The 50496-nt window shown below is 40.6% G+C and overlaps 2 protein-coding genes and 1 long non-coding RNA gene across 4 annotated transcripts; 1 reads left to right on the top strand and 2 right to left on the bottom strand.

Annotated features, from left to right (window-relative positions):
- Window positions 1–1094: 1094 nt before the first annotated feature.
- LOC144082418 (uncharacterized) lies at window positions 1095–7857 on the bottom strand. The gene is made up of 3 exons (XR_013303245.1): window positions 6152–7857; window positions 4160–4329; window positions 1095–1220 (listed from the first exon to the last, which is right to left on the bottom strand). It is a non-coding gene; the product is annotated as an uncharacterized LOC144082418 (long non-coding RNA).
- pcgf1 (polycomb group ring finger 1) lies at window positions 6178–8918 on the top strand. Of its 2 annotated transcripts, none has more exons than XM_077609578.1 (9): window positions 6178–6322; window positions 7164–7269; window positions 7581–7733; window positions 7802–7873; window positions 7983–8088; window positions 8171–8213; window positions 8291–8374; window positions 8457–8537; window positions 8714–8918. In XM_077609578.1, the coding sequence occupies exons 1-9, from the start codon at window positions 6236–6238 to the stop codon at window positions 8762–8764; spliced, it is 783 nt and encodes a 260-aa protein (XP_077465704.1). In that variant the 5' UTR covers window positions 6178–6235; the 3' UTR covers window positions 8765–8918. The 2 variants fall into 2 exon arrangements, with proteins under 2 accessions (XP_077465704.1, XP_077465702.1); XM_077609576.1 differs by having other exon boundaries at window positions 8288–8374.
- A 2088-nt stretch (window positions 8919–11006) lies between these two features.
- Window positions 11007–47653, bottom strand: lbx2 (ladybird homeobox 2). Its single transcript, XM_077610405.1, has 4 exons — window positions 47565–47653; window positions 22480–22632; window positions 13054–15278; window positions 11007–11876 (listed from the first exon to the last, which is right to left on the bottom strand). The coding sequence occupies exons 3-4, from the start codon at window positions 13403–13405 to the stop codon at window positions 11374–11376; spliced, it is 855 nt and encodes a 284-aa protein (XP_077466531.1). The 5' UTR covers window positions 13406–15278; window positions 22480–22632; window positions 47565–47653; the 3' UTR covers window positions 11007–11373.
- Between the last annotated feature and the right edge of the window lie 2843 nt (window positions 47654–50496).

The raw sequence follows: 50496 nt of genomic DNA, 5'->3' as shown, positions 1-50496 counted from the left end.
TTCAAGTGGACTTCGAGTTTCCCACAGTTGACAAGCTGCACGGAGATGCCGATTTGATTTTGATAGTGCTAGATGCACAAAAACTGTTTAAATTGACTGGCCAGAAAATTCCCCAATCTTGAACCCCATAGAAAATCTGATGGAAATGAGGAGGATGACCCAACACTGCACTCAATCGAAAGGCTATTATTGGCACAACTCGGTCTCTTAGTTGGGCTATATTCGTCAGGGCAAAAATGTCGAGCATGAGCAATCCACATCTGCTGCTCGGGGAAAAAAAAAACAATGCCTTCGCCACACTACCAACAACAGCAGCTTCATTCAATCGCAGGCGACGGTGCAGGGACAAATTGCGGACCCCCAGGAGTGTCCAGCAGGAAGCCTTGAGCAGCATCATTGTTCTTCAGCGGAGCAGAACTCTCGTTGATGGCATCCCAGTAACCGTCCACATCAAATGCACATCAAAGCCTTACAACAAGTGTGTGTGCGTGAGATAATGGCGAGCCTTTGATGCACACCAGCGATTCCCTCGCCATTATTTCCTTTCTAGGCCTCCTATGTAGACTAAGAAGAAGAGACGACCCTTATTGCCTGCACCCACTGTGTCAATAATGGAATTGTTTTGGAGACTTCCTGCGCATCTCGAGGCCTTCATGCGGGCCTTCTTTCATGTGTCAGCCTATCTGGGCCTTCATCTGTTGCTGTCTATAGCATGCGAACGCTCACACGGATGGGACGAGCCACAGCGGTTTCGAGTCACCGCACATCACTCCAGAACAAATCAACGCCCACCAAAAGGCATTGATATATCTCTTCTATTAATACACACACAATCATCTTAAGGAAATTTCATTCATTGTCCAAGTGTCCCACTAAAAGTGTTTCATGTCCCCCCCCCCCAAAAAAAAGACCAAATTCATTAACCTTGTCAGGTCTTAAAACTCAGATTACGGCTCATATCCGATCAATGTAAAAAAAAAGTAATTGAGCGTGTTGTTTTTAGTTTGTCTGAAAAGGAAAAGGTAATGGAAAAGCACACCCTGGACCACTTCAACTAAAGTACTTGGCGTATTTGAAATATGAACGTTTCACACCTCGTTTTTTTTTCTTCTCTCCACCAGCTTGTCTTCTTCTTGTATGCTTCTGCCAAAAAGCTGTCATCTGCTGAAAGAGCGTGAAAGAATGTGGAACCAACTGCACAAAGTCTTGGCAAGGTGCCCCTGAAATGAGAATAGAGAAAAAAGAATCAGACAAGGCTATTTTTTTTCATCCTCATCCCCATCATCACGTCATCGTGCTCATCAGGCACTGGCCCAGCTCGCTTCCTTGCCAAGGGAGTGGCACCACGCTTCCTTTTTTTACTGCCTCTTGTTGTGCCCTCACCCGCGTGCGCTTAAATGTCCGTGACGATCGAGATGGTCGCTTGATAAGATGGCGTGCAGGAACTGAGATGGAGGCGGCGACAAGACAGGCGAGCGTGCCTCGGCCCTTTGCGGGTACTTCCATTTCAAAGAGGCCATCAAAGTTTAGGAAGTGATACGTTGCAGTCATGCTTCTGGAACTTTCTGTGACAAGTAGCACTTCAAAAAGTACTTTCTCTCCAAATACCGCCATCCTGTCAACCATTAAAAAGCAATCCGCAGAAGGCCAACTGTTCATTAATAACCTAAAAGGTGTATTGATACTAAGCCAGTTTGAACATCAACACTATGCTTGAATACAGGAAAATTTAAGTCTTACTTTAAAGACGGTTTGATTTTTTTTTCCCAATTAGGTTCATGGCAAGTAAATGTTTGGATAGCACTTTTAAGAGTGACTAACGATCTTTTATTAGCAATGGGTTCTGACAGTTTTTTTGGTTGATCACAAGCTATTGTTAGATCGTCTCAGAGCCTTTATTGTTACACAGGCTCGTCGGCACTCTTGGAGTTTATATTGTATCTCTCGGTGTGGATGGGATTTTTAAAATGTGACCTACAAAAAAAATGGCTAGTTCGGTAGAAATGTTTAAAAAATCTCACTATTAAAAGATATTTTAACACACTGGCATTTAGCTAAAGATACAGTACATCTGGGGATCTATTTTAATCATTCATCATTAAAAATACATGTGATTAAGTTTGAGAAAAGGTTTATTTCTTTTAAAACAACTTTTATTAAAAGCAACAAAAAAATGAAGAAATTATGGGGAATAATAAATAAAGAGATGTGAAGTAAACTGCCCTATTTCCTTGGACTGAGTTTTTTTTTTTCTTACTCTTTTTTTTGAATAAATGACATGTATCATTGAAGACATAATGTGCTCACCATTTACCCCTCCAATGATATGCCGTGATGTATGAACCATTCTAGTCCTCCTTAATACAATACTTAGTCAAAGTGCACATTTGTCAGGTTAAACGCTCAAGGTGTTTTACACTGAACGAACACACATGAAAGCAACCACAATGTTTGAGCATCGAGTTCAACAAAGCACTATTGTGCCACATTTATAACATTGAACACATTTCTTTTTGCCCCCCTCAATTGGATCTTTTTGACAGCACTGCTTATCACAACATCTTTCAACTCGCTATTTAACCTCCAGCTCATCACAAATGGAGCCAAATGGCAAGTATGTCATTTGATTGCAATTCTACCACGAGCTGCTGTTTTTTTTAAATACAATAAAGCGAATATTTTAATGCTATTTCTATTTTAAATTATACTCTTTTACGTGGCTGTACGATCTGACACCTAAGATGTCATTATAATCTAATGAAAGCTATGATACTTTTTTGCTTATCATGAAGATATCAAACATAACCATAAGCCTTTTCCCGAGTACAATTATTGCAAAAATTTAATTTGACAAATCACTATATGAGTGGGGCTTGTCTAGATGGAAGAGTTTCTTAAATCAGCAGTTTACATGGTCTTGCTGCTCTCGTTATTTGCTTTTGGCGAAGCGTCGTGTCATTACATGTCATTAAGATCTTTTATAAATTGACGTTGGGGAACATCATTTTTTATGAGCGTGAATCACACAGACGGAGGAGCTGCCATGTTTTTTTTTCTTGAGCTGCCGGCCAGGCTCTGTTTTAACAGGTCGGTCTATTGGAATTACACTCGGAGTTTGGCTTGATCCCTCCCCAGAGGGCATCCAAGATGCAGACCACCCAAAAGCCACAGACCCTGACAACGACATGCATTTGTTGCATTTAAAAAAATAATAAATACAAATCTGGATTTTTTTTCACATAGTCTTGATATTTTGTATTAATCTGAGTAACAATTGATGAGTTAAAAAATAATGAGTAGTATATCTTGCAATTGCCAATTTGTGTTGATGAGCATATTAGCCATGGATATACAGTGTAACTTATCCAAATTTCCTCCCACGTACCGGTGTGAAATGTTTGTTTGCACCAACAATTGCCTTCCAAACTACTAGAACCCAGCACCATATTATAAGGGGTGGGTGTAAAGGACAGGTAGAGTTTGAAAAGGCTTGTCGTGATCAGTGCCGCTCGACTGAGCCGCCACAGATGAGCCTTGTATTTCCTCTCACCACGTCACATTTGACCTCATCCGCGAGGTCGGCGCATATCTGATTGACAACGTTCTGAATAAACTCTTGGAAGCCTTGAGGCGCAGCAACCATCGCATCCAAAATAGAGAGACTTCTATCCAATGTAGAAATTGTTTCTTTTATTGCGATCTGTCTTTGCTAGTGACCTCTTCCATAAGGTTAAAATAATGTTCTGTTAAGGAGGCGCTTTGAGATAATTTTGAAGAACTACACTTGAATGAGGGGTAAAAATTTGTGTGAATTCACAAAATATAAATAAAGATGCGTTTTCTGACATTCAATTGCACTAACTTAAATACGATGGTTGCGCTGGCCTACATATTGGAGGAAAACTATTATAAGCCCAAAAATATTCCCCTATAACTTCTAGTATATGAATGCCAGATATCATAATCTGACAAGATTGGTGTGTCTTTTTTCCAAGATGAAGTTGTAATATTATCCTATTAAATTCAGTTTTACAAGGGTAGAATGTCTCATTTAGAAAATAACTGTCATTAGTGTGGTTGGTTAACAGATAAAACAGGTTTTGCAGTGAGTATGTATGTATGTAGCAAACAAGCCAGAGAACCCCCCCCCCCACCTCACCGTGCTTTCGTCCCCCGTTGACCGCCCATCTTCTCACAGGACAATCAGAGCACGGAGGGCCGAGCTGTGGCTTTTGTCTTGGGCTGCTCCAGCAATCGACCCGCCAAGTGGCAAGCTAATGACTGCGGCACAGAACGCTTGGAAGGAGTCCAGAATCCCGCTCACTCGTTCTAAAAATGACAGACATTTGTTACATGTTAAGTTTGACTCACAAAGCAACATGAAAAGCAACTGACAACTACACAGAGCCAACTTCATTCTTTTATTTAAAAGCTAAGGACAGGAATGAACCAATTTTTTTTGAGAAATTTGATGGATATTTGGATTTAGACCACGATTCCAACGTATCGCCCAAATTCCAGTCAACCTATGTTCGCAAATCTGAAGGAAAGCACAACTTCTATATTTAAAAAAAAGATTTAGCCCAGAGTTGGTGTTCTTAGTAGATCAAATTTGAAATAAGACTCAAAAAGCCTAACAAAAAAAGAGGCAGAAAGTCAACTATTTTGATTGGAATCAGACGTTTTAAGGTTATTTTACACATTCCCAATGATGCTCAGATTCAAGTATTTTTCAACAAATGTAGATGTTTTTCAACTCCCATTTTAGGCAGAAGTGGACCTTGGTGCCAGTTTGGGTGTCAACAGAACATCTGGAAATGTTGCCCTATCACATTCATGACTGGAATAGCAGCAGCACCTATTATTCATCATGGCACCAATATTGTAAATCTGACATGCGCCGGACCAAATTTATTGACAAACCCGCAGAATAGAGCAATATGGTGATAGATGGTAATAAACCTATGTTACCACCGATAATTTTAATTCATGTTTAATCAATATAAACCTTGTAAAACTGTAGCTTGTTCGCGTATGATGTTTAAAATGCTGTTAATACAGCCGCACAAATAAAATTGTGTGCTTATGGCGCCCTCTGTTGTCTCAATAGCGAAAAGCAGGCGCTTGAGAGTAGCTTTGAAACGCGGCTTGTTTGTTTACTTCCCCTAAATGCAATCTATAATGGCAAAATTTGCTTTTGATCTTATTTGTCTAGATTTGTAAACATCTTTTTTCTAAACCGCCAAAGCTTTCGCTTACTTTGCTCTTCAGGTCGAGGATACTAATTAAAATAACTACTTTTCTCTTCCTATTCGTGGACAGATCAGAATGACATTTGATGGGTATATTCTAGCGTTGTATACTTATTACAAATCCATTTTTGATGCATTCTTACTATTTTGTACAGTTTAGGGCTGATTAATTACATTAATTGATTGCAGGCGTATGGTTGCCTGTAGGTTCCGAATTAACCGGTAGAGGCCAGACAGTCCCATAGTTCCTTTTGAATTAAGTTTTTTAAAAATCCGTATGCATACATTGTCAACAATTTACACATTTTAGAGATCAACTTTATATTGTCATTAAGGCATAGAGAGCAACAGTAAATGATATTGTTGTATCTTACTAAGCCTAATTCATAAAGAGCCATTTTGTTAGACCAGGAGAAGCAAGCTGTATGCAATTACCCAAGTTTGAAAAACTGATTACAAGTCTCCAACAAAATAGATATTTTTAATTTACCGATGTCGAAAGGAAAGTTGAAAAACTTGCAGTTGCAGTCCATATTTCACCGTAATCTATCATGCACTTTTGTGATTTATCAATATATTTATAATTATTGCAAAACAAAGTTCCAAACACACATTAACTCTGTATTGAACAATCTGATCTTCCAACGAGTAAACATTTTCTACTTAAAATAATGAGGATATGCGGTATAGAAAAAGAATGGATATATCGTAATCATTAGTCTAAATGTTTTAAGGAAATCAATCAATATTGGTACTATATGGGTGCATCAAAAATCATCTTTGCCAAACACCTACTAATATGGATGGATCAAATCACTGGATATGCATGGGTATAATATTTGCACTGGATACTGATATACACCAATACTTATTTCATAAATAAATAAAAAGTTGATTACCTGAGTTGCTTGCGTTCATTCTTCGAAAAGGCCCCCGGAAAAGGAGACTTCCGCTTTACCCGGAAGTCAGCGCGATTCCCAAAGATGGCGGAACAAGGTCCGATGGCCATAGCGATGCGGCTACGAAACCAGCTGCAGACGGTCTACAAGCTGGATCCGCTAAGGAACGAGGTGAGCGGCACATGCACGAAGGGGGCTACCGCTCGGGACTCGCCGCGCCCGGCCGTTTAAAGAGTTTAGGAAGCGGACCCTCGCTCGCCCGTTGTCGCGGAGCTGATGGCCAGAGCGGAGGGGGACTGACGGGGGGAAGAAGGAAGGGGATGCTGGGGGAGAGTGAGCGCGAGTCAACCCTCCGCGATCTACGGCTGCGAGACGTGCATTGGGGGGGAGGGCTTGGCGATCGGGTTCGGGAACCGGCGAAGCGTCGCTTTTGGTGGCTTTGGACAATATGTCAACACTTGGGACTTCCACGGAGCTCCGGCTGCTAGCTGGGCACGCGCGTCCGTGTTTTGTTGTTCGACACGGGCTAGCCGAACGCGCTCTTTGGCGGTGCCGTAAAAGTACAAAAAATCCCTTCACGTATTGAGTTCAGTCCTATTTTTCTCGTTTACATGTCTGTCACGTGCGGTAGTAAAAGTGATTGGCCGCCCTTCGTCCGTCCGTCATTCAGCCTGTCCTCTGTCTGTCCGTCATTCCTTCCACGAGGAGGACAAAAGTTGCTACTCAGTGTCAGCAAGCCTCGGAGACGGATCTCAAGGGCATAACTTTTCAAAACTCGTATTTCCAATCTATTATCCTCATAGAAATGGATGGGAATGCAGTTCTGTTTACAGGTTGAACTTGCGCTTATTTCGTCTTGGAAACACAATTCTCTTTAGAGCAAGGAATGGAAACAAAAAAAGAAAAGTGCAGGTTCACGTCGGGTAAAACTTTTCATAACTTCTCTGGAGACTCTTTCTCACTTTAACATTGTCAGAGAATTTCTCTATTAACATGCTGTCCATTCTGCCAGGAGGAGGTGAAGTTGAAGATCAAGGACCTGAACGAACACATCGTGTGCTATCTTTGCGCCGGCTACTTCATCGATGCCACCACCATCACCGAGTGTCTGCACACATGTGAGTCCTCTGAACCTTTCTTTTTGGAACTCATACTTCATCCCTAACAACTGCCCATCATAGTCAAAATCTATTACACGTTTGACGACATCAATGGCAAAAAAATGCACAATTTAAGCATGAATTGTTCCACTCACATTTGACATCAATTCACCCTTAACGGTGAAACCAAACATCCGCCGCTAGATGGAGCCAGATTAACACACTATTGACTGTGAATACCAATTCAGTAAGAAATGTAAATGAAAGACTTTCATTCCTGCAACTACAAGTTAAAATCTTTCTCTTCCATCTGTCTGTGTACTTTCCAGTCTGTAAGAGTTGTATCGTAAAGTATCTCCAGACTAGCAAGTACTGTCCCATGTGCAACATCAAAATCCACGAGACACAGCCGCTGCTCAACCTCAAGCTGGACCGGGTCATGCAGGACATCGTCTACAAGCTGGTGCCCGGCCTGCAAGAAAGTACGCACCCTTTTTTTATATCTTTAAAAAGCAGCACAATTAAACTCACCCTGCTTCCATTTGAACAGGTGAAGACAAGAGAATAAAGGAATTCTACCAGTCGCGGGGCTTGGAGAGAGTTATTCAACCTGTAGGAGACGGTGAGACATAAAAAGAAAAGGCATCATTTATTAATGACTTAAATGTAACTGACATGAAATCCATTTCTAGTCTGACTATTCTTAAGCCGCTGTGCGCGTGTTGTTTCAGATTGTGTTTCGGACGTGTCAGGTTTGCCGTACACCAGCTTCGACCACTCCAAGGCTCACTTTTACAGATACGACGAGCAAGTGTCGTTGTGTTTAGAAAGACTCAGGTGAGACGCGCTCTGGAAATCCCGCGGCGGCCCTTTTAGTCATTGCAATCAATGAGCGATTCCAAATGTTTTGACCACGCAGTTCGTCGCTCGCCGGAAAGGAGAAGACGAAGCTCACGTTACAGGTCAGTCGAACTTTTGATTTCAAAATGCGTTACGCGAGCGGGAAAGACGACACGTGTCTTTTTTTAATGCACAGCAGAAGTTTGTGCGTTGTTCGGTGCGGGCGGAGGTGAGGCATCTACGCAAAGTGCTTTGTCATCGACTCAACGTGGAAAAACATCAGGTGGGTGGCCCGGGCGCGTTCGTGCACAATGGCAACAAATGAGTTGGTGAAATAAAAAGACATTCTCTGATTGTCAACGCAGGTCCAGATGTTGTTCAACAATGAATTTTTGCCTGATCACATGACCATGAAGCGGTTATGGTTATCGCACTGGTTTGGAAAGGTAAACTGACACTTTTTTTTCATTATTGAATTGAAAATGTACCATTCCAACTTCTCCTAGCTAATTGCTTTGTTTTGAAATTTGGAGTTTGAAAAACTGGAATTTAAAATGTGCAACCACAACATCAACTACTACAATAAATTGAAAAGTAAATCATACCTAAAAATGTGTTGCAGGCGCAACCACTGGTGCTTCACTACACCATCAAGGACAAGCGCAGCAGATAGGAGGAAGAGGACACGACTTTGGCCTTCAACAACACAGCTGTACATATTTTGTACCATACATATTTCTATTTTAATAACAGTGTTTGTGTACATGAACTTATTTTCCCTCCTTTTTGTATTTTTTAAGATAAATTAAAAATGTCAAACTATTCAAGGTTAGCGTCGCTCATCTTTTACCACATTCTCATCGCAGCTCATATTTCGCTGTCTAAATTTAGCAAGGCTTTTTTTAAACACAAATGGTTGCCCTACAAATGTAGAACTAAAAAACGGTGACGTCATCTGAAAACTTGATTCTAATTTTCATAATTATGTATCAATTAAAAAATATCTACTTTTGGCTTAGGCAGCTTGTATAAATTACTTTTCCCCCGCAAAATAGGGCATTTTTTTAAAATGTTGGTTGTAGTGGAGGTTTATTTCCCTTTTAATTATTAAAAAAGCAAATATTAGCAATTAATATGATACATTTTCATGCAATTTCTCCCAAAATTGCAAAAATCTACATTTCTTTTTATAGAATACTGCAGATCGTCTTTCTTACCACCAGGAGGCGACCTTGTTATTACTTTTTTTAATATCCAGCTACAACATCCCTCCCATCCCCTTCATTGTCACGTGATCATACCAAGCTCATCTTACACCATTTTAATAGTTGAAATGTTCTCGGTGGATCACCGTGGCACAAAATGCTGCTTGCATTCAAATTGATAGACACATAAAAATGTCACATGCTCGTAAATAAGCACTCTGTTAAAGGGGCTTCGATTACGAAATCGCTTGACTTCACAACCACTGAAGGCTGACAGCCAAGCGAACCCTCCTGGTAAATACTCTACACACACAAAAATAAACAAATAATAAATAATCCTGATGTGGCCGGCATCCACTTGACTCACGCCCCACACCATCCCTCGCTGTCGTCTTTTTGGATGAGGGTGTCGGGGCCTAATAAAATGGGGGTGGCCACTTGACCTTTGAACCCGTATGCTCACAGCCCATTACCTCCTTTGGGAAGCAGGCCTGGAAGTTGCCACTCTTACGTCACTTATATCCATATTTAAAGTAGAATTCCAGCAAAAAGGTTTCATCATACTAATTGAGTTTCAAAATATTTGCATAGATTTTCTACTATATTTTCATAAGTGAAATATATGAGCCCATGCAACTCATTCTGGTCTACAAGCACATTATTTTTTTTCTTTTAAATATAATTATCTATTATGTGTGTGTTGTTTCTGAATAATATTTTAGTTTATATTTTTCTATGGATTAATACAAACCACAATACTATTTGGCGATGCATCCTTTTCCTTATTGTATACACACCCCAGTTCTAATGTTAAATAATTAATTCGTGGATGCTTCTGGCGATTGTTATTTTACCCAAAAAAATGTAAAATCTCCAAACTGCATCAGTTTTTTTTTCTTGTTGTACTTTCCCCAAATTTGAAAGGAAAAGTGTTGAAGCGATATTGCGGAGTAACTACTTACCTCAATGAAAAGAAGAATGAGTGAATGCCCAGCAAATGGTGTCGCGTGTTATTCATGAGTGTCCTCCCATTTGCTATTCATGGGAGCCCCCCAACTCGAGTTGTGAAGGAAGCATATGGCCCAGCACGGTCGGTCGAAAGCTGCCGGGCTGCAGAAAGAATGAAAAGGAAACTAATTACCAGCCTAAAAGCACCACGGTTAGTGTTATTATTGCTGTTGTTGTTACAAGGCAACTGTTTGACAAGGTAGCTGTAAAGAAATTTGAGGGCATCGGACAGCTTTCAACGTGCTATTTCACTTCAAGTAGTACAATTGCACAGTTGTTGTGATCTGAAACAAAAAGACTGCAAAACCACATGAGATGAATTTTCATGAACAGTGCGTCAATGATACAAGGCATCAAATGCAGTGTGTAAATAAAAGATGTTTTCATATTGCTGAAATGTAATTTTCCAAAATGTAACTCGATCTTTTTGTATCAAAGATGAGTTTTTAACCCTTTTCTGAAACTGCTTTTGGAAAATGACATTTTGACATGCATTCAATCAACTGAACATTAGGCTTTATTCTTATTCTAAAATGGATTATTGTAAGCAAATGAATTCAGATTGTGTAATCATTTGAGGGGAAATAATTGACCTTTAATTCAATATCATGATTTTTCATTATATTCCTATTTGTATTCAGGATTCAATTTTTTTTTTTTACAAGGACAACATGAAAATGACCATAAAAAATCTCAAATATCTCCTTGAAATATCATAGTCTTTATTTACATGGATGCTGATTAAATACATTAAAATTTTCATGTTGACCTTATATTTATATATTTACTATGTATATATACACTGTAAAAGAGAGGGGATCACCTCATTTTGCTGACCTCTAATACTTGTTCCATCATCCAAACTGCTGTCAAAAAAGAACAAAAAAATAAGATAAAAGGGATTGGGCTATTCAAATGTTTATTAAAAGAGGAAATCCTCTTTGCAAGGCCCTTAATAAATTAAATGAAAGTAGAAGAAAAAACACTTCTATGTCAATATCCGTGCAAAAGTTTAGGAATTGAGGGGGGTAGTGTTGTTCGTTAAAAAAAAAAAAAAATTGAAAGGAGGTCAATCATCCACTTCGATTTCCTCGTCGTCCTCTGAGAACTCGTCGGTGGTCTGCCCGCGCGACGAGGAGGGCGACTGGGGGAAGATCCGATGCGAGACCGGAGTGCTCCTGGGGGGGGATCCGCTCGGAGAGCTCCCTTCTCCGGCCTCGCCTCCCGCGCCGCAGCGTCCTCCCGCCGCAGCCTCGCGATCAACGTCGTCCTGCATGGCCACGAGTTTGTGGAGCGTCTGGGGCGTGATCTTCTTCAGAGACTCCACGTCGGCCTTCATCTCCTCCAGGTCACGCTTGAGCTTGGCGCGCCTATTCTGGAACCACGTGATGACTTGTGCGTTGGACAGGCCCAGCTGGCCGGCGATCTGGTCCCGGTCGGCCGGGGACAGATACTTCTGGTAGAGGAAGCGCTTCTCCAGCTCGTAGATTTGATGGTTGGTGAAGGCCGTGCGGGACTTTCGCCGCTTCTTCGACGCCTGTCGCTGGCCGAACGCGTTCACGTGCTCGCGTCCTGCAAAGGGTAGGAGAAAGGGGGGTGAAATGAATTTCACGACGTCAATTTCACCATGTGATCACGTCAATTCATCTTAATTCCAAAATGTAAGGTACATTGAACTCAAGGGCTGCCATTGACGGCCCTAGACGTCCGATCCATTTGGACTGGAATTGATCATTTATTTGACCATTACATGGGTTCAAACTTTATTGAGCACTCATTTAACTCGTGCCATTGACGGCGCTAGACGTCCAATCAGTATAAATATTAATAGCAAGTAATTTGAGTTTAAATGAATTGAATGGACATCATTGACAATGGAAAGCAATAAGGTAACTACTATGAAAAATTAAATCAAATAGTGTATTATTAGGGCCCAGATAGAATACATTTCAATTTTAATGATTACTTTTTGTACTTTTTTTATCATTCAGTGATATCTTGCCATTACATGTTATCAATGTATATTGTTATTGGAACATGTATTACATAAAAATGCACTCAAATAATAATTGATTGTTGATTTTTTCCCCTACAAAAATAGTCACCTGCCCTATTCACTTAAGGAAATATGCACGATGAATTCAATCCATGATTTTCCACTTTACGGTATCATCTGCAGATAAATATTTATCATATAGATACGACATCTTAACTATTTTGGCATATTTATTTAGAACATATTTCTGGTGAATATTGTTATGCCCCCTCATGCACAACTAAGTATCCCTCTTTCTGTCAATCATTTGCTTTTGTAAGCATGCCTTTCAATTTTTACTACAAAGACATCTTTGACTAACCTCGCCGTTTTAGTTCAGGAGTGATTACGCACAAAATTGATACAATTCTAATAGAGATCCTTCGTAAATGCAGAAATAATGGTTGAATTAATGGCATAAATAAAATTGATACAATTCTAATAGAGATCCTTCGTATGTGCAGAAATAATGGTTGAATTAATGGCAAAAATTCACTGTCTAATCGAAATTACACAGCGAAACGATTTTAACCGACTCGATTTATAAACACCTGCACGAATAAAAGATTTACACAGGTCTTATTCCTGTGTCTTATTCATGAAAAATGACAAAAACGAAATGGTCATTTCTAGCTAATGTTCTATTTCTAACATTGCATATTTATTCAGTTTTAAGGTGACAATGTGGTTAAATGTAGTATAGTAGTTAGTTACCTTCGGCTGCCTGTATGACGTTGACCTCCAAGCCCTTGAAAGTCTTGCTGGCCAACTCCTCCAGAGCGCACAGCGGCGACGACGGCGTTCCGATGCCGTTCCGAGGCCCACTGGCAGCGGCCACCTTCTCCAGAACCCTCGGCCTACTCGGGCAGAGGCTGGACGCTACCACGACGGCGGCTGCGGCCGATTTCTTGAGGGAGGGCTTGCTGAGGATGTCCTCGATGCTGAAAGGCGTCAACGGCTTATTGGAGTTGGCCGGGGGAGGAAGCCGGTCCAGGGGAGGGCGACGCCTGTTCTCGCCGCTCGACTGCAACGCGGAGCCCGCCTTCATGTCTTGACTGGAGGTCATCGTCCGGGAGAAAAAGAAAAGAAAAAGAACGGCTACGCCGGGTTCGGGGGGGTTTGTTGTCTATTTCATTCGAAGCGTCCACAAGTGGTTCCGGCGAACTTTGGCTGGAAGAGCGTCCGGGTTTGAGCTCGCATGCTCCGGCGACGCTCGCTCGGATCGGATCGGGTCCCCCCGCCCCCGTCAAAAGTGCACCTATAGTCCGTGGAGCTCCATGCAAATGCTCGCCAAGTAGCAACCGACTTTGAGTCGGGGAAAGGAGGCGGAGGGGAAGGAGTTAGAAGGGGGTGAAAGTGTCCCGAAGCAGGAGGAGGAAGCAGAAGGTGACTGCTAACGAGTTGTTGTTGATTGGCCGAGGCTCAATTAGAGCGGGGTGGCACCAAAGCGATGAACCCCCCACGCCCCCCCGACAAACCACCGCCTCTCCCTCCATAGCCCCTGCGCGTCTTCCAGGGCCGCGCCCCGAAAAAAGGCACTCAAGTCCGGCTAGAAATGGGAGGAGTTTGCCCCAATCATGGCCATGATGATGATGATGATGATGATGATGTGCTTCCAAATATTTGGCATTCTTCCACAGAAAGAAAAAGTCTACACACTATAAACAAATGCAAACGACATGGGTTAATTGCTAAGGAGACAACTGTTAGGTAATTATGCACACAAAAAACAGCGGAAATCATTTTGTTTGTTTGTTTTTTAAACAAAATAATTCAAATGCAAAACAAAAGAAGTGTTGTAAATCAAAGTAAAAAAAGTAAAAAACAATGCCAATTATGAATTAATCATTTTTTATACGTGGAGTTTGCATGAAATTTAATGGAAGTATACTAAGAAACAACACTTTTATGATAGTTCAAAATAAGGGGCACACAAGTGTAAAATAATTTAAAACAATTATGCAGTGCATACATAATGTGAAATTATTCAGAAAAAACGGTATATGATTTACTATTATGAGTAATATATGAATGTTTGGGACATTTACATTGGGGTTGTATTAATACAGCAGATAATGAGTGACATTTATAAAAGTATAATTTTACTGGATTACGATAAATAAAGAGGAGGGATATGCTACAAATCAATGTTTTTTATAGCCACATGAAGATGTTAATGTCCCTTGGAAAGCATTTTAACAAAGCATTTCCATATTACTTTTTAAGATTATAGCATTTAAAGATGTTTTTTTAACAGACCCATATTTAACAGATACATCGATTCAAGTCAATCTGTTTAAAGTGTTTAACATGTTTTTTGATGCTCTTCAAAGAAGCTCCTCCCATCTTAATTACGCCTTAACTGGTCCTCCACCAAAATATACAATCAATATGGATCATAACAATTAAACGACGCTGTTAATTATTGTGCAGGTATTATTTTTTTCCCAGTCCTATTTTCATCCCAAAATGGCAATTCTGGTCCTAAAAATATGTTTGCTATTTATTGTTAACACCTGAACGACGTTTTGGACGTATTAGTGAGCATTTTGCGTGCTGGATTAGAAAAAAAACATCACTTGATGGGGGTCCTTTTTCGTGCCTGCCATAAAACAGCAAGACCTTCTATTAAGGCTGCCTTGGGGGTCTTTTTGTTGTTATTATCATTATTCCAAGGGAAGGGGGGAGTACTTTGTTAAGACGTCACACTCGCATTGAATGCAAGATTGAAATGACATTATTAACACCGGCAGATTTTGGATTTAACACGTTTTGTTTACATACAATGCCGTAAATTGTGTGTGTTTTTTTACGACTCATTCGTTGAGGAATCCGATTGTTAATAATCCTCAAATTGGGTTTGATTGAAAGGTGTGTTGTTTGACCTCATCCATCATAAAGCCCTTTTAATTGGCGTTTTGCTTACACTTGGCACCTGCCTGCAAAAAACAAAATATACAAATAACAAAAAGCAAAATGGGAAAAATGTATAGATATATTGTGCTGTGGATTTTTGTATTTCATTCAGATATTAGGATAAGATTGCACAACATTAATTTAATGTGCAGTAACTAGTAATCGAATGAGCATGTTTAGTGTTAACATAGAATTTCAACATTTCCAAACAATGCAGGTATTTTCCTTAAAAGACAAAAAAACTCGACATCAAAACAGAACATAATTGGCGAGTGTTTAGTAAAAATGAATAATACCCGGAGGAATATTTCACCCCAAATTGATCAACTAGTGAATGGAACGATTTGAGTTGCATTTAGGTGTTTTAATGTCATATAGGGCTAAACAATGGAAATTAAGAATCGAAATATCAATAAGATGTTAATTTAATATTGCAATATTTATTTCCCTGCCAATAGAAAAAAGATTGTTTCTTATTATGGCATCACATTTTTTTGATATTTTATTGGTTATAAAGCTAGAATAAAACGACTGTCTAAAATCGAAAAAAATCAATTATGAAAAATAATCATTGTTGAACGAAATTAAATTCCAAGTAAAGATGCAATTTGACCCTTCATAGGCACTCATTAGACGTCATGGCTTTCATTGACAGTGCAAGACGTCCAATCCATTTTGACCAGGAAAGGCAGGCATGAGCAAAACATTGCTGCCAAGCTTTCCAGTCAAAATTGATTGGTCATTTAGCGTCGTCATTGTCAATGAAAGATCAGCATTCATAGCCAGTCTTCTCAATTTAAATGAATAATAATTGTGAGGGGCAGAAAAAAAGCTAAATATACTATGAAATTAAAACAACATCTAAATAACGCTGTTGGAGCCACGAGTGTATTTTTACATTTAATTAAATTTAAATAAGTTACTTTTATTCACACTTTATTAGCATATAAAAGTAAAATATGAAAAAAACCTTATTAACGTGTTAGGGTGTATGACCAAAGTGTGTTCTTGCTTCTTATCATTTTGATTTTATAAATGGCTGTAGAAAATACATGCAGGGAGGAATTCTTTCAAAATGTTTCATAAATTAAAAAAAACACAAGTAAACGTTTTTTTGTGCTCAGAAAAAAATGACATAAAACAACATTATTTCCTTAAAATTTGAAACTAAATCACTGTGTTAAACATAAAACCATTTGGAAGCTTTAAACAATTATTACTATTACATGTGAGATCTATTTTTTGTTTCATTTGGGAGAAAATGGACATTATATCCATGTCCAAGTTCAGTTGCACCACACTGCAAACATATCCTAGACTGTATTTAACCCTTTGTATGGCAGAAGTCACAACTTTAAATATATATACTTATTGTTATTAAACATTTTCACTATGTAATTTTCTATGGATTGTTAAATGCATTACTTATTATTAAAAACAGTATTAATAAAATTAAAATAAATAAAAACTGAAATGCGCTTTAGTTATAGGGTCTAATAAAACAAAGTTGATTATTATTATTATTAATCCATGCCTGCCAATGAACAGGTTATGTGTCAAATGCATGCCTCCCAGTCAACACAGATTGGAAGTCCACCACCGTCAATGGCAACCAATGTTTTCAATGAGTACCCACCCATATAGTAAAGTAAAAAAAATATAACTAACAAAGCAGCAAAGTACCCAACATATATTTGATATACTTTGTTTTGTTATCATTGACCAACATATAATTTAGTATATTAGAGTTGTGTAGCGTTGTAGCGAGATAAAAATCTATAAATCTTTCTGTTTTTGTTTCAAAGAAAAAAAGAAGAAGCTGGCTTCCATTCAGGACTATTAAGGCCTATCTTCTCATGTCACTGGCCATATCTTGGCAAATGAAGACAAATGGTTGCAAGAAGGCCGCGTTCCTGGGGATCCTCGGTCAAATTAATCACTGCAATTCTATCCTCTGCCGCTGGGGCAGTACCCCCCGCCCCTCCCCACCTCACCCCTCCAGCGGCTCCCCAAAGCGACGTCGGCCGAGGTAATGAGGCCGGCGCGATGAGCAAAGTGCGTCTTCGGAGAGATGCCGTGACGCCCCACGGATTGGCCTGTTTCTCCTCACCCCTCTTGACATCAGGATTTCATTAGGACACCCCCAGCCCAATTCAGTTCACTCCATCACCACCACGGCCGCATATCCCCCTCTCTCTTTGCTCCACTTTGCTCCCAAACCAAATGAGGAAATAGCTTGTCTGCTGGTTGACAGTCTCCCAATTCGGGCCGTAAAGATAAATGATCCCGAGTATTAAAGTTTAACACGTTGACAAAGCCCACCTGATCTGTGGGACTTCGTGAAACCAACAAATCCATCTGTGTGGAAAAAAAATCCAAAGGGGAGGATGAAGAAATAGAGCGGCCCGGCGGATGAGTGGTTAGCGCGTCGGCCTCACAGTGGGAACCCTGGGTTCAAATCCAGGTCGGTCCACCTGTGGGGAGTTTGCATGTTCTCCCTAGACCTGCATGGGTTTTCTCCGGGTACTCCAAATTCCTCCCACATTCCAAAGACATGCATGGTAGACTGATTGGACACTCTAAATTGCCCCCAAGTATGAATGTGATGAGCGTGAATGGTTGTTTTTTCTCCTTGTGGGAGTTTCATTCACCTGAGGACATTTAACTGAGCAGCAATTATCAAACGTAAAGTTGACTTGTTCACTAGTCGAATAATACACTGAATTAATTATTGGTCCGTAATTATCATCAACGCATTTGATTAGACCTAATTTTAGTCAACATTAACATGTAAACTAATTTTTTCCTTAAGAAAAACTCAGATAACTTTTGTCTAGCTTTGGTTGCTCTAATGGCTTGGTAAAACCCGAAAAACTAAATAAATTATTAATCATCTTTTTTTATCTCCCCTGTTTAGACATGCAAAAATCACTTACTAGTTCTATTTATTTTTTGCTATAAATAATGTGAAGGCCACCATGACCTCATCACATAGAAGTTATAAAACCATATTTTTGATGGCACACCCATAAATGAATGCAATACAAAATAAAGGTATTATCAGAAGATAAAACAGTACAATGTATTCCATCAGTGTACTTGTAGTTCCTAACTTCTTACTATTTGTAATACTCTTAATGGAACCTGGAAATAGCATTAAGAGCACATGTGAGAAACATAAAATATCAAGAGTGTGAAAACGGCAAGAAAAGGTCTTTTGGCCAGCTCCCCGCCATAACTTATACTGTCACTGCAGTTCGTAAATATTAAGAACGGGCTCTCAAACTGGGAAGAAAAACCCCAATGGAGTTTTGTTTTTCTTTTCTGGGTTAGACATCAGCACGAGGACAGTGTGTGATGGAAAGTTGTTTTGCTATTTGGAGCTAAAAGGGATTTTGCAGCGTATTCCACGTTACGCTAATTAATGTTGCGGCAATCAGTCAGCTACGAGGCCAATTATCATTTACAAATGGGTACACTGATTACCTGTCCTGCAGTAATAAACAAAAAAAGAGAAATACCTGTTTTAACCTAATGGTAGTGTTAGCTATCCATGACAGCTTATGAGTTAATAACTAGTGGTTGAATACGTGGACATAAAAGCTGTCCATCTAACAATGTACATAACGCAATTTCAATTCATACAATTTTTGGCTCCTGAAACCTGGATGAGTGAAATCAACCTAGTACTGTACCGTGTGTACTCATTAAAAAAAAAAAAAAATATATATATATATATATATATATATATATATATATATATATATATATATATATATATATATATATATATATATATATATATATATATATAGGTTTTTTTTAGATACCTGGTTTAGGTCGAGGATGGTTATGCAAAATAAATATTATGACTTCCAACCTATAATTTTTGATGGATTCTTCACTAATAATGACCCAATTGCAAGCTGAGCTCATGTTCCAGAGGCCTTCTTTTAAGGCCAAAGATTTTTTGGATGGGTGGGTCTTACAAAATCATTTGTAGTTAGAGCTGATTTGGTTAGTTCACAAGAGCTAGATCCTTTAAACTGCACCCAAGTTTGGGTTCCTGGAAGTTTGTTCCTTAGCAAGTAGAGCGAGGCTGGGTTCATAGACCTGGGACTTTCTGGTACAGAAACTACTGTAGCTCCAGCAAGTAGTAACCGATGAAGGAATGCTGACCTTCACCGCATGTTGAGTTTGCTGTTATAGTTCTTTGTTACACATTGGGATTCTGCCTAACTTCCCAAAGGTGCTTTTTTTTAATGGATCCCGGTAGGTCCATGTCACCTGTTGGGAAAAGTCAAGGACTGTCCTCACGTAGATTAAAGTGTCAAGCGTTAGAAGGAGTTTCGAGTCAGCCTATATACTATACTGTACGCATGCAGCCGGACTTTCCATTTTCAAAGACACTTATTGACTTTGGACAAAAAACGAAAAACAAGGGAAGAGGGGGGGGGGGGGAACAGTTGAAGACAAAATTCAATCTTGTGTCTCCCAGAAGCGAGATCGGCGCAGGCCTTCGGTGACCACATGGGCCGTAAACAGACGGAGATTAAACGTTATGGAGATTATCGGGACAAAAAGCCTCCCAGCTTGTCACGGGGATGCAGAGCGTATTGTACATCCACATGTATTGAACACAAAACTGTCACCGTGTGTGACAGCCCCATTCATCACACACAAAGCCAAACCTGTCAGGGGCACAAAGCACTCTACACGGGCCGCCTCCCCTTCTCCCGTTTTCTAAGTGACAGCGCTGAAATGAACACCCGAGTATGTATTCAAATGATTTGTTTTCCTGCCTCCCACTGAAGCCAATTTCCAGAGGCTAATAAAGCCGGCAAATATTTCACGTCAGGAAAGGGACAGACTTATTCTCGCTAAAGCGTCGTGTCGTCCCATGAGTGGTTGCCATGGGAGACGGCAAATCTGTAATTTAATTTCAACTGCGGCGGGATCGCCCACTAAATGATTTCTCTAAGGCAGCGCTGCAAAAAATGTCTCAAATTTCAGAGCTGCAACGCGGAGTGTTATCATCATCGCAACAAAAGCCTGTTTGAGAAAAGAGTGAGCAATACTGCCCTCCATTTTAGGCTGAAAGCTTCAAATATTGCTCGGTTAAATTGTTTTGGAATAAACAAATTAAACAGCATATATTTATTTTCTAGAGATATAAAAGAAAACGACTTACATGTTGGTACAAATCTTGTTTTTAACATAATGCACTGTAAACAAGGCCTAATTTCAAGATTTTTAGTAAACTGGACTTCAGGTAAGTAGTTTTTTTTTCTTCACAAAATCTTACTCTCAGAATTTGTTTTATTGTAGAGGTTATTGAAAGTTATATACATCAAATCCATTTCCCTTCAGTTGAGAAAGAATTATTGGGATAGGCGACAGATCATTATGGCAAAATTGTGAGTAAAAAAAACTTTAAATAACATGAATTCATTGGCTACCATCACCATCCAATCCATTTGGACGTTTAATCAGTGTCAATTAATTTTGGTTTAACACTTTTTTCTAACGAACACTTGACAGAATTAGGGCACTTTGTCAATGTTGCAAGTGTGCAGCATGCCTTCTGCACTTGTTTGTGCTTCCTGAGTCAGCAGAGGTTCAGTAATTACCCGCACATCTAAAGGCGGACGCGCTCTGACAGGCGCGAGCATCATTTCCCGAGTGTTCTCCGCCAGTGCACCGGCGCAATAACGGCGCTCAACAGGCCCATCAGCTTGATCCACATCACGCTCTGGCACAATTGCAACAGCCTAACCCATTTACGCCGTAAACAACCGCAGCCGGCAAATAAAACACCTTGTTTTTTAGCGTGGTCGCAATCTAATCAAGGGCCTTCTCACTAGAAAGCAATATTGGCTGCAGAAATGCTGCTCTGTGATAAACATAATGAGTCTTTTCTATTAGGATTCATAAAGAATGTATAAACCCGTCGCAGCGCTTTGTGTAAAGTGCTCAAGTCTACTTTGTGTCAGCGTCCCCGTCACTCGATAGAAAATAACAACACCTCTCACACTGCCGTTTAAACATCAGTTATTGTTTGTCTGGAATCTGTCGCATGTTGGCAAACAGCAGGAATGTTATTGCTTAAATTTTCAACATAAGAAACAAGACCTCATGAGCAGCTTGTAATCACCGCTTGAATCTTAATAACCAGATTGTATGTAGCGCTGACTGGGTTAATATACTTTCATGGTAGAAAAAAATACACACACACACACACACACACAGGCAAAACTTACAGTCTGGCTTGTTTGCAACTGGCTGTAATTTGAAACTATAAAAAGCAAATGGGAAAAGAATATGGAGCTGAAATTGAAGTTGTAATGTATCAAAAGTTCCATGCAGAGCATTTATCCATCGGATGTCTATTTTAAAAATATTGGTTACTATAACTTTCAGACTTTTCCACTGGATTTTTACGGGTTGATGAGCTGTAGGAGTTTAGTAAGGTTGTCAAATGTATCTTAAATGATTGAGTATTAAGTATTGATACTGTATGTTTTTGCAAAACTGCAAATAACAATAAATTTGAATAATTCATCATTAACAACAGAGGTGGAGTAATTAATTGATTATATAATTAAAGATTAAATATTGACAGAGCTCCTCACAATTTCTGTCATTTTCCATGAAATCAGATGAAATATCTTTGTGTTAAACCAGAAACCAAGTGGTATGATTAAATTTAATGTTTATATTTTATATTTCAATATACTATTCATTCATTTTCAACACCACTTATTCTTGTCAAGATTGCGGGGTGCTAGAGTTTACCCCGATTGACCTTGGGCGAAAGGACGACTGCACCCATGTGTGTAAAGGATAACCTACTTGTGCGGTCAATTTGCTTCGAAACAATAATGAAAAAAAGACTTCACAACATCCTCACTAAATCTTTTTACATCAATATTTCTGTATAATCTGAAACCTAATTTCAATGTCTCTGACAACCTATTTTGCAAGACCGAAATCCTTTTGACTACAATTAAAACACCCTTTTTCTCAAATCTACCTTGCGATTGGGTTTGGGCTCATTTAGAAGTTGGTGCAGTGTTCCCTGGTGTAAAAACCTCACCTCCCCCCGTGCTTTTATTTTTAATTAACCTCTAAAAGATAGTGTTGTTGTAGCTTCCTCTTTCCGTGGCGGCGAGGTTAATGATTTGCGTGGTTCGGTGAAACGTGGCGGAGGATAGATCAATGTACCTCAATTCCCAGCGTCGCGTGTTCCGTCTCACTTGCCGGACCACGGTGAAAGGGAGCACGGGGGCGACACTGATTGTGTAGGAGTGGACCAGAACCCTCCCCGCTGTCCCCAATACTGGTGGTGCAAGACACATGCGGCACTCAGCTCCTAAACTGCAATCAAAGAAGAAGCCGGTACAGTTCATTAACAACCAATTGACACTACATTTTGGTAGAAACTCTGCCAAATATATTTGAAGGCCCATTTTTAAGTGACAAATGTACCTTTAATTACAATCCAGTTTCAAATCCTTGAAAAAGCCCCTCAAGCGACAAGCAACCCTACTTTAAATTGAACATGCCATTATTTGAAGAGACAAGGTTTTAAGGTTTTGTTTAGTCATTTACATGCACTGTGAGGCACCATTGACTAATTGTCAACGTGGATGTTTATTTTTAAACCATATTGATCCCTGCGGTCATAATGACCTCCTTTGGGATGAGCAGCTATGAAAAAGTCACATTGATAAAGGAGTCGAAAAGCCGCTGTTGCCCGCGAAGCAGCTTTGAACATTATTACACACTAATTAGTCCATTGGCTTTTTAAAGAAACATGGGGGCAATTTTAGCTGTGATAAAAACCTCGTTAAAGTGCTTCTGCTGTTACATGCCTGACTCAAAATGCAAACGTCAATGACAGCGTACGATTGCACAAAAGGACTGGATGTCTATGCCTAAACTAAGCTAACAATGCAGTTTACATCTATTTACAGCCATCACAGTTTAAAGAGATCTGACGTCTATCATCTTTGACAGCAAATGAGCTAATTAATGAAAGAAAATTGAAGTCGTTAGAACAGTAGCCAATCCGTTTCCTTGGATTCGTGTTGCAAATGGCAAGAAGCCTAAATTAATGTACGGTCAATGTAAAAACAGCCAACCAATGATTATTCATTATCACACTGTTCAAGTTTTGAAACTATGAAAACAATACAACACTGAACAATTAATTTTCATTGCCAGGCTCTAAACAATGGAATTACTATGTTGCGATTGCTGTTGTATGAGTTGAACAGTTTTTTTAAAACTGGCAATCATGGTAGAAAGAACTGTTCATGTTTTTCTACAATCAGAGCCATCTATAACCAGTCTTGATGGTGGTGACATAAGTGCAATCCTTTTCTATTCTGCCTTCCCAAATGGGATTCAAAACTACACTATCATCTTGGCAGTCAAAGGTGCTGACTGCTGAGCTATTACAAGTGCTGTGTGTGTGTGTAGACGGTTAGAAGAACCTTACTCTCAACAAACTTAAAAAAGCATGCTGGAACACAGAGGTAAACGTGTAAATTGGCTATATACATGCATTCATATGTGTACTATACATAGGATTTTTTTACAGTGTAGTTTTACCAAGCATTTAAAACTTTGCCAAAGAAAAAAAAGTTTGCTATGAAGGAACATAGTGGAATTTCAACAAATAGCCGAATATCTCCTGTCTTCTTTGTGAGTTAGTGTATGTGTCTCGTGTAACGGTCCCTGTGAGAAATAGCTTGACAGAGTTGTTAAAGCAGCAGAACCGACACAGCCTTTTGACAAGTGCAAGAACTCCCCGCAGGATAGCTCTCAGCACGCGACTACACTGCTGCTCTTAAAACATTCTTCCACTCGGATGCTCTGTTCATGCCTTCAAGGTAGACGTAGAACAAAACTCAGAGGGAAGATCAAGCCGATGCACATAATCCAAGTCGTGCCATGTCCACCTGCTGTGCCGCTATCCTGTGGAACATCAAAACTCTGGCAACAGCGGGGAAAAGTTGAGTCTACACTCGCAGGACACGGATCGGCCGTGGCTCCAGGACGACCCCTCATTGGCGTACACTCGCATGTGGAAGTCTCTATCAGCTGATAATTTAGTCCATCTAAACCTCTTACCGTGTCTCCCTGTGAGCAAAGCGCTGGCAGCCGTTATGCATATATCACCTAGCGCCAAGGGAATGACATCACAGGACATTGGCAATGCTATCTAAGCATGGACAAGTGTTTTTTTCAGAGTTAACAGAGATAAATGGAGTTCCTCTAAGTTGCGTTCCTATCCGTGAGAAACTAAACTGACTCATGTCCTCGGCTTTTAAGCCCCCCCCTTTCTCCAACGTTTTACAGACTGTCATTTGTTACCGTCGAAATTTGGTTTGCAACCAATGAAGAAAAGTTAGCTAACAGATGATATCTGAAAGCAATCCGGAGTAGACCCATTTCACATAATCAATAAATCCCTGCAATGGTCAGCCACTGTCAACAGACACAGTTTGTGCAATGCTAAACGTAGCTTGGTGATTAATTTGCAGGAGTGCAAGGAAAAGGGTTGCCATTTGCGGCAGAGTGAAGACAAACAGGCTTTGGCCAAAGCGGAGCTAGAAATGAGTTCCCGGAAAAAAAGTGAAAGAACAGATCAAAGTAACTGAGATGCAGCAATAGGTGAAAAGGACACGTGCTTTAGTTATTTGGTGTCTGTAGGAAGTCATTATAATGAGCGTTGATTGTTTTCAACTGCGAACCAACCTTTAAGGTCATTTGCTGCACTCAAAACAAAACAGGCTTAAGTCATTTTAAGGTCCTGTCAATGTTTTGTTCATAAATTGCTATTGTTGGACAATCATGTTTTGTTTTAGTGCTCCAGGAGCCACAGTTTGCCACGGATCTTCCTTAAACTTTCAAAATCAAGAACATTCAGAGATTTAAGAGCGTCTGGCAGTGAAAATGAAAAAGGTAAAATCAGGGGTACATTTTATAACCCCAGCAATTTTCCAATAAACTTTGCAGATGGGTGAGGCTTTAGCCAGACAGGGAGCCGTTAAATGTTGGTTCTGGTCCAGATGATCACATGTTTTTTCCCCACTGTTGTTACATTAGGAAAAAAAAAGGCCAGTCTATTCATTAATGACATTAACACAAAGATTGTCACCACCCTGTATATTATTACAAATCTGAGAGGTAATCCTGTAAGCACAAAATTAAAATAGATTAAACATATGTTGCCATCGATAGGAATTTTCAATATCTATTTCCCTCTTTTATTAACTACCACAAGACATAATCAGTGAGCTGTGCTGGCAGTGAATGAGTTAAGACTGATTAGCTACCTAAAGTGAACTGCACATCACCAAGTGCAACTCGTTTCTTGCTTACAAGCAATGGGCTTTTTAATTGCGATTAATCTTGGATTCAAGAGGCAAGGTCAGAGTTAGTCATTGCTTTCCCCTGGTTCACATAACCGTAATAACGGACGGTAACATTTGGAATGTCACCACGTGAAGGAACACATACTTTAATCTGAAAGAACAATTTAGCAGAGCTTGTATCCAAAGTGCTCTTATGAGGGGATGACTGACAAGGCGAAACTGATACGGGAGAGAAAATCTGGTTCTGCTTTTGCCGCTCGTCTCTTCTGGCCCGTGAAAAGCCAATAAATCCTACATCCAGAGCTATTAGATTGACAGGGCTGCGCGCCGTTTGATGTTCAAGCGCATGAGATCAGCCTTTGGGCATTTCGGGGGCCAAATGCAGTTGAGCTGTCATCGGCACGCCTACGTTTTTGGCCATCAATAGCGAGCATGTCAATTATCCACGCCTCAGACAATCACACGTCCCGGATAATTCTTATCTTTTCAACCTTTTCACCTAAATCGTAACACGGGACGGCTGCGGTACACGGCAAGGACGTAAACCAGGGTGTCCCGCTTGGCCTCTGGCAGAAGATTTCATCAGCTTAAGGGCAAAAAGCGATGGAAAGATACAGGATCTCTTTTCCCATTTCAAATTAGACAGAGCTTAAGATAGTAAATTATCCACTCAAGTACCCTGTAAAACTTTCAGGCATCGAAGAAGTGGAGGGTAACTATGTGACCCATGGACCTACATTGCCCTAAGCCCTGAGGTAAATTGTGGGTGCATCTTGCTCTCTGGTGTTTTCAGTGGCTAGATAGATAAAATCAATATGATACAATTATAATTTTGATCCATGCACGGTTTTAATAAACCCCAAAAAATATTGATCCGATTCGAACATGTTGTCTTTCCCTTTAAATAATCTACTTGGATATCCACCTTTACTTTTAAGTGTACATAGTATGGTATCATTCCCTGATGTGAGGAAGAAGCCTCTGAGGATGGATAGTCTTGGCGACTAAAATGAAACATACCCAGGAATTACATGTGGATTCTCATTATTTCCGCATTAACGTCTTTTTTTTTTTACACCTCCCATTCACCTCTGAATGCGGATAGGGCGATGTAGTCAGTGAGCGAAAGCCACGTTGACAAGAGGGTGCTAAATGGATATGAGTTATGGGCAGTTGGGTGATGTGTTTGTTTAACCATCTGGTAGCAACTCCCTCTGTTTTGTGATGGAGTGTCTGCGGAAGGAAGGAGTCCAGTATGCACAAAATGTCCAGTTTGACTGGGTCAAAATCATAAATGATAGCTGCAAACCTGTGATTGGAGAATCTTTGCACTCAAATATTCATTTATAAATGGGACCAAATGTTTGCCTTAAATACTGTAAATTGCCTCCTGTTGGAGACAGCGTGTGGGATGTCAACAATAATCACGTGTTCGGAAATTAGGCCCGATCGTTTCTTTCAAAATGTCAGGTTTTGGCACCTGAGCTGATGGATTGACACTGTTTAAGTGACTAGCTCCTTCTGGTGTTGAAGTTAAAAAGTACAACATACTAAAGACAGAATTCAACCTATGTGCTATATTCGATTATATTTTCATAATTTGCTGCGGCCCAACTGCTTAGTTTATTTTTACCCAAAGCAAGACAGGTATGTCTTGTGTTTGGACATCCCTGCCATAACTGAATTTATCTTCCCATGTTTCTAAATGAATTATTTTTTTACATCGATTCATAGACTAGCTTACTGTGCTTTACAAATCACTTACATATATGTCATAATTACAATAGATATTTTTACGAGAAAAACTGTAGCATGCAGTTGGCTTTGAATAATAAGACGGAAAATGTCACTTTTGAATCTTCCCCTCATAAATTATCAAACAACTTTTCTCCCCTTTTGTAAAAGCCGAAACGTGGTCTTATAACTTTGATAATTTTGCCAAATGGCACTCAGACTAAAAACTTTTTGTTAAAGTGATGTCATTTAAGGTTTATTTGTAGCCGTGAATCCTCCTAAAAGCTATAACGTCCTTGGTAAATCGAGTCCAATCTGAGTCGGAGGACTTCGGATCGATAAAAATCATCAAGATGGAGGTTGAAAAATCTCCATTTGGCAGCTCATTCCATCTTTCACCTCCTCCGTCTGAGCAAAATGTCAGGAGAACAATAAATGTATAAAAAGGTCAGCAGCGTACTAACAGACCCTTCTGAGATTTCATTACGTGTGCTTCTGGCTGTGGCGGCGGTGCTCGGGCAGCCGCGCTGACATTTGGTTTGTTTTTACACCGTGTCGAGTCTCGCACACTTGTAGCGCCTATTAATGTCACAGGCAAAGATCTCGAGGGCAGCGTGGTTGAGTTTTCGGCTACCGTGTGAGGAAATGAGCCAAGCGGCACAATGACGCACATCTCGAATCTGCCATCGACAATTTCATCAATAAGTAAGGAAAAGTGGTTTAAGTCGTGGGGACCACTTTTGCTGAGGGATAACTTTTCAGTTCAGATATAGTATTGTTGGTGATTTACATCCCAATCAAATTGACTAAGATGAAAATTGAAAACAAATATACATTTTTTGGGAACAAATTCCGATACAGTTAAGAAATTTGCAGATGTTCGGAATTTGCATAGCTAACAACTGATTTGTCTTCTTCTGACTCCATCGTACATGAGACAGACACACCAGTGCCTCTGCTCATTCTACTCAGTCATTTCACTGCATTTCCAAAACAAGCTCTAAATTTAATCCATGTTTAACCAGTTTTCCAAATTTGAACAAAAGCTCAGCTGGTTGTAAGGGAAGACGAATGTATCAAAATCCAATTTTTTCTCCAATTCTCAATTGCCATTAGTATTTTTTTAAAATGCATTAAAGGTTAAACTGTAGAATATTTTGTTTATAAAATGTATTACAATGTATAACAACAAAACACCCAATTATTCTTCCTCTCCTTTAGGAATGAATGTCTTCTGCTTGGACAGAAATGTAAAATAAAATGTTAAGAATTTGCTCTTTCACAGCAAGATTTACAGTTCCCTATTGGCTTTTAACTTTGCTTGATATAATTTAAAATGTGGAACGAGAGGGCCAATCTACAATAAGCAGTTAACTACAACAAAAGCCATCCGACACACATTTAAAGAAGCAACGCTAACAAATCAGATGGCTACACGTGAAAAGATCCATGTGTGTGAAGGGAGCAATACAATTCTTTACCTCCACCATATGAAGACATCAAACTTGGGAAAAACGGGGTTAAAATCTTTGTACTGGCAGCTTTTGTGATACATCAAAAAAGAAAAAAACGCCAAGATGATGTACTCATCCAATCCCTTTGAGCTCGTCACACATAGTAAATTACGGTCAACTTATGTTTTCACATCAAATCTCACTGTTTTAGCTTGAAGATGTGTTACCGAGAAGATCTGAAATTGTGCTTGGTCACGCGGCCATGGCATCACAGGTTAATAAAGTTGGGCTGCGGCGTGTAAATTGTCAATTTGCTTCGGCTGGCCGCTTGAGGGGGGAACGAAAACACCGACGGGGTGACTCAATTGACACTCCTCGCAAGGTCGGAGGTTAATGAATGATTATTTCTCTCTCCCGGCAGGCGTCGGCCGCTCTCCCGTGGCCGGCTCGCCGAAAGAAAGTCAATTCATGCCCCGATAAATCCCGAGGAGATAATTTGCTGTGATTTAATCAGCACCGAACTCATTGTGGCGTACAAGGAAAACATAACCAAGAGGAATTGGTTTATCGATCTCCTTGATCGTATGGCTTACACGCCGAGGGTTTAGTTGGCGCCAATCCATAGAAAGCGCTTTAATGACCAGCTATTATGAAGCTTATTTAGTGAGTTTTAAAGACCAAGAAGGGGAAACTGGTGTAGGGGAGGCTTCTGCCAGGGATCACATATTAAGATTGGAATATAAACACAAAGCATTCCTGGCATCTTGAAAACAATTTTGAATCAATTATGAATTTCAATAAACGGTAGCAGAAAGTAACATCACCGTTAACCCATAATCCCTTTCATACATGCTGTGATGTCTGGTAATTGATGTTGCTATTTCTTCTGCAAGCTGCTAGGAGAAACCTGGTATCGCAAGTTTGAACGACCTGTATGAAAATAAGTATAAAGGGTTGGCGTCTGATTATTGGTGTGAAAGTATGTTTTGCTGTACCGTAACCCCAACCACTCCCATTGACTCCCGACCCAAAATTTCTGGATCGCCAAGCTCAAATGAGTTGAGAGGCAGAGTTCAGCATAGATTTGATTTCACTCAGGGACCAGGTGCAGGCTTTGTACTTGCCACGAACCGTGCCGGTGCTCCGGCCACGCCGGCCACGGCCCTATTATTTACGCCCTACGTTAGCAGGCGGCTTGACAGTGGCGGTGCCGGAGCTTAAATCACATGAAATCAACTCCAGTCAACTTTACTTGGATGTCCACCCCCCAAGTAGTCATTAATGCCACAGATACTAACAGGAACTCAAATATAGATTAGATAATGTACTTTAATGTACAGAATAAATATTACCATATCACAAATATTTGGATGTGAGTCAGAGTTGTCTAGTTTTGAAGATCAGTTTACTTTCATGTAATTACACTCTTATTGTCAAATGAGTGACCCAATTAAGTTAAAGAAAATAGGGCAATTACGGTACTGTAACAGCCTTTTCATGTGGGCAAAGCAATGGCGTATCAAACTTTGAATGAATATTGATATAACACAAAAAAATAAGATTGAGTAATATTCCTTTCTAGTTTCCGTAATTCTCATTTAATCCTGAAAATTATAATATTCCTTAATACTGAAATTATAATTGGGTAAATCTACCATAAACCTTTTGAAAATGTGCATCCCTCTGTAAGCTTACTTGAATATGTTGATTTGACTTTTCTTTACTTTGAGAGCTAACTTATTAGCGTGGCGGAGCTGTCTGGCCACATTCCGTTTTATGTTGCCGAGCCGCTGATATGCGAGAACCGCATCTGCTTACTAAATCACCGATGAGATCAGCGGATCACGCTACGAGCCCAAATGGCGGTTTGGGGCTTCATTTCTCACGGAGGTTCTGGACAGTTGTCCTGTGGGTTAATGGTTTGCCAAAGACTCGAATCAGAGCCAGATGAAAGCCACCAAAAGGGCCTTCATTTTTCACCATTAATCATCCTTGTTTTCTTTGTGCTGATCTTTTCACCCTATTTTTAAGTACCTGTCCTTATTCCAGAAGGGGGCTTGTCCAGAGTCCGAGAGGCCAACTGGAGGACTGTCTGATACCCCCTCTAACCCCATCCCCTCCTCCAGAGCAGTCCCAGGAGCGCAGAAGCAGGCCCCCGGGTTTAATGGCTTTTGTAATGGCAAATTATACCGTGTTACAAGGGTAAGATTAATTGATGCTAGCTCTCGGCCTGTTGCACGAACAACGGTGTAACGTGAGAGCCTGGCGACGTACCGCACAACTGAGGCGGCTGTCTGGTCAAGCCTAGGTATCTGAGACTCCTGACCTCTCGTGACGTTTAACCAATGCTTGCTCGTGTTTTGCTTACCCCGAGGGGGATTTCTGACTCTGCAAAAAAAACCCTCATCATTTGTAAAATTAACCAATTGTTTTGTCAGATTTTTCAACACTGTCATTATTCCTGCGCTAATAGATCGTTGAGAGGCTGTGAACTTAGTGCACAATCGCTGTTCTGAAAACAGAGCGATCCAAAATAAACATTGTTACAGCAAAGCAAAAGAAATTGGTTAGTGTGAAAATGTGCATTTTAGACTACTTAGAAATCACATCCTTTATAGTACTATATCATTCGTGGGTCAAAGTCTCCAGGGAACTTTGTGTTATATATACATTTTTTAGATCATCTAGTAATAGTAGCTGTTAATGATCAGTCATTCTTGAAGTATTTTAGTTTAAAAATTCTTGGAAAATAAGCTTTGACTTTTCGGGTTTTCTCCTAAACAATAAATGATCAAACGCTTGATTAGTGGTGGGAAAAAAATAATATTGCAAGACTTTTTAAAATATTTACGGTTATTAATTCAAAGAAAGTATTATTATTTACATCATTTGGATAACAGGTTAAAGTGAGACATTATTTGTTGTTTGAATGATTTTTGTATTTTAAATTTGAATTGTGGGACGTCAAATGTCCTTCAATTCTGGAATGACCCTAAAATACTTTTGATGGATGAGGAAACCATTAATCTCACACTCACCTAATGAGGTATCCCCGGCGAAAAGATAAAAGTGAAATTTCACAGCGAGAAACTCAACCTTTACACGCCAGCCTCACCTCAATCAAGCTGTTCGAACGTGGTGACATTTATCTGCTCAAATCTGCGATCTATGTGGATCATGTTTTCATCTTGTGAGCTTCAGAAAAGAGTGGTGTCTGCGTGACTTTTTGCCTGTGAAAAACATTTGACCTTTTCAAAGAATGTTGAGGAACTGGAGGAAGAAAGGCGGGAAAAAAACGTGAAAGAAATGTAAACGAAATGGGAGGCCGAGCACCCCGCTCATATCTCATCTCTATTAACGGGTTTACGGGTGACCCCGGGGATCCTCGTAAAAGTTTACGCGGAGGTTTCAGTTAGAGATTGCTTCTAAAGAATGAAGAAATTGGTTGCTTTATGGTTAGCCTTCAGAATTTTACGGCATGTTTTACTTAAGTTCGCTCTTATTTATTTATTTATTTATTTATTTTTACAGATCCTGGTTCCAATTAGTAAAGAAGCAGAGCGGGCAGCTAAAGCGAGGACCTCTCGGTTCGTTCTGTTAAAGCAATAGAAGGGGGAAAAATGAGGGGGGACACCAGAAAAATGCCCGATGTTTGGGTCAAGTGCACGTTGGATGAGGTCCTACCTAAGGTCGGCCGTCGCGTTCGTCTGGAGTGACATTGTGGGAAAGTCAACGCAGAGAAATCTGATCCACTCTTACTCTGTTAAGTGGATGTTTGGCAGCGTTCGAGGTGGACGTAGCTCAAGTTTAATTTACAAGTAACCTTACGATTTTGCCAAGCACTTTGTTTTTCACATTGGAGTTTTTATATTTTTAGATGTTAAAAGGATTGATGTAAATCAAAATACTGAAATTCTACACCGTTTCCTGCATTGATTTTAACATGTCAGGTTTTGACCCTGAGGTGATGGAGAATCTTTTGGCGAAGTGACTAGCTCCATTTAGCGTTGGAGCTGAGAAGTGCAACAGAATGTAGGCTGAACGCAAGCTTCTAATGCAGGTCACATTCAAGCATGTATTCATAATTTGCTTAGGGCTATCAAAAACTGGGCAGCTGGGCCTGGGCTCGTCATGAGCACTGATTTCCTTTGCTTCCTAAAATACTGCCAGCTCAAATAGATTTGATGTATATCGCTGTCAATGGGTTTATTAATAGAGCTCTAGCCATTAGTACAGCATAATTATCCTAAAACTTTTAAATATGACAAAAGGCGTCAACATAGGCAAAGATTTGCCGCTTCCAATGATTAAGCAAGAATCTGAAAAATAGATGTAAATTGCTCGCTGTGTTTAAAATTAGATCAAGGTTAGTCTGTCACCAGCCTTCCATGGGTCATAATTTATTGTGGAAACTTTCCTTTAGGAATTCCTCAAGGAATAGGTTGACAGCTGCAACTAATTGACATTGGTTGTTAATCGTTTTTGTTTGCCAGCACGCTAACGTTCCGGTCAACAGGGTGCTTTGGATCGAACGGCGGGCATCTTACTCGAAACTCGGCGCCAAAGAGTTCTCATCTAACAGGAATTGCATTTCTCTCTATGGTCCAGGTTGGATTCACTGATAAACGGGAAATGCGGGGCCGAGCTTTGGACTGCTCATTCAGCAGAGGAGCCAGAACAGCAGGAGAGAAAGCCAACTGGATTCAATAGGTATTTAAAATAGAACACCTTGGAAAGGAACCAGTACCACTGAAGAGATCCTGACTCCTGAATTTGCAAATATTTGAACATAATCATTCCTAGCGTCTTCTTTCAAACTCAAGAAGCGCAATGGTTCGGAGCACTTAAGCGTCCACATTTTTCAGCCTATTCAAAGACAAAATGAAATAGTAGGCTTCAAAGAGCTGAAGTGAGTATTGTAAGTGGCATGTTTTGCGGAGGCCAATCTGAAGCCTGGTGAGTAAGATGCGCTACTGTCGAATAAAGCTCCTGCCGACAGGAAACATTATTTGAAAATACATCTTTTAATAGTCTCTCTGATTACTTATAGTTTATATAATGGTTAATACAAGTACTTTCTTCTAATTCTTCTACTTTGTTCAAAATCATTTATTTTACACCAAATGATTAGTCAAAGAGGAATCCACTAGCTGTTATCCTAAACCAAGGATAGAAAAGGGAAGGATAGGAAATGTGACTAGACAAGAGACAGAATGGGGGAGTTAGAGAAAGCAAGTGTGAAAAAGAGAATCCAGGGAGTGAAGAAAGCAGCAAGGGGCCAAGTGAGGTTTTTTTGGGGCTTTATTACATCCTAATATGTCTTCCATCTTGCGCCAGCGAGCAGAGGAGCGCAGAGACATAATTATATCCCCTCCGCGGGCCGTCTCCCTGTATTAGCGTCTCCTCTAGTTCACTGGTTGCGACAGAGACAAATGAGAGAGTTTTTCCAACGGATCATTCTCATCCGTTACTGCCAGTTCCGTGTGATGGATCGCCAGCGCCAAAGCGGGCCAATAGATCACCACGTAAAAGAGACTCGCTAGCCTGGCCCTGCTTCACAGATCATCACCCGTCTAATGCACACTTGGGTCAAATCCCCTTAGTTGCTGGGCCCGGCGTGCAGCATCCTCCATCCCTCCCTCCTTCCCTTTATACCCTTTGCTCACTCTCCCCTCACAACCATGTGCCGATTAAGCTGAAACAAATAGCTTGCAATGGTTCCACTGACCCGAGCGGGCCATAACGCTGAGTGGGAATGTGGCCTGGGGTAATTAGCTCTTCAGGAATTAAGTCTGGTAGATGAAGCCATCATGTGTTTACCGTGAAATGACACCTCTAGGTTCAAAATTTGCATTCTGTAGTCGCTTGCGAAAGCATTAGTTCATTCCCAAACATGACTATTTCTGATCAGATTCATATTAGAGTATTTATTATGTGGTACTTGTAAATGAAGCACATTCGATTTGCACAAATTTATAATAAATGTTGTACTATCACTTAATGCCTCAAGTTAAATTGAAATTGTGACACAAACGTCCAAGTATTCATCTATATCAGGGGTGGCCAAGTCTGGTCCTCGAGAGCCCCAATCCAGTCTGTTTTCCATATCACCCCCCTCTACAGCACCTGAATCAAATGATCAACTCATCAGCAAGCTGTACAGAAGCTTCATACTGATCCCGATTATTTGATTTGGGTGTGTTGGTGGAGGGAGACATGGAAAACAGACGGACTTGGCCACCCCCGATCTGTATATATATATTTTTTATTTATTTTGCATCACAACACAGAGAATCCCCAAGGAATCATACAAGTCTGCCAAAATCCTTGCACAACAACTGGATTATTAAGAGCTAGAATGATAATAAAAATACCTCTGACAGCGACAACTAAAGAAGGCACGTGTCTGGGGAGAGGTGAACAAATATCCTTAAATAGCCTTGGCAAGTCTGCTGTAACATGAGAGAATTATTAGCACTGCTGCGCAAGATTACAGATTTCAATTAATTGTGATGGGCACAGATGTTGGTTGCGTCACTGCGAGGCAGCCTTGTTTTAATGTAAATTGAAGCAGTTAGACTGGGAGAGAGCTGCTCATGAACTGAAATAGACATGTTGACGTACAATACACTACAGTACAGATAGGAGCTTCCACAGCCAAGACAATTAGGTTCAATTTATACTACATGAATCAAGTGCCACAATTTTTTTATTTATATATATATATAGTTTTTTTTGCTCTCAATTGGCATGGCTGGGAAATGTGTCATGAAAACAAAAGACTGTAGTACAATCACTGTGACAATAGGAAATACTTTTTGTGTGATTTTTAACATGGTCGTGAGCTATAGTATTTTTCCTAAGTAAACATTGATGGTGGTTGCACTACACTAGGCAATAAATCACAATTGGGCAATTCCGCCTGCGGCATGAATTCAAATATATTGATACAAACAGACAATATACTGTGGGTACTAAATCGGAACTGTGTACTTAGTAATTCACTGTAAACCCAGCCTCGGGGTGATAAATATTTCCTCGACTGCTTTCCAAAGGAAAACAATTCTCTGTGTTGACTAATTAGAAACCCAGATGTTTGCAGTGTTCACCAGCAAAACAGATGTTGTAATGTCAAGTCAGGGGATGAGACAGACATGTCAATTGTTGCCGCCGGTTCCTGACCAGAGCCCGCGAGAGCTGCTGGGGTCAGAGTCCGTGTGCGCTCCCCCATCCAAACAGGATGTGCTTAAAGAAGGATGAGGACTTCTGTAGACCCTGGCACAAGGTGTCAAAGGACTTCGAGGGGGTTCTACTCGCTGCGGATGCGTGGGAACCAAGGCTGCCGCGATGACAGCTAACGTGGCGACGACCACCGCGATGAAGTCACACCATTGTTCGCGCCGATGCACGGCCTAAACGGTGGCGACCCTGTCGGGACGGGCTTCCTTCGCTCACTTTGATGCATGAAAGTGTGAAGGACAAAAAGCTTCCCTGTCGGATGTGCGGACAAACAGCATCTGCAGAATGGCTTTAACAAGACCCTTAACTACCATTTTGCCAGTTTTCTCAATTTGGTATAAAATGACTAACTGCATATGTGGATCCACAACACATTTGGGTCCCGAGTCATCAAGTTGTGCCTTGAGAGTGAATATACAATTAGTTTTTCACTCATACGGCACTAAAATGTCAATTATTTCAGGGTCAGATGAGGATGCACCCGAAGGTGACTTTCCATTGAATCTCTTCCTGTTTCCACATACAAAAATAAGGAAAAAAAACTATCATGGCAAGCATATTTTACTATGAATATTAATTGAACTGTCACTTCCAATCAATGTTCCGAACCATGATTTCTGTTTCAATAGTTTGACTTCACAATCACATTTGAAAAAGACAAAACAAAAAGATGAATGACTACTTAAATGTTTCTCAATTCTACTTTAAGTATTTTATTGTAGTCATTGTAAAGAAAATTTACAGCCCTGGCAGACATTTCTTGTTTTGACTGTAATAAAGTCTTAAGACGACCAGGCAAGATGACACTTTGCAGACACACTTGGCTGGAATTATTGTCAACAGGCTAACCCTCACGGCTGTTTTCCACGCAGCCGTGGCCGAGCCCTGGCAGAAGGCGATAAATCACAGCCTTTTAGTATCCCGGGTTGCAGGGCTCGTCGCGGGTCTCGTGTTCGTCGGTCTTTAGCGAGCCCAATGCGGAAGGTCTGTGACTCGGTTGCGACGCCGCACACCTGTTGCTGTGAATCTCGTCGCTCGTCAAGGTGTTACGAAGAGACGGGGCATGAAGAAGATGTCAGGATGGTACGGGCTCAACACAAATGTGACCTCAAATAGGGGACGCCGCATGTTGTAAATGCCGTACCCCAATTACTTGCTGCCGCTTGCATCATCCATTAAAGACAAATAAACACCTCTCTCAAATAGACCGCTCCCATTTCACAGCATCGACTGCAGCCAAGTCACATTTATTCACTCAGGCCTTAAGGACAAAAGTCTCAAATTGTGACACAGACACACATTTTAAAAAAAATCAATGAATGCTCATTCACTGCCACTCACCCAATATACAAATAGATTGGACTTTTACTTCAACTAGTGATCATCATTGAAATTCAATGCGGAAGGATGATGGACATCTAATATGAACTTGTTCAAGGAAACAACTGTGCATAGCTGGTTCCTTGGGAAACTACATTTGATGAGATTGACAGATGCCTAATCCAGAGCATCGGCACATTATTTTATAGTACTTCCCAATTGTAATTTTAGTATTTTTTGTGCTGTCTTGGTCCCGATAGCATCAGTGCAACACTAGCCAACACCGTACCTCACCTTAACTGTATCCCTCAGCATATGGCACCAACTGGCTACAAAAATGATGATGCTTCTGCCACAAAGTCATATTGAAACTGTACAGTGCACACACACACACACACAAACATACACCTGGCCAGTCCCCTATAGAGACCCCCCCTACCCCTAAATCAGCAACCCACCCATCAGAGGTCGCTGGAAGCGTGCGCTTTGGGGTGTGTTACTCGTCACGTCTAAAGCTGTCGCCACAGAACAGCTCCCCTCCCCAAAACGCTGCCACCCTTGCCCCCGCACCCCCGCAACGGCTGTCATCGCCCAGAACAAGATGTCGTGTCAAGGCAGGAAAATTACACAATAACGAGGCCCGCTTGAGATTAGGCTAATGAGAAAATCAAAACACAATTTAATTCTTGTCAGCAGAGAACGCGTCTTTAAATTACCTCTGCTAGTCGCATGCTGATTAAGAGAAGTGCGCCAGTCAGTCAGAACGCCGCCCAGCAAAAACAGCCCTGGGGGCTTATGGACCACGCACACACCAATGAATAACAACACACACACACAAATTAACCTCAGTGTTTGTTTCAGCAGCATTAACCCCTTCATGCCAAAATTTCAAAACTGAGCGTCTGTCATTCACGTAGATAGACGTCTGGTCAAATTTGGACTGGGAGAGTGTTTTGCTCCACAACTTGATGTCGTGATTGTAATTAACTGGAAAAATGCACACTACAGCATGTACCTATACAGCCGGCTCACTATTCCCAAACAACCTGCCAACATATGGTACCGAATGTTACATTTCCCTAATAGCCCCTGAGAAAACGGAAAACGGGTCCAAGTTGCATGGCGACAGCTCGCTGCCGTGTCTAGGTCTCCCCAACAATTGATTCAGCCAAAATTGCGGGTTATCATGTTCGGCGCCACCTTCAAATGAGAGGAATTTTAATTAATTACGCCGCCTTTTGTCATTTGCTCAAGGACATGTCAGCGACATCAGGCAGCAGCTGGCTGCTATGTGCCCCTATAAATCATGAGATAATATGTTCTGAAATCCTGATTCATACAATTACATTAGCGTTATGGACAAACATACTAATCAATAAATTTGCAGCTAGGTTAGAACTGATAGGTGACTAACTGCATTGGAGAACCACTTCCAATAGCGGTGCTGCTGTTGTGTCATTCAGAACAAGCTCGCCAAGTACAGAATAAACTCTTCTATTAACGCATTTTTACACAGAACATATTTTTCTATACAACAGCTATTTCACATTTTTGTAAATATTTTGGGACAATACTGAAGAAATTGACTTTTTTGGGACTACAGGTGCTGAAACCTGATTGGCTGATAAATTCTTACTTCAAAAGTCTGTTTCAGGAAGTATTGATGTCACAAACTGCACATGCGTACACTGCATTTTGTTTGTTGGCATTCAGAATAGAAGGCTCACTTGACAACAATGAAATACCGATGCAAAGTATATAAACATGTTTCATGTTTAGTATTATTTCCCCCAATAGTATCTCAACTTAGCATAAGTAAATGTATGTGAGCTCATTTTGAAATAACTAATCATCACATCTCATCATCGCATTCTTTTAAATATATTCCTGGCACTTTGCCCCTTGTGCATCCTACTCAGGAAGCCCCTTTCTTTGAAATTGTACTACAAAATATGTGAATGAAGTAAGCTATTTCCTCCATAGATCAAAGCATGAATCCATGTGAAGAGAAACCACTGACACCTTCTCACTTCCTGCCACTTCTCATGGTTCATCGAGGCTTTTATTGCCCGTGCGGAGCAGCCAAGCAACTAACTCCATTTCCACCTCCTCTTTTCATGCTCCACCGCTCACTCAGTCTCAGGGTCTCGCCAAGCCATATGGCAACCTTGGAATGCCGTACCCATTTTTCAGATAACTCCCCAAGCGAGAGGAGACAACACGGTCATGACCGATCCCGACTTTCTATGACAATTAGTGTTGCGCCAATACTCTTTTTTAACTCCTGATACCAAAGTATCGATACGTTTTTAAAAAAATAAATAAATAAATTACTGCACTCACATGACTGAAATTCTGTCTTTGCTTGGTCAGCACAGCCTAATTCACTGACTGCCATTGATACCACTAAATGTCCAATCATTTGAAAAGGGAGGGTCACAGTGCATGAATGAAAGTTTATTTGCTGGTACCCTCCCGCTTCATATGGATTGGACATATACTAGTGATAAACAAATTGGCCAGAGGGTGGACATTTGCCAGAACACAAACTATAAAGATCCTAGTTTTAGTATCGGTGCAATACTAAGGACTATTGTGCGCTTAGAAACAAAAGGTTGCAATTATGTAACGCTTTGAAAAAATAAGCTGACGGGACGAGTGTCTCCTTAAAATTTAGAATGTGATCAGAATTTTTCTGGATGCATATATCAGAAAAAAAGGACCTGGCGCAACTCGCACGAGGCCGAAAAACATCCTCTCATTGACTTTGCCGATGCATGACGGCAGCACCTGACAGTGCCCCGCCTATGGATGACAGATGAGAGTGCATGTGCTGCATATGTGGGGCATGATTATGAAGATTCACGGGAGAGCAGACACATACACAAACACTATCAGCGTGTGCCAACTGCTTAAAGACATGGCAGCGCACTCACACCAACCGCATCGTCCCATCTATTTGACATAGTAATTACAGCACTCGCTGATTCTAATGATGGATGAACTTCCAGTCAGGAGATGAGCAGTCTCTTTTCCTCTAGCTCATCATCCTTGGATAAGCTGTTTGTATCAAAAAGCCAGACTGAATAAAGATAATAATACTCAGCTTTTATTGACATTAGGGCAAAACTGCTTCCTTGATTTACGAGTGCCCCAATTTACACTGCACCTCGCAGTCATGTTATGCTTGCTACTTTATTTGCAAAAGGACTCACTCAGCTGGATCAGACCCCGTTTCCCTCTCCCCCGGCCCCCTCGCGTGATAATAAAAAAGACATCAGCAGGCGACGAAAAGGTTACCCGCAACATTTGCCGTGACCTTGTCGTCTTTGTCTACTCCCTGTGACAAGTTTTGATGCGTCAGGGGTGGCTGCCTTCCAAGCCATGAAGATGAACCCCCTAAACAACCTCGGCTAGATCTTTCTTGCAATGTCGCTTCACTGGTCGCCCAGGGGGACAGGGAACCTTTCATGCACTCATCTTCCTTTTTACTATTACTTTCTAATTTGGCATCATGAATAAATAAGGGTTGGAACCTCTGGGTACCTCCCATTATAATACAATTAGCGATACAAGGCTTATGGCAATGATTATTTCACATTATGACGAGACAACATTTACTGATACTTGCATATATATTCTTACTGGTGGCTACAAGTTGACACTGTCAGATTGGGAATAAAATAGCGCTTTCCTACATGTTTAACATTGTCTACCTCTAGCTGGTCTTACCGCTGTGAGCACTTGGGTACACACTGGAGTGTGTGGCGTTCAGGTGCAACTCCAAAAGGAACATTCCTGCTTAAAGCTCCGCTGGACAAGGAATTTGACTTCTGGGTTGTCTACATGGTCACAATAAGGCCACTCTAAAACTGGAACGTTAACTGTTGATTATCTATAGCATAATGTGAAAACGTCAGTATGACCAAGTCTGGATTTTAGCTTAGAATATTTTACATATTTCCACTAAGCGATGGACTGCCATTCCTGGGCCTTAAGGTGTTCATTGAGCACACAATGGTGTTGGTGCCGCCCTGGTTTAACTGCGGCCTGTTTCCGCTTATACGTAGAAGCGCCTTACTTTCAGAGGATGTGAACCAAGGGCGTGTTGTTGGCCTTGAGTCTCACCACTCCACACTCTTATGCTGGAGGGAAGGTAGCATTTGGACGTCTGCCTCTGCATCTTCCTGTTCGCATGGCATTTTAGAGCCCGCAAGACACACTGGGGCGGACCGATGGTGGCGCAAAAGTCCCGTGTTGACGTCAGCTCGACAAATAGGTGAGGACAAATTGGCAGCTTTTCATGGCTGACGCCGTGACTCAACGCTGCGTGCCTTTAGGGGGACAACCGCACGTTTCCGTCGGAGGCTCTCTGAGGTTGGAAAAAATGATAAATCTGGCCATCCGCCCGCACTTCCACACAAACGGTAGTAAAGTGTCGGAACCAAAAAATAGCAGAAATCTCTTTGGATTTGTTTATTATTATCCCTGAGGCCTGAGCACAGCAGAAAACATACTAATTTTGGCAAGTCTGCGTATCCTGGGGAAACTGGATGGATTTAGAGGTACAAACAACATGACACCAAACTAACCAAGGAGCAATCTAACTTTCAACACCATTTTCAATAATTGCAATGCAATTTGGTCGACATAGCCATCAAAATAGGACACATGGAAAAGTCTTATGGATAGGTAATAATATACTGCATCTATAAGGACAACTTCCATTGCTCACCTCAACTTCAGGTAATTTGACCAAATGATATCTGGCTGATATCAACTAGCCTCAAGCGACAAGTGACACTAAATTACCAACATTCCGTTGCTCTGCCAGCTGGACAGAGCATAACATCAAATTTGATGACAAGTCCCAGAAAGTTAAAAACAATAAAAATAACCCCTAAAAAAGTTTTGCATAGACCTTTTGGTTTCAATTTTAAAATTTGTTTTTTCACTCTGGATTATCTACAGGATTTTTAGATGGGAACTTGTTCAAATGAACCCTCAAATAAAGCACCTATCCAGTAGATAATATGGTGGATTTATTTATCAAATTATGCTTCAATTGGTAGCAAAGAAAAAGTGTCGCGTGAGTAGGTCGAATTAAAAAAAAAAACTGGCCCATTAATCTCTCAGCATTTGCCACTGAAAGGATCTCCCTTATTTTTTCTCTCTGTTGCCATTCCCAGTCTCTTCATAAATCTTTTGCCATGACTGTCATGAGGAAGGCCTTATGCAAGTCTGCATCCTTGTCGTGTTTGCATCTTGGCACGATCCTCAATTGTTGAATGGCGGTGTCGGTTCGGGGGGTGGCATACTGGTGCTCTTTGATGCGCTAAGTGATTTACAGAGTACCGTTCACAGGAAAGTGGCCTCTGACTCCAAATAGGAGCTCAGAAAAACAATAGCTCGGGAGTGATTTATCTCTCGTCACAGTAGTAGCTGTTTTGCGCCGGAATCGTTGCAGTGACGTACCGCTGATTGTTTTTGCTTCGGCTAACATCATTCATTTTCTATGAGGGGCTTGTCAGCATTTCAAGGATGGTTTCACACACCCGAGAAATTCGGACATCCTTGTGTCACAATGCTAATAACATACTGTCCAGCACTTTCTTCCAGCATGATCAATTTAGAAAAAAAATCGAATTATCTTTATAGAGATTTTAACCCTTACTCGCTCTAATTGTGGAAAAAAACAGTTGACAAAAACGTCCACTCGAATAGTCCATGTTATTGGCTGCCATTGGTGGCACGAGACATCGAATCCACTTTGACAGCGAGGGCGAAAGAACAAACCCTATGAAGTCAAAAGGAATTGGATGCCTAGTGACATAAAGGGCACCAAAAAATGCGTGTTCATAGCCAGTCCTCTCAGTTTAAATGAATTGGAGGTCTGTTGACATCACTGGCGTGGAGTAAGTTAAGTACTATGGTTTCTTTTAAATATAACTTTATTAAAAGGAAATGAATGTGGAGTGACTAGAAAAATGTCACTAAGTGCCACAATGTGCTTTACTTTGGGGTTGTGGTCACCCTACTTCTTGATCTATTATATTAGTATTTACTGATTTACACTTTAGATAACACTGATGGGGGTGAACCCACACGATCAGCGTGCTAAAGGGGATATGAAAAAATATCATGTATCATGTGTACCTCCACAGCGGCCTGTACCACTAAAGATGGTGAAAGGGGCTGAGGAGTTGTGGGGGCTGTCCTTTAAGGGGGTATCCCATTGTGTTACATAGTGAGAAATAATCATTCATTAACCTGTCGTGATCCCAAAGCAGAGGGGTGGAAGTGGGGGTGGTGGATATGGAGTCCCTCGTGGGGGTGTTGGGTCATGTCCACTGAGCGCACCAACACAAACACACACACAAGCACCTTAAAAGGATTATGTGGCCAAACACGCCCCCGGGTTTCCTTTTCAATTATGAAGTGAATGTGTTTATGAAATGGAGACCGCTGTCCGGCGAGACCCCTGGGGAGCACGTTCAGTGTGTGTGTGTGTGTGTGTGTGTGTGTGTGTGTGTGTGTGTGTGTGTGTGTGTGTGTGTGTGTCAAATGTGTCGGGGTCCCAGTGGCACAGAGTTTATTGTCACAGTGAAGAGTTAATCAATGTGACAATCATGTCTCCCTTGTTGCATCCCCTCTATCGCCGCATTCAAACGTGCCCATGTGCAAACACACAAAAAGAAATAATGAGCCTCTGTTCAGGTGAGCTAAAGTTATGGAAATTTGCGGGGGGTTGTGTTTGTTTTTGTTGTTTTTTTGTGCCGAATGTAAATGGATTTTATACTGTTTCTTATTTTATATAAAGTACACGTTACTATTTGTCAAAGATAAGTCGGGTCGTTATAGTCAAGTTATTTCAAATAAATGGGGTAAAATATTTTTTACAAAAACGGATGTTTTGCCACAATTACATTGCATGAAGCATTATTGAATATACTCAAACGTTCATTTTAAAAATACTCCAAAATACTTTTTAAGACGTATTCACATTAATTCCAAATAATAAAAATGTAATCATAAAAAGAAACAATCTTCATATTTTTGAATCAGCTCATTTGTATCTAATGGTCACTCTGAATAATTCATATAAAATCCGTTTAAAAGTGCCTGAATTTGTTCAAAATTAATTGTTTTTCCCCCAATTTAGATACTAACTTATTAACATTAAGTGACATTTGAAATGATATACGCCAATTAATAATTCTGTCCGTCTATCAAATTAGGACTAAAAATGTGCTCTGTGGCTAAAATGCGGACGTCCTTTAAAGCCTGATGTAGTGTACATGATCTACACAAGTGCATTTTGACAGCCTTGATTCATTAGATAATGACAATCCTGCTTTTTATGCCGAGGTAAGCGTACACAAAACTGTCTGTCGGCTAGGCTTGGGGTCAAAAAGCGTCCCGGTGTGGAGAAGGTTAACTTGGTTAATGGGCGTTCGGGCCGATAGGGCATTGACGGGATCAAGGGCGGTCCGATCAATGCGCAAATGTGGCAATGAAACAGACAGCGACCTTGACGTGAAGAAAGGTGGTCACGCTGGTGCGACTGGGCCACCTTTCAGTTTGTCGTTGACACCCATTTTCATATATTTCATGACTAAAAACAGAATAATCCTAACACGTAAAGCCACACAATCAGATCAGGTGACCTGCTAATTAAGTGCCATTATAGTGTACAAAGATGTACACATTAAATGCCATTTGGCTTTTTTCCCAGTCAGTCTCACATCCAAAAATATGGAATCGGAACAACCGTAACTGATATATTTCATAAAATGAATGGCATTCTTAGAACAGAACATTATGTGCAAATACTTGCTCGCCCTAGCAAGAAATAAACCATGACGTTAAATCTCAAGCATAAATTTGTCATCCAATGGACACGGACCTCAAGCATACTGACAAACTGGTTACAAAGTGCTTTAAGGACAAGTCAACCAGTGGAGTGGACATCACAAAGTCGTGATCTCAATCAAATTGATTTAAGAACAAACATGAAAAGCCACATGTGAGCAATTTGGCCTAAAACTTAGCTGGATTACACACGTTCTGATAGAAGCGAATGGGCCCAAATTCCTGCCAACTCTTGTGAGAAACTCGTGGAAAGCTATCAAAAACTTTCGAAAAAGTCTTACAGTTTAAAAGCAATATTTATTTTACCGATAAATTACATTTTAAGCCTTTAGGGGGAGCGCAGGAGCCAAAGATTTAGTTTCCTCCTGCTTTAAATCAAATCAAATGGTTTGAAGTTGGAATGCATCCCTGGAGACACTTTAGTCCATTGCAATCTCATTTCCCCGTTTAATTGGCGGGAAAAAGAGAAGTCCCTTCCCAGACTTCTTATCTTATCTTATCCTCAGTGGGCGAGCGTTCCCACAGAGCACCTCTCAAAGCGTTCCGCCTTGCTGCTCCTAGCAGGAATACTGGCTGTTCAGGGACGTCAACTGCAACTTGAACCTTTAATCCAGAGGCTCTCCTGTATCCAGGGAGCCTCCGATTACTCGTCATTTACGCTAATCCCAGAAATTTGCACCATGCCGCCAAGAGGTTCCAAGGCAATTTTTTGAGCCCCGCCACTTTCAAGGTTGTGACTAGTCAAATGTTTGAGCAGTTTGACGTTATATCGGTCAGATGTGGGTAATTTTTTCTGTGAATCGGCAATCTTTCTTGTGGAGAGAACTTTCCAAAAGGTAAATTATGTTGATTTTAATACTGAAATGATCACTATTGAGGCAGTTAACATGAATTCAGTCAATTCAGTTAACATTCATTCATTCTCTGAACCGTCGGAGAGGGTGCTGGAGACAACCTCAGCTAACTATAGGCACCAGACAGAGGACACACTGAATTGGTGGTGCTACAGCACACTACAGCACTAACTAGTTTCAAGACAATTGGTTGAAAAATGTCAGAGGAGTAGGATATCAAATGTTTCCTATCGAGAAAAACAAGAACAGCTACTGCTACTTGAGTGGCAACTTAACTCGCTGGGAGAAACGATGGCACAAATGTTTTGATGGTTGATGTCAGAATGGTTTGTATAGATTGCAAAATGGATCAGAATTATCATTTTGCTCATGTCTAGCTTTAACACAATGTGACCGATTTGAATGGGAAACCCTCGCTGTTCCCAGCCTGAGATTTAAAAGAACCGTTCTGTGCTTTTTATGGGTTTATCTGGGCAGTAAAGCACTACCTCTCTCACCTTCAGCTGTAAAATTGACCTCGTCTCAAGCCAACACCTTTGATGTGTAAAAACCAGAGGTGCGTAAAACCCTTGCCAAGTGGCCATATGTGAAACCAATAGCGTTTTTCCAAAAAGTAGCGGCCGCTTACGGCACCTCCGTCTTCGGTAAAAGCCAGGCGACTATCAGAGAGGATGGCGTGGAGATAAATCTTAAGTGGGCAAAAAAAAAAATCGAGATGGAAATCCAATCTACTCTTTTTGAAAGTGCAGCAAGGAGGAAATTCAAGACAGTGCGGCAGCTGTACTTGCAGGATGGGGATAAAGCTTTTTTCCATTTTGCCGGACGACACACAGCGCTATGCTCTTTAACCGGGTGCAATGTGGTTCTTTTCAAAAACATTTGAATTTACACACTGCTGTAATCATTTCAAAGTAAAGCCACCATTTTTGGAATTGTGGACTACAGGGGGCTCTGATCTCAGTGCTGCCCTTGATACCATCAATTAGGGGTGTCGGGTGGTGGTCCCCATTAAGCAGCAAAGACAAACCATACACTCTCTCACACATGCGCACATGCACACATGGACACTTGTTGGGGAACTTAAAACCTGACATGACAGTGCGGCCCATTAATAACATGAAGATGAATTGAAGGCCATTTCTGGTATGTTCTTGGTCCACTAAAGTGGTTAAAAGCTGAATTGGCGAGTAACAAAGGTACAAATAATTTATCGCTACATGAGTGATTCCTTTCTTGGTGACTATTTACCTTTTAAAAACAAATATCTGGCTTGTGTACAACCTACCTTGCCAAAACTGCCTTGTCAAAAATCTCATTTTCTGTCTCTCACTTTGTAGTATTGACAAAGTAAAAAGATAATTTACTCTAAATTCCATTTATAGTAGTTTGACTTGTTTCGTTTTCACTTCTTATTTATGTCATCTTTTTTCCCCTTTCCCCCTTGGACCTACCTTCTTGTCATTGGTTGCCATTCCTTTCTTTTTAAATACATTGTCTTGCTTGCTTGCTTCGCCAGGGTTCAAACTTGGCTCCTACAACTGTTAAGATAGGCATGTTAACCACTTTTTCACAAGCCTGTTCATTCCTTTATTCTCTTTCATCCTACCTTATTGTCCTTTGTTTTCTCCATTTCTTCTTTTCCTGCTCCTTCTGTTTCCTTCCAAAACACAAGAGCCTCCCTGTAATAGATAAATTTAGATTTTTTTAACAGTATTTCTTAAGCTTTAGATTTTGTTGATAAAAAAAAAACATGCAATGGTCTTTGTAGCACCACTTAAGGACAGCTTTTGAGTACTTTCACTACATCGGAGTACTTATCTGCCATGTTAATTGCAGTCTACAGGTTTACATGCTTTCAGGTAAACTAAGGGCCAATCAATGGCACATATGTTGCACATTAAACTGGGAATGACTTTCTTCCCCTTCTAACCCTTCGATGACAGACGCGCTCTGATTCCACACATGTTGAAATGTAAGAAGCGATACATGGCCGCTTTGATACGGGATGATTTATTGGGCCTTGACACTGGCCGAGGAGGGGCGGGTTCTACGAGTGGTTGATGTCAATCGGACACATTTGTAATGATGTTATTTGTATTTGAGGAAAGGACGGGTGGACTGTAAGTCAGTAGTACTTTTCAAATTTGGTTTTCTGGACCCAAGGGGTCTGTGAGTTTTATCTTACGGTACATAAAATAACAGGCATAAATTATGGATTTACTTTAGGTTTCATTTAGAGAATATATAATTCAGTAAATGAATTAATTTACTCCTTTATTTGAGCTGAAAAATAATTCAAACCTAAATTTATTGTTATATTCATTCATTCGTTTTTCGTCCTGCTTATTCTCACTAAGGCCCCCAAAAATATCATTTTATAGATGTATAGAGAATTCTAAATGCAATTTGTGGTTTATGCATATTTCATATTTGGTGAGCACGGGAAGCTTTTTAATGATTGAAATGTGTAATTAAATCACAAATATTCCTCTTTGCTATATCCGAAACTGCAGCTGAGCTAGAAACATCAACAAATAATGCTGACCTCCTGGTTGGAGGTAGCCATGCTGTTTTAGGGTCTATCTCTCACACATATAATTATGTCCTACATCTAATCCACTCACTCGGCCGTAAAGCATGTGGGTTCAAATCCGGCTAACTCAATTAGCCAATGGAGGGATTATTAGAGGATGATCTGGTCCAGTCCTCAACAATTAATATAACCTATCATATTTCTGCTGACCGTCGGAGCACCCCTGAAGTAAGAAATCAATCTGTAGCTAAGCATTGGTGTCGTCGTTTAACCTTCACAGAGATGGGCGGCATGTAAATGTGATCTTTAGCGGCGTCTCTGGGATAAAGTAATTTTATTTAGATCGCATATATAAATATTACAGTGCAAGTTCGTGGTCACTTAAAACGGCGGAATAAAAAGGGCAATTAATGACAGGCACTTTGATTCGACAAGACATCGAATCGAAAATCCCCAAAGAATGTAGTGGAAGCGACTTTTGTGCCATTTTTTTTTTCAAATTCTATGCAATTACTGAGTATTTAAAGTGTCAAACAAGTGTTTTTTTACACTTACTACTTTACTTATTGGAATACTTTTGGTCCCACTAGTCTTAGGGTGTCTTTCCCTTACTCTATACAATAGCAAATTCCATTGAGATTTCTACGCTATCAATATAGTCACAGGTTCAAAGCTAATCCAGTACTCAACACGGCCATAATAAAAATCATTATCACGCTTCAGTCACTCTTTGAGGCACCATTCAAGCCTGAGCACATGAAGACAACCTGGACCATGGGTCATGCGCAACTGCTGCCCAACACGACAAGAGCCCGTGACGGAAACCCGAGCCAAGCCGTAAAATGTGGCATGAAGGATCTGCAAATGTTTAGAGGGAGCCCAGTTCAGATTGTGATTTTGATCCCATGGATCCTGCAGATGAGATGATGGACGGGTGCCGATATTGTAATTCCAAAAAATGAATCAGAATGTAGAATTGTTTACTTGATGATAAACGTGAAACTTTGAAGATGGAATTGTGAATCGGATCATAAAAGTACAATTAGGATACCAATTGTGATCAGAAACCTAGCACTGTATTGGGACCAACTATGCCAAACATACATTATTATCCTGGCCCCTGTGGTTATACATATCCATATGTCTATTGTTTGGATCACACACCACCTGCTACATCACCCAGTCCCTAGGGTTTAATATCCATCCTCGTTGTAACCACATGGTTTCCACCTACCGGTGAAGGTGCGGCGTGCTGAGATAATTAGTGTCCCTGTAACGACCTCTCTCTGATGACAGCCCCTGAAACCTGAGTGTGTGTGACAGTCTCTCCTTGTCACTCTTCCCTGCCCCTGACAACTGTGGCCAGGTTATTTTCTCCTGCCCGGCGCCAGCCACCGGGACTACGGTGAGAGCGGGCCACCATTTGCCCCCTAACCCCTCGTGCCCCGATGAGAACACATGGCACAAGGCAACCTAATACTGAAAAAATTGTGACAGAGTGGCTGTGTAAAAGTAGGATTTGATTCTTCTTTCAAAATGGAACTCCTCCACAGTCCTAAAATTTTGGTGGAATTTGCTTTACCAGATTAGTTGCTAACCCATTAAACTATAGTTTTGTTACTGTGTTTCGAGTGGTGAGGCAATTCATTCAATAATTTTAGATTATAATTTGTGATTTTGTAAATATGGTCTTTGAAATTCAATTAAAACATAAAGACCTTAAATAAATGCTCGTGTTTCTGTGCCACAGCATTCATTCAAATGTACATTCGTTTATTCAACTCTCCCAGTCAAAATGAATGAGAAGTCCAGCCCGGTCAATGGCAGCCATCCCACAAGTAGCCCAGCAG

This window comes from Stigmatopora argus, chromosome 9, assembly GCF_051989625.1.
Source record: "Stigmatopora argus isolate UIUO_Sarg chromosome 9, RoL_Sarg_1.0, whole genome shotgun sequence".
NCBI classification, from domain to species: Eukaryota; Metazoa; Chordata; class Actinopteri; order Syngnathiformes; family Syngnathidae; genus Stigmatopora; species Stigmatopora argus.
The sequence above is the reverse complement of the archived record's forward strand: the minus strand, read 5'-3'. Positions and strand labels throughout refer to the sequence as shown.

Bases quoted from the DNA above. Each gene is read 5' to 3' on its own strand.
- pcgf1 (XM_077609576.1), top strand. From the start codon at position 6,236: ATGGCGGAACAAGGTCCGATGGCCATAGCGATGCGGCTACGAAACCAG. The intron at 8,089-8,170 runs GTGAGACGCGCT...TTGACCACGCAG, and splicing joins TTGTGTTTAGAAAGACTCAG to TTCGTCGCTCGCCGGAAAGG. The intron at 8,214-8,287 runs GTCAGTCGAACT...TTTAATGCACAG, and splicing joins AGACGAAGCTCACGTTACAG to CAGAAGTTTGTGCGTTGTTC.
- lbx2 (XM_077610405.1), bottom strand. From the start codon at position 13,405: ATGACCTCCAGTCAAGACATGAAGGCGGGCTCCGCGTTGCAGTCGAGC. The intron at 11,877-13,053 runs GTAACTAACTAC...TACCCTTTGCAG, and splicing joins CGTCATACAGGCAGCCGAAG to GACGCGAGCACGTGAACGCG.